This window comes from Numida meleagris, chromosome 8 (assembly GCF_002078875.1).
Source record: "Numida meleagris isolate 19003 breed g44 Domestic line chromosome 8, NumMel1.0, whole genome shotgun sequence".
NCBI classification, from domain to species: Eukaryota; Metazoa; Chordata; class Aves; order Galliformes; family Numididae; genus Numida; species Numida meleagris.
Window position 1 is genome coordinate 10649327 of NC_034416.1, and position 72089 is coordinate 10721415.

The 72089-nt window shown below is 42.4% G+C and overlaps 2 long non-coding RNA genes across 2 annotated transcripts in view; both read left to right on the forward strand.

Annotated features, from left to right (window-relative positions):
- LOC110403303 lies at positions 10596-23277 on the forward strand. The gene is made up of 3 exons (XR_002441610.1): positions 10596-10628; positions 20052-20174; positions 20306-23277. It is a non-coding gene; the product is annotated as an uncharacterized LOC110403303 (long non-coding RNA).
- LOC110403353 overlaps positions 70301-72089 on the forward strand; it is a 49357-nt gene continuing 47568 nt past the window's right edge. The window contains exon 1 of the long non-coding RNA XR_002441626.1: positions 70301-70480. This is a non-coding gene — a long non-coding RNA (uncharacterized LOC110403353). The remainder of the gene's footprint in view (positions 70481-72089) is intronic.

The following is a 72089-nucleotide window of genomic DNA, read 5'->3' on the forward strand; positions in this document are numbered from 1 at the left end:
GGAACTCAAACTCTTGCATTGTGCCAAACAAAAAGACAGCATGCTACCATGATATCTCAGGCTCCAAATAAATCCCTCAGAGATTATGATAATCTAATAAAAGTTGAAGTCACTATTTTGTGAGTTTTCTTTTTCCCTTCCAGATTCCTATTATTGTGGTATATACTTTGGTTTCTCAAATCAAGTAGGTTTATTTCTGTGTGGGACCACTGTGAAAGCGTGGAAGAAACTCAACGTGTGTCACTTCTTCCTGACACCTGTAAGTGCCTTTACATAAATGCACACTAATTCGTTATGTACCTGTCATGGTTTTGTGATTTTCGGTTATTGGTATTCCACATCATAACATCATGTAGTGGACATACCTAGTTCTCAGAAGAGAAGGACTACTACAGTCCCCACGGCACTTTGCTCCTCTGTTACCATTTTCCAGCCGGAGGGAAAAGATAAAAGCTCGCAGTATAAAAACTTGCAGATCACGAGACCTCGTCCCTTTTTCCGCCGTCTCTCGTCTTGGCAGCACCTCGCTCTCCAGCCGTCTTATCGTCGGTAGTAGAGTAAGGCCTACCTTGACTTTGGGACATTCTCTCTCTCTGTGTTGGATTTATCAGCTTAAATTGTAATTATATTGTATTATAGTGTGTTGTTTTGCATTCCGATATTTTATTTAGTAAATTAGTTTGTTTCTCCTCAGATTGTTGCCGCTGTTCTTTGCTCTCAGGGCCATCTCCCTACCCTTTTCCCCTTTCCCCTTTTCCCGGGACGTGGGCCCTTGGGTCCCCCGTCCCCTTTGTCACGGAATCGGGCCTAACGCCCGTAAACCGTTGACAGTACCTAAACTGAGTTCATTTCAGAACTGAGCTCATCGTGTTGGACTTTGAGATGTCCTTCACAGGAGTGCAGTAGTCATCATCATCATCATCTATTTTTGTGTGCAGTTGGTGCACGTGCTCTCACCACATAACTTGCCTCGCTTTGTTTTTTTTTTTATGCTGACTACTAGGGAGTCAAAATGCTGCTTCTCTTCTTTAACCACTGTTCTAATGATTTTCATGACCATCTTTTCCATATCTTCCTAGGTGAACAGTTGACCCCCTACCTTTTTTCACCCATCCTAAATTCAGCTAATCCCAAACGCCCACTGTTGTTTGGCATGCAGTGCCCTCCCAGTGCCACTCTGATGATTATCTTCCTCATTTATGTTCTGGTTTTCAACCTACCCAGCCTCAGACAACCTGGCTCTGTAGGAGTATACCTGTGTTTTAGAGAAGCCTACCCATGTAAGTCTATGGCTTTAATTAGAGTTATATGCGTGTCTCTGTAGGTCCAGCTGTGCAGGTACAAGTGCATGAAGATTCATAACTCGGATTCACCAGCAAAGCTGCTCACAAGAGCACTGCAAGGCTGGCTGTAGGCTAAGCAAAGCAAGCTCTGTTCAAGTTGTCACAGTGAACCTCCCTGGCTCCGACTGCAGCATCTCTGGAAGCAAATGTGTGCAGAGTGCTGCTGGGGCTGAGGGGACGATGACCTCTGGCAGATGGCATTGCAAAGATGCTCGGGGGCAGACTGATGAACATAACCTTTTTCCTTCAGTTGTTTGTAGAGTTTGCTTGTCTCATTTCACTAGCATAATTTCCTATGCGGGTGTGATTATACTACAATGACATTTTTTTTCTGTTTAGTGTATCACTGCTACATAAGTGTGACTGCACTCAATATATCAGTATTATGCAAATAGCAAAATTCTACATCTACAATTTCCTCTGTAAAGGAAGCCAGAGATGACTAGGATCCTGAGATGGAAGTTTTTCTACTCTGCATTCCAGCCAGATGATGGACCTTCTGGAGGAGACTACAGACATTGCTGTAAAAAAGAACAAAAATAATAACCTTGGCTAATGGACTCTTTGCCTATGCAGGATAAGACTATCTTCAAAGATAAATAGCCTTAAAAAAGAGCTTAAGAGAGAGGCTGTGTGCGTATGACAGAGGGGAAAGCTCTCATTTCTCTAATTAACGATGTTTTCAATAGTGTGAATTTTTTTTCCCCCAGAGGAAAATGAAAGGGAAATGATCAACATCTGTATTCTGAGGGTGAAGAAGAACTTTGGTGTGTATTGTTCACTTTTTAGATATGGCATACCCAAGGCTCTAGCATATGGTGTTTGGTAGAAATTTGCTCAGTAAAATACTTTATTCGTGTCTGTGGTTTCCAAAGCCCTCAGACTGCTGCCTGCCAATCCCAGTAACACCACCATTGCACCAGTGGGGAGTGTTTGGGGAGTATCGCATCCTTGGAGGCCTTTTTTCATTTCAAAATCACAAAATGGAGTATTTCCAAGCAGCGGAGTTGCTGCTCTTTCTCTTGACTGTGATTATACTCACAGAAAGGCAATGCTCTGAGGCAGTTTTGGACATATTTCTCTGCAGTAGTACTGGTCACCTGAAGTAGTTTCTAATCCCAGATTTGAAACGATCACAGATTGCTTTGTCACAGGCTGGGATCCCTAAGGTTTGACAGATTTGACAGCTCTTTGATTTGCTGTAGCCAAATCAGCTGTTTCGTGATATTAAAATAGTTCAGAGTTTTAGCAAGTCAGACTGCGCGTGCTGTGATTGGATCATCCTCTGTTTGTTAACACTGCTCCCCTTGAATAAAGAAAATATCCTAACAGTTTCCAGTGCTGAACGAACTGCTGATTAATGACTTTCAGTCTCTGGTTCCACTGGAGAGTGCTAGATTGGCTGATTTCACTCCCGCTTGCTTCTGCTTTGTGCATGTTCAACCCTTTAATGTATGTATGTTGGCTGTGTCACTTGTAATAAGCCAAACACAGAGCTGTGAGAACTAGAGCAGTGGCTCCCCAGCCAAACTACAGCTGAAGCGTGAGTCTGTCCTGCTGCCAGGGCGAAACGTTCCCCAGGATTGCCATTTCCCTTTTCTCAAACCCGAAGTGTCTTAAACGAAGAAGCAGAACGGACGTGTAATTGCCTGCCTGGTTGTACAAAGCGAGCTAATGAGTGCCTCCTGAGTCACTGAGAAGAAGACCTTCTGCTTTATTTTGGTTTGGTTTGGTTTTCAGGTCGGGTGCTACTGTGTTGCTCAAGCATCCAAACATAAATATCAAAGTGGGTTCAGGCTTAAAGACCTCTGCTGCAGGTTGTGCTGTTGACAGGTTGGAAAGAACATGTGAAACATTAAGAGTATAATTTCAAGTTAAAATGTTTTCCAGGCTATCGTGTTACACTCTGGTTTGTTTTCTTAAAGGAAACAAAACCAACCCCCCCCCCCCCCCCCCCCCCCCCCATGTTCATCTTTCGGTAGGTTCAGGCTGATGCGACACTTGCAATAGCGCTTGCTTGATGTTTGGGATTCCCTAATTTCCAAGGAAGAAAAGCTGATTATCCTCGGAGGCAGCCCTGCACAGAGCAGCAGACCCCCACAGCCTTCCGCTCCAGACTGGATCAATACAGAGAAGCGCTCTTTGATGGACTTTCAGGCCCTGTGATCTCCCAGCCCTGGGGGTTTAAAGGATGAGCATATCAATCCAGGACCACTGAACTGCATTTCCATTGCATGAAGGCTCCTCCTCCGGGCTTTGTCCGGACAAACTCGGCTCCTCCCACTTTTGTCACTGCTCTTTCATGCTTTGTTTAGCAAACACAAAAAAAGCTTTGTTTGTTGCTGGGTCTTTTTTAAGCTTTGCATAAAACAGTTTAAAGTGCCGTAATGCTGTGTACCTGTGATCACCTTCAGGGTCAAAATCAGTTTACAACAGATTAACCTATTTATCTTTTTTTTTTTTTTTTTCACTCCCCGATGTTATGGTTTGCTCAAGTACAGATTGTAGTTCTGGTGAGCACTGCCTTCCGACTTTATTCCGAGTTCGGACTTTGCAAGAATTCCTAACTCCGTGGTTTTCCCTGGGAACAATCTTGTAGAAGACGGCACATGTGTGCTGCCTTTCTTCACTGCTGTTGTCCCGCTGTGCTTCAGCATACTGAGCAAGAAGAAAACTGGCCACGTGTAATTTGTAGAAGTTTGGGTAGCACTGGTGCAATTATTTCGCTTTCCTAATAGGTGGCATTAAAAATGTGTGTGCTTAGACTTAGATTTTGATTTCAGCAGTACAGTGTATTGCACTTGAAGTGTTATAGACCCACTACTCATTTCTGCTCCAACAGACTCAAATAAAAACCTGGCACTGTGTGATATACCCCTTCTCCACACTGCTCTGGTGTAGATCACACCCAATCCTAAAGTGAGAAACAAATGATAGTTTTGCATCTTTAACAGTGCAGATCAATGCAATAACTCATCTAGTGTGTAACTGATCCTTCATTATTTGCATTCTTTCAAACTATCGCTCAGGCAAAAGATCTGAGTCTACAGGAGAGTAAATTCGTAGTTAGTTGTTTCAAACTGGAAATAGCAGTTCAGGCATTGTTGTACCTTCCCCTAAACCACTGTGTGCCCACACCTTAAAAATGCAGGTGTTGAATGGTTCCCCAGATTGCCAGAGAAGCAGAGGTCTAAAGGAAGAATATTGTCAGGTACTGTCCTGTCCTGCCATATCGCACTCAACCTCACCAGAGATGCTGGTGACTTCACATTAGATGAACTGTTGGAGTAATCCGTTACTTTAGGAGACTTTGCCATTGGTGTGAGCCCTCATATGCTGAATCAAGCCACTCGTTTTACATTTTCTAAGAAAACAAAGTTGCCCTTCCTACACCAGAATCCTCCCACCTTGCGCTCCCTTTACTGCAAAGGGCAGAGGAGCTACAGCTTTGTGCTGCGCTTTTCATACTCTTGGATTATGTTTTGCTGAGGGACTCTGACCCTAAAACACTGCAATATCCCAGTAGTAAGGACAGAAAACCAGTGCTTTGAAGAAACTTCTGCCAGGAGCCCTCCTTTCTGAGCACGCCAGTCAAGAGCTGGGATGGACACTACAGATCTGTCTCAGCCAAGCCTCAGGCTATGGCGAGGCATGGAAAGAGCTCTTGTAGTCCTGATGGATGGGCTGATCCTAATGGACTCACTGTAGCACTTGGCTATTATTGATCCCTGTGCATGTTCGTCTGTCCTATTTCCCAGATTTGTATGAGCGTGAAAGAAATGTTCTGAAATAGGTCAGTTCTTCTTTCTTAGACTTGATGAGTGAAGTTCCCCTGAGCTCAGACTGCTCTCTGGTGATCAGAGTTCCTGCCCCAGGCACTCTCAGAGGTCTCAGGTACACCCTCAGCCCTACTGCAAGGTCTGATCCTTATCCTCTTTTCCTGTACTCAGCTCTACAGCCCTGACATGTACTGACCCAGTGGGGGCTGAAAACTAATTTGCCAAAGGACAGTGAGCAGTTTTCTCTCTGTTTGCTGAACTGTCTTCTGAATATGAGGGTCATCACTAGAACAGGTGATGGGTAAGACTTCATGCTAGAGAGTAGAACCAGAGACACTGGGACTGCAGTATTGATAGGGCTGTAGGTAGGCTCAGCCAACTTCTGCGTCTCTTACACATAATTACAATTCTATGAAGTGTGAAGAAAGTAGGAGAATTGGTGAAACAAGACAATGCCAGCAAGTCACACACTAGATCAGTTTACTGCCTCCTCTATGTCACATATTCACAGCATGGTTTCTTGGCTGACCTTGTGTTAAATCTAATCTGGCAGGGCTGAGGCTGTATTAAGTCAGGAGATCCTTCTGCTGCATATTTTAAGGAGAGGTACGTGTTTAGAGGTTAAGGTGGGGAGGCGTGGGACTGGGATAGGGCTGTATGCAGCCTTGTGTTCCTTTTGAACTCCTTGCTGCTACAGATGCCTACAACCATGGCAGCAAATTTCCCCTTTCCATCTGCCATGAGAGGTGTCCCATTCAATTGGGCCTGGCTCTGACCACGATGACCTATGCATTCCTGACCTCCCGACCATTCAGTGAGGCCACACATCCCGAAAATTTCAGCACAAAAGACAGCTATCAGCTCCCTTTGCTTAGCAACAATCATTACCATGAGCACATCAGCCTGATGTTCTCCGCTGAGGGCTAACTCTAACGGAGAGTGCAGTTCAAGGTCTCTGCCTTAACACTCCTATGTCCTCTGCAATACTGGTTTGATCGTTCTCCCAGGATAGCTCTGCTGCAAAGATACAGTGGTGAAATGTGAGGCAATAAGAAAACCTCTGTGGGGATTTCAGGGCTATGGAAGCAAGACAGGTTGAGCTCCTAGTCAGATGGAAATGACACGGATTTTTCCCTGAGTTTTTCCTCTTGATATCTCTCTTTCTTTCTCATATACATGCAAAAAAACCCTTAGTCTGCCCCAGATATTCCTCCTGTGAAAGAAAAGAAGTTTAACCGATACAATTGTTTGAGTTAATAAGTGTTTCTAAAGCATTTGCATGCATCTGTGATGGGGCAATAAAAGTACCTAAAAAGATCTCAAGAGAACCCTCAGTTTAGTACTGAATTTGCTAGCCTGAGTCAATGAGTGATGCATCCATAAATCAAAACACTCAAACCAGCCCCTCTGGAAGGAAACCATCCTGTAAAGCAACATTCAAACCTGTAGACTGTGACAAAGAAATAATGAGCTAATGAGTGAGTCCCTAAGTCTTAAACGTAACCAGGTAAGAAAGCACTCTCGCTTTTAATGTGGTAGTAAACTGAGGCCTGAGAAAGCTTTCTGTGCTAGCTTAAGTAATGAAAACAACATTAGTTTTTTTGCTGTCTGGCCTCATTTTGATTGAAGTGGAACGCAAGCAGCTGGAAGAGGCAGTTCAGCTTGTGGCTTTCTGCACCACTGTCTTGAGCAGAATTCAGCCAATGTTGTCATGTAGAAAGCACAACTGCCCACAGCTGATCCTCTTTTCTGTCTGTCCACTTGTGTATATAAATGCTATTAGGGCTTCTCAGTTCTTCAAAGGATTTCTTGCTTAATCAACTAGTGGTGAGTTCTGACCTGCATCATCATTCATGGTGGATGATGGTATCATGTAATCACAGAATCATAGAATTATTATGGATGGAAAAGACCACTAAGATCATCTAGTCCAGCCATAATATTCATGCAGGATAAATATTTCTTCAGCAGTTATCTGCTAATTAAGGGCACATCATAAAACTCATACTACATTGATAATTGTGTTTGAAGAGCAGAACTTGTCTCTTGTAAATCAAAAGAACAACTCATCCTGTTTCTTCTCTTTCTAGTAAGTCTTCCACCTTCTAAAAATCCATTTGCACAAGTCCTGCAGGTGCCTCATCCCCAGGAGCCTGAGGAGTTGTTGTACAAACCAGCATCATGCGTTGGGATCGGGGTGCCAGGGGTGGTTTCACTGGTCTTAACCATGTCACCTCCAAATCTTTGTTATACCATAGCTGAAGCACAGCAGTGGAAATGTACTCTGCAGCATGCACTCCATCAGCGAGGGAAGAAGTTCTGCCAAGTGGTCAGTGGGAGCAGGTTATTGGAAAATGGGTTGCTGTGAATATTGTTCTGGAAAGGAGAGTCCTGCAAGCCAAATGAAAATAACCAGAATTCACAGAGAGTAGCACACTCAGAAATAGTCCCACTATCTCAAGTGCAAGCTTTAATGTATGCTTTTTATTAATTATATTAACTTAGTTGTATTTCTTTAACTTTGTTGGACATGAAGCTCCTGAAAATGAATACACCAGCAGTCCTTCTTTTGCTACCAAACCCCTGCATCTCTAGACAAGCGATCTTTCAAGATCAAAGTTGGACTCTCAACTGGTCTGAATCCATCATTTTAATTAGGAATTATTTCTCACTTCAAAAATTATAGTGATAGACTAATTCTATGGAATAAAAATGGTAAAACCAAAACACAGGAGGAAGTTCTTTTTACAGTAGGAAAAGCAACGTGACCACAGTACTGAGTTTAGCTGCTCGAGGTCACATTTTAAGAAAAAAAAAACATTATTTGTTTCAATGTAGTTGGCTGCAAGGGGAGAGGATATTTCCTAATGATCTAAAATTACTGAAGAATATCGGATAACCATTAAAGGTATTTAGAACTGCTAGTTTATGGCAATTAAGATCTCATCTTTCAATCACAGATGCTATGCTCGAAGTCTTTCAGTCTCATCCTGGTTGCAGTTGTTAGCTGGAGCCCCCCAGTTCAGTGGCTTTTTCCTCTTCAGTAAAGAAAAAGATGGGAACAATTCACTGTCTGTGATGAACTGTGAGAACACAATCAAATAATGATTTTTAATGATTGAAATCAAAGAAAAATGTCATAGATGGAATACCAGTATTCTGACTGATGGAATACAATGGCATACCTCTGCATCCTCAGGAGTCAATTTCTTTTTCATAATTTGAGAATACTGAGCAATAGATGGGCACTATCTTGTATGGAATAGCCAACAAATAGTGGGAGAATTCTGTGGCACTCATTCCTACTTTTCATTTCTTTCTGTTATAGCTTTAGTATTGTGTTTCAGCAGGGCCACATTTGTACAATGAAATCTAGAAATGAAACAGAAGTTTAAAAACATCATTAGAGTTGTTGCTAAAAATTAACACAGACATGGATCAAAGAACTGTGCTTTCTCCTTTGCAAAAATAGGTTAAAAATGATGTAATTGTGTTCCTGTGGTACTGTAACAATTTTGGCATCTGTGAAATGTCATTCTATACCGTTTGTGATAATTCATTTTTAATGAATATCTTCTTAAAACACCTGGCAATGGCGACTGTCAGAACTCCAGATGTCATGTACTTATTGTGAGATCAGAGCTGCAAGAGTAATATCCATACCTGGTATTTTGAGTAATTAAGGACATTTGCCTGAAGAGGAAAACCAAGTTTATTTTTTATTATAAATATAATTATTCTTGTCTTATATTTTAGGATGTAATACTGCTCTCAGGCTGTTCATTCTGATACCTGCAAATTCCTTTCTTCCTGGATGAGTGTACCTCATACCATGGATTGCTCTTGGTATTTTGTCTGCTTACTACTGGTTATTTTCCAACAGAACACTGGCAAAAGGCATATGGCACAGACTGAGGACTGCTTGTATGACTGAGACTGTGGATTAAGACCCACAATTAATTAATGTTATGTCCTACCCATTTTTCAGTGAGGTTATCCTGAAGAGCTGAACTGCAGCTTTGAGTCCCAGGACCTGCAAAGTATCACTCCTCTACCTCTGCCTTCATTTGTTAGCATTGTGATGGAAACCACCAGTAGGGTAAGCTCATTCAGCGTTGACTTCTTACTCTGTATACATTTAGAATGCATTTCAGCATACAGTTTTTACAACACCAGTAGGCTGACAATTTTTTTTATCATTTAGGTGGGGCTTTCTATACAGAAGGGGCATCTTGACGGACTGGTTGTCCGTCAAGATGAAGACTCTACCTTGTCAGAGCCAGGTACTGTGTCTGTAAAATCTATAGCGATGTTTACAGATTTGCTTTTGCACTCAAACAAGACGTGAAGATAGCTAAGTACTATCTTTTCTACTACATGCATGTGCTCCTTTCTGTGAGCTGTAATTCAGTCCCCAAAATCCAGCTTTCATTTCTGGTTATACTAGAGGTCTTAATGCATGGCTACTACAGCTTTGATAAATGAGTTTCCAAAATTCAACCTGGCTTACCAAAGGCTTCTCACCATCTCAGAAAAGCAGCTTGCAGTCAGTTATTGCAAATTGGCTTGGTGTTTTCTCATCCAGTACGCATGCAACCTGTGGCTGTTTTAGTCTGGTTATTAAAAAAAATCTCAGTTCTGGCAAAACATGTGCAGGGAATCCCTGCTTGCTTCAGTGTTCTAAGTGGATTCTTTTTCATTCACTTTGCCTTTCAGACTTTTTACAGGAGGTTATATCTGTTAAGATTATTTTCTCTTCTGAAGCTGTCATTGCTCTTTTCCTTCACAGGCTTATCTTGTGAAATACAAGTTTCCATGGAGATTTTATTTAAATAGCTCCCAGGTCCTATTTAATTCATAGATCAGAAACCTATAAACCACACCTCTCCCTTTTTTATAAGTGTACAAGGACATTTTTGAAAGAGAACATTATTCATTGGCTTGTCAGTCAAATGTATATTTGCAAACATGGGGTCTTAGGTCTGGCAGAGCAGAGCCTCCCATTTGGAATAGACTTAATTTGTTCATAAAACAGACAGAAGAGAGGGTGACTGACAAGACCATATTAGCCACAATACAGTTCATGCAATTTCAAAGCATTAAAAATGCTTTTTTTCCTCAAGATTTTTCCATAGTTAATTTGTGTGATATATCATGTCTCAAAAATAAAATCTTTAATTTTCATCTGAATTGATAGAATCCTAGAGCAAATGATTTAAACAAACATAAATATGCAAAAAAAAAATTCTGTATATTTTTAATGTTTCCAAGTGAGGATTTGTTTTCAAGAAGTGCAGTGGCAATGCTAAGTCATAGCCTGAACCAGTGATTGAGCACCTAGTGGGAAGGCAGGGCCAACCCGGGGGAGCTCAGGTGTGAGCAATGCACCTGAGTGACCAGAAGGGCTGGAGCCAGGATCCAACCCTTCCCAGACCTCATTTAAGGTTTGGCAGGGGAGGCAAAAGTATTTTGCTGGAGATTCCTGTGTACCTGAGGCATTTTGAAGGTAAGCAGCTTCTTTTCTTTGTTTCTGTGCCCAAGGCTGTTGTGTTTGAGCAAATTCTCACTTGCTGCCGCCTTGGACCTTGTTATTCTGCTGTCACTGCTGCGCTTTCTATCATGTTACAGCATTACAAGAGAAATAGTTTTTACTAATGCTGAGAATCAGTAAGGGAAAGGTATGCTAAATTAATGTATATATTAAACAGCTGCAATGGCAGAAGCCAATTTTATTAAATAATATTTGACAATTTTATAATATTTCTTTTACTTCTGTGGTTCAAAGGTCTATGCAATGGTGGGTAATTATGCCACCATTGGTGCAGAGGTGAAGCTGAAGCTTATAGCAGATGTAGCAATGTGGAATCCAGGTCCTTTTTTCCCTTGGATCACCCTTTGCTAGATGATACAATCAGAACACCATTAAAGTTGGAAAAGACCTCTAAGATCACCAAGTCCAGCTGTCAACCCATCCCCACCATGCCCTCTAACCATGTCCCTCTGCTTCACATCGCCACATTTCTTAACTGTCTCCAGGAAAGGTGACTCCCCCACCTCCCTGAATAGCCTGTGCCAGTGCTTCACCACTCTTTGTGAGAAGAAATTTTTTCTAACTCCTGACCTGAACATCCCTTGGTGCAACTTAAAGCCATTATGTTGTCACTGCTCTAAGCATGCATTAAGCTGCTGCCTGTGCCCTTTAGAGAGGGTGATGGTGATGTCAGTGAACGATTTCAGTGACGAAAGAAAATATTAGATGGAAAGTCTATGGGGCCCTGGGCAGCCTTACCTGGTTGGAGGCAGCCAGCTGACGGTGGAGACTGAGACTGGGTGGGCTTTAAGGTCCGTTCCAATCTCAGCCATTCTAAGATTCTATGATATTACAGTGAAATAAAGAAAGAGAAAGGAAGGAGAGTTGACAGGTAGTGCCTGTAACCACTGCAGTACCCTGACTCTGGTGTGGCGTTGTCAGGGAGCAAAGACTGTACACATGGATTGCTCTGACTGTCACAGAAAGTGTAGCCAGCTCTGGGGAAAACTGGGGAATGCCAGCTGATACTTGATACAGCCGGAAGACCAGTAGGTCTTTTTTGGCAGCTATTCAGGAAAACACTGAGAAATCCTCCTAACGGGTAAAACTATATTCTTGGGCAATATTGTGCCACTTGGAGAGAAACATCCTTTTCTGAGCATAGAGGGCATATCCTGAGCCGCAAACATCTCTTTGAGACCACCTTAATCCTAGTATTGTTCATCAGAGTGTACAATATCCTTCTTCAGTAAGATAAAAATAAACCTTTGTATTACAATTTTTCTTATTCTTCTGGGATTGGATGAGAGGAGAAATAAAACTGCATTTCAGTTGCACTGAGATATTATTCTAAACAATTGTGTGATGGGGAGATAGGAAATGCCAGCTCAGTGCAGTCATTTGCTCCATCAGTTGAACAGTGGTCCCAAATGATGGCTAATCAGAGATAAAGCAGGCACCAGCAGTGCAGTTTCAGTATTGCAGCTCCAGCAGATTTGCAAGGGAAATTCAAACCGACAGGTGGTCCTTACCTTTGGCAGAAGGTCAAAAGAACATCACAACTTTCTTGTCTCTCTGTTTTATCTTCCAGAGGTGGAGGGACTGGAGAAAATGTCTGAGTGCTTTTGTAGTGTTAACCCATTATACCCTTTATGACCTTATGATATTTACCAATGTTTAAGAAAAAAAATTAACTGTTTTTTCCACAGAACAGAGCTCCACTTTGGAGGCTTGTTCTTCCAAAGCTCCGTAACAAAGCTGAATATTTATTACTAAAATGTTATTATTGCGGTTTTTTGACATCTTCTTTTGTAGAAAAGAAGTGGGTTTTTGAACAGCAGCTTTTGTGGATTTTCATCATCTATATAGTTTTCCCTTTGCTCGAGTCTTACGAAAGTGCTTGTTGTACTAAGCTGTGCTGGTAGTTGGGGTGAAATGTTGGTCTGTCAGTACAACCCTCAATGTCAGGTTACCTGGCTGTGTTACCGGGTACGAAGGTTAGGATTTGGACCAGAATTTCTGATGTGCCTGCCAGGGAGGGCTGAGGCTTGGAGCATTGAAGCAGCCCATTAGCAAAATACTTGAATCGTATCACATTGATTAGAATTTTCCAGTTTAAATGAATTTTACCAAGCTATCTTTGTTGGTAATATCAAAATATAATTTGTTGGTGATCTGTGAGAGAGAAGGAGAAGTTTTGACACTGCAAAGTGGACACAATTGGTGTTGCAACAAGGCTTTCTGACATGAAGAATGTGTGAAATTATACTACTGGTGATAAAGTCATTGTGGGCGCTTCTTCCTAAGGGACAATCACATCTACTGTGGTGATTGGTGTTTTTCTGTGCTGGAGGTGGTCTCTGAAGCAGGTTGATGGTGCAGAAATCCCCAGCTGTTTGGTCTGCCACCTTCTGATAGGCAGCAGGAGATGCATGGTTGATAAAGTGATTGCAAGGACACTTAAAATAATTACTTAAAATGTAATTGAAAGGAAAATAATTGAATTATTCTCAGATGATGAGCTAGAACCCTTCTTTACAGAAAACAGTTTTCTGTGTTCAACAATGAGCCATATAATAGAATTAAATAAAGATGTAGAAAGTCCTCTTTTTTCTGCTGTGGTTCTGGCTCATAGGGCACTGCTGCACACTTGGACGAGGAGGATACAGAAAGCATTAATTAAAAGAAGAAGAAACAGAGGGTCAGGAGAGGCGTACTGATGTGAACGATAGGATGATTTGTCCTCTCAGATGTGTGTAATTGTTATAAATATTACAGTTAAATTTCATTTCTGAGAAATTAATGGCATGATTGTTTAGCAGACTGCACAGCTATCTGGGGCCCTGAGCTGAGTTCCAGCTGTAGCTGCTGGCTTGCTGCATAGGAAAACTTCCCCTGCAAATTGAAGTTTGGGCTCCTAGTGCTTTCCTTCTTGGTCAGAGGCCTCAGTTTAACTTATTCTGGAGCCTTTAATATTTGCAGTAAGATGTCAGAGCTTGAGAAAGTGAATAGGTCAGATAACAAATATTAAGGAAAGGCTTTGTCAGAAGACCTGCTTCTGACAGACCCTTTCTCCAGCAAGGAGTGTATATCAAATGTTTTGTCAGATGTTAGATTTCAGGCTAAGACATTTACCCATTCAAAATCTACTTTGCAGTGAAGATATGAAGTCATCGGGTGCAGAAATTCAGTGACATTCCTTCATCACCAAAAAATTAATGTTATTTGCATTTGGCTTTGGGAGAGATCTAGAAATGCCTCAGCATATGGGATGTCTGAAGAGCCATGTGTCATACTGAATGAGGTGACAGCAGGACAAATATGACTTTGCTGTAACGATGGTGATGTCAAGCTACCTGGGTCTGTGTTATTCAGTGTAGCTGTGCACTGCAAACTGAGATCTTGGGTGGATTTTTTTTTTTGAGGTGAGGGTTAAAACACAGCCAGCTCAAGGCTTTCCAGGGTTGTTTCATTCTTCCCCTTCTCCCTGTGAGCAGGGCTATCCCCAGCCCTGTGGGTAACAGAGGTAGGTGGCTAAAAAATGATATCCTCTGTAATGCTCTGCCTTGCAGCCAGGCCCTAGGGTTTGTGTGTTCTTGTTCTACTTGTGCAGCTGAAGAATGTTGGTGGCCTTTCTCACCTCCTGACTGAGTTCCCAAGGAAGAAGGTGACAGGCCAGGCACTTGGCAGAGCTGAGTGCTGAAGCAGTGACGTCCTCCCATCCCCCCCCTCCAATCTGTCTGTTTGGTGTTATGTCCCACGCAGTTTCCTTTTCTCCTTACAGCCTTAATCTTGAAAGTGTTTTCCAAACTGGATAGTTCTATGATTATGCTTAGGGAGTCAAGAGTGACTGTGCAGCTGTCATGGCACTGTGCAGCATGTCGTGAGTTGTGAGTCGTGTGGAACCTATGAGCCTGTTCTGACTCTGTTCCTATAACTTATTGTCACTGTCATGTCGTGATGGTATTAGCCATCAGGTAGACAGATCTTGGGGGTGATGACCAACCTCTTTGTTCTGGTTGTAGTGAAGATGGTCTTCAGAAGAATTGGTGAAATGTTTTCAGAGGAAGGCAAAGACTAGTGTTCGTTTTTTCTAAATGCTGAGCATCCTCTGCTTCCACAAATGTTAAAAGCCCCACAGCCTTTTTCTAAGCTGCTTCCTGCTGGTATGTGATTCAGTCTAATTCTAACTTTCTAGCCCAGATGATGTTATTTCCTTTGGGAAATTCTGAATAAATCCAGACACGTTTACAACCACTTTTATAGATAATTCTTCATTGAAGAAGAAAGTAACTCTGAAGCTGCTGTTTAAAAATAACCAGAAATTTTGTTGCAACGATTGATCCTTGGTGCGTTTTTCCTATCTGAAGTGAAACAACAATAATTTTGAGAAGATCTGTGTAGGATCTCTGAACAGGGAAGTTCAGCTTGAGCTCCAGTTTATCAGATTAGAGCATAGCATGTAAATCTTCGGTCTGCATCTCTTGGCTTTTTTTTTTTTGGAAACCTAATCAAGGTAATTGGCGTTTAACAATCAGTTTTTAGGATCTTGACAGTTCTGCAATGTGGCTTCTGTCTCTGCTCTGGGAAAGCAAGACTGAGGAGGAAATGGGAGCTATCATGTCCTGTGGATGAGTAACTGGCTGAGACAGAGCTTCCTTTGTATCAAGGCTTGAAGCCACACTGCTGTCTTATTACAGCCTGTGGCTATTGCAATAAAAAGCAGGTGCAGAAGAGAAATAGGGGAAATGGGGAATTTTTTTTTTTAAAAAGGTTGGTTTTGTATGTTAGCACTGAGGTATTTTTAAGCTGCCTATAGACTTGTGAATATATTCAAATTAAAATTTCTGTAACAAAATTGAGTGAATATATTTTGTGGTGTAATTTCTCTATCAGCAATCTCAGCATAAAACAGTTTTCAGCAGTCTCTGTTAGCTTCCTGTGTCACTATTGATTGCACATAGGTAAATATTTTTAGCTCTTAGGAAAATGGCTCACCTGTCTGACCTCCTTGTGGCTGTATGCATTCTTTCAACCAAACGAAAAATGTCCAATGCCCATTTTAAACACTTGCCATGTTTTAAAACATAGATTTTTTGAAGATGGGTGCAAATTAAGTTCAGAGTTCAACATATGTATGTCACTCCAAAAGTAACACTTCCTATTTATTTCCATGGAAAGTACAAGAGATACAAAGAGCACGTTATTTGATAGAGCAAATTCTCAGCTAAAAAACAGTTTTTCAACACATTTCACCACCATTACCTATGTATTTTTGCCAGTGATGAACAAGAGCCTGCATGCTGTGCTCATACAAATCTGCACTAGCGAAGGTGGCCCACTGTTTCACAGCTGCTGTGATGATGTGATTGCTAGGAAAATGTTGCCCAGATAGCCCATATTTCACTGGCCTGAACAGATGGAAGCCAGAAAGTGTCAAATCCAGACTATGTGGTGGGTGTGGTAAGACACTCTAGCCAAGACTGGCAACGTGGTCCATGGTCATCAAACTAGTATGGGGCCTGGTGTTGCTGTGTTGCGAGAGAGAGGTTCTCTCCTGCTCTGGCCTTACCCTGGTAGTATGAGCTTTCAGCTTAGCCAGCATCACGATGTAGTTCTCGAAGTTGATGATTTGTCTGGATTCCGGGAAATCCAGAAGTGTCACCCCTTTGCTATCCCAAAAGGCAGTGCACATCACTTTACCTGCTGAGGGCTGTGTCTTGAGCTTTTTCTTTGATGGGGAATTCACATATTGCCACTTAATGGACTGCCACTTTGACTCCATCTTGTGGTGGTGACACCATGTCTTGTCAGTGGTAGTGATGCAATCCAGAAAGCTGTCACCTTCAGCCTTGTGTTGGTTCAGAAAGTCCTGACAGACTTGCCTGCAGTGCTCTTTTTTTCCTGTGTGAGCATTGGTGGGTCCCACCTGGCACAACCTTTGTGGTGCTCCAACGTTGTTATTATTGTTTCCAACACATTGAAGCTGACACTGAGCTCTGTACAGAGTTCTCTGGTCATAATCTGCTGATTTGCACTGATGCGCTGATTGAGACACCCTTTATTTTGTGTTGTGACAGCTGTACATGGCCATCCGGAACATGACTTGTCTTTCATGCTGCTATTGCCATGGCTGAAACATACCACCCACTGCCTCTCTGCTACTTCCACTGTTTGATCTCCAGAAATGTTCAGAAAGCATTGATGAATGTCAGTGGGTGCTGTTTTTTCTGCATGGAGGAATTCAATTCCCCCCACTTTGCTTCGTGAATACTTCCATGTCAGATGCCATTCTGTCAGGCTATCTCTGCTGCCATCTGTCACATGGCAACAACATGTAGTGGGATATTGGTGGGTGGGTTCAATCTCTACTGCCATCCACCAACATTTGCCTCTGATGTTGTCGGGCAACATAATAAAATAGGAGGCACTACTTTCAGAGCAGCCTTCCGGTATCTGCCAATTCTCTTAACTAACTGTTTGACAAAAAATCTCTAGGTGAGTGATTTCTCATTCAATTCTTGTTTGCTGTTTCATTTAAGTTAATTTTCTGTCTTCGGTAGGAAGAACTTAGTATGATAACTCTGGGAAGCTATGGAAGTTCAGGACTGGTGCCCCAAAGAAGTTTTTTAAGCACCAGAGAAGGATGTACTGAATGTGTCCTGTGCTATTATGTTGGTGCATGGTATAGCACAGGATTTCCATTTTTCTCATAGTTGTGTAAGGTGCCATTCAGGGTCCATAATTGCGCACTGACTGATACTTCTTGACAAATGGGTTTAGGTGTAGGAGCCCACGGATCTTCAGCAAGGGACTTCCTAACTTCAGAATGTTGACTACATTCACATCACTTTGTTGTAGATATCTGTTTAAAATTAGAACCTGTTCATGTGCTGTAGGTAGCTGATCACCAGAATCATCTTCTCTATATTTCGTTAGTAACTGGATACAGCAGGAAATATACACCAGGGAGGTGGTAATAGTTTTGCTGTGTTGTCCTCTGATTAATCCTTTGTAGGACCAGTGATGAACTGGGTTTAACTGTCTTCATCTTCAAGTTCTTCAGTGCTGCCAATTTTGGAAGTTCATCTCATATAATGTGTGATAATTTTTGAAGGTGTAATAATCAGAATGTAGACACTTATTGAGAAGATATCACTGAATTACTGCAAACTGGGGAGAAATATCAGTGCATGTTCTGGCAAAGCTTCTGTTATATTTCTATCTCTGTATTTCCATTTGTAAAATGGGTAGGCAGTGTCATCCTCTGCAATGCTGAGGCATTGGTACTGTGCTTTGGAAACAGTTGACAGGTGCAGCGGCAAGTTTGTATCTTCTGAATGCTAGGATGTCGTGCCCTGGTATCTTATGGTGAGAGATCTGGTCAAAGAAATTAATGCATTTCTTAATTCTTTGCTTTTCTCTGACTATATATGAATAAGCTTAAAATTATTTAAAAAATTAAGGAAAAAATTGTCTATGACAGTAATCTGTCTCAGCTAAGGTTATGTGAAGTTGTCTCTGGTTCTAATACAGTAAAATGAAAAACCATGAGCCCTCCTGTCTTCCCCATGGAGTATTTAACAACGTCTCATTCCGAGTATTTAGGTAAGAAAGGCAGACAGCAGTGTATCTGAAATGGCTATACTCTCTGCAACGCTGCTCTGCTTCCTGCCCTTTTTAGACACTAAGATGGGCTTTATCTATAAAATGTGTTATATATGTGTATATAGATATATGTTATGGCAACTTTGGGAAATGAGTTGCAGAAAATTTGTTAGAGAAAACTTGTCAACTTTTTTGTCACTGTTTCGAAAAGCAATAATAACAAAACTTTATTGGCTGACCTGTTAGTAATATATAATTTCACATTGATCTACATGGAAATGCTTCATAGATTGTCCTCCCCTGGTACACAGCCCTCTTGGGTACCACATCTAATATTTGTTTTTCCACTGGATCAGTACCATTTTGTTTGCATGCCGTGCATTCTTGACATATCAGGAAGATGCCAGTGAAGAGAAACAAAACCAAAGCAAGACAAGTTTTCCTATCCTTACAACCTTGAAAGTTATTTTTATCTTAAGTGTGAAAATTAGAGGTAAGTTGCCAATAGGTTAAATTGTGGTATGTAGAGAAGAGCAGTGATTTTAACGCTAAAGTATTCCTCAGTTAGCTTGGGAATAACTGCTGTATATCAATTACATACTGAGTAGGAAGTTTGAAGACAACTGGTATTGCTAGAAATTCTGCCTGTCAAATTTGTCATAGTTTATTTAATTACAAGTATGAAGAAAAAACAACCTAGTAGCTTTTCACTCTCTCTCCCCCCTGGGGCAGATGGGTATTAAAGCCAATTCAGTCTGTTTCCTGATTGCTTCAGGCTACAGAAAATTGTTCCCCAGGGAAGAGAAGTAAATCAGTTATGATCTTTAGTCTCTCAGAGAGAGATTAGAGCCACCACACTGGTGGAACAGCAGTAGGCTTCCTCTGTGTAACTGATTTCACCTTTAATCCTACCATTGATTGAATATTGCTAAGAACACTGCCATGCATTTTAAGGTCAAATCGATGATGAACACCCCAGGCAAAGGAAGTTATTTACACAGAAAGGTAAAGACGAGCCTTTAGCTTTATTATTTCAAAAAAGCAGTAAAACACCTACTTTGGGGTGTGGGAGGAAAAAAAAAAGATTCCAATTTCAGCCATCAACCTTTCCCAAGTTTTGTAAGGCTGCTTATCGCAGTAGTATCTGAACACCCTCCAGATGATATGGAACACCAAAGTCTTTAGGGGCTTCACTGAATCTTTTGCTCTGCTCCAGGTTTTACCTGGAGTTTTCCTCTGCTTCCAGGTAAAAGTCTTGATGTGAGACTTTTTTCCGTATCTTCTGGTGTTAATTTCCATATAGTATTAAGTGGATATAGGGCAAAATGTACCATCAGAATTGCAAGAGTTATTTTATGGCAGGAAGTGTTTTTGTAGAAGATTAAAAAAAAAAAAAAGATTTTCTAAAGGAAAAAAAGAAAAAGATCATGCCAGGTACTGCTGATTTCTCTCTCTCTTTGCCTGCCATTTTATGTACATAACAGAAGTGGAATTTTTGTTATTGCAATCTATTTTTTAATTAGTAAAAGAAACGTCATCTGTCTCCACTGAGTTGAAAAGCCCCAAATTAGCCTGACAAGATAGACTTGTGCAGTTATATACAGAATCTGTGTATACTGAAGCTACTGAAAATGAGTTTGTGTAGCGCTGCAGAAGGCCATGAAAAAATAGAATTGACATAGCTACCAGTGAGGTCTGGTACAAAACTGTTCTTTCTTTTGTTTGCTTACTTTATAGTGCTGCTCCTAAAGGTTTTTGGTTGTTGAGAGCCTCATTTGTTTTCTAATGCAGAGTGCACCAACCCTTGGGTGGACAGCCAGGGTGAATCATCTGCGCTGTGTTCATATAAGGCATGTAGAGCCATTGGTTTGACGTCCTTCCTGCAGGGCACTTGATCAGGTCTGCTGAGAATCTGTAAGTCTAGCTGGCAAAGATACACTTCTTCTTTTTGTTACTCTTTTGGCATTCCAATATCCAGCTTTTTAGCATGGCTTATTTGCATGCCTTCATACTTGAAATGACCTCTCTAATCTTCCATCATGAAGATTTTCCTCTAGAATGAAGACCTGTATTTGGATCCTGTGATCGCTTACTTCTGTCTCTGGAACTCAGGAGAGATCTGATCCATTGGGTGATCATGGGCAAGCCGCAGGTCTTCTGTTTCTCTTCCCAGAAGACATATATGCTGCTTACTAATCCTGAAAGCTGTTGGGAGCAGAAATTTGGAGCCAGCTCCTAAAAGGACTGGGAAATATACTAACGAATATTAAAGATATGTAAAACGGACTGGGACCCAGATACACATGCAGAGTTACTTGCTGGATTGGTTAGGAAGAAATGACTAGTCTAGAAAAGTCCAAAAAACGCTGCTGATGAGTCAGTCTTTATTTAAACCAGCTTTGTATAGCTCACTGGTTGGGTCACCATCAGAGCTTGCTTCATGTGCTCACAGCATTTTTGGGATGTTCTCAGCTGACTTAGGTATCCCATCTGCCTATATCTTAGCACTCTGGTTTGCTGGTCTTTACTTAGGACATATCTCACATAATACTGCTTGATTCTAAGTACCCTTTTTCTATAGGGTATATCTATGTCCTTTGCTGTCCTTAATCCCTCTGTTGTTACTCTCTGTGTTGTGGGGATCCTGTCAGATGCTTCTGTGTGTGTGTGAACACAATTGCATTAACACTAACAGGTCCAGCACTAGTGTATGTTCAGTTTTGGTCATGCCTTGCTGATGGTTGTCTTGGTCAGGTCTTATCCTGACCAAATCAGCCAGGATCTGGTGACCTTACTGATGGCTCACACCATGCTGAGCCCTGGCTATGATGACCAACTAGCACTTGACTTGCAGATCTGGGCCCATTTAAGACCTGCTACCCACACTTGTGCTACCAGAGGAAGCTGGAGAGATGAGAACCAAATGCCTTGTTGCGTGCCTTCAGGAACACCAGTCAGCTGGTGTTCTGGGTCTCTCCAGCAAAATTCAGAGCATTTATTTCCATCCATGGCAGCAAGTACTGCAATGACTCCAAAAAGGGATATAGAAAGGGCTGCTGTGGAGGTCAATGGTTTCACTGACCAGTGCAGACCAGAAACAGATCCCTGGGCTGAGAGCAGACTTTCTCTTCTGCAGAGTCAAAAGGCACCCAACAAAGCTGGTGTTAAGACTGACAGAAGCTCTCAGTAGTAGGAAAAAGCCCGGCTCCTTCCTTCCTCCCCCTTGCACATTGGATTAGTTGGATTTGCCAGTTCACTTAGCCAAGTGAAAGCCTCAGTCCCTTCCCCCTTCTCCTGCCTCCTGCTGGGATGAGTGTTAAGGCAAAATCCCCTGCTTGCACCCCTGGCACCTCCTGCTCCAGCACTCTGTGAAGAGCAGCAGGCAGACAGGCTTGTGCAATGCCTTGCCAAGGAGGAATCTGCAAAACTTTTCAGAGCTGCCTCTTAATTTTCCAGCAGTCACTATGGGAAGGGATGTGCTCTCCAGTTTGTTTTGTTTTCTTGGTGTTTGCCTGACTTCCTCATGCTTATTCACGCTCCCAAGCATTTCTCTGGTTTAGCCACAAGGTGCCATCAGTAGACGCTTATACAACAGTTTTATGCCTGCTAGAAGTACAGAAAGGCAGCAAAATGTCCCTAATGTTGTATAAAGGGAAAGGCTATTAAATGTAAACTGCAAGCAGAAGGAGATCCAAATATAAAGCAAAACATGCGGGTGAAAGGTGACTTGAACAGTGTAGACCTTGTAGGTATAATGCTGTTGCACTGACAGCCTCCTCAGATCAGATTTATTTATGAATAAATGTAATACTCAGTGTTCCTAGTGACAAGTGCCCCTGATGCTGTATGTCCCATTGTGTTTGCGGCTATGAGAGGATAAATCAGAATGCATGGCCCCTGCCTCCGAGCCCTTCCAGGCAGATTGGAGGTAGAGAGTACATGAAGGGGAAATAATTAGGAAAAGGGGAGTAAGGATGAAAGTTATAAGGAGAGTAAATTGTCCTGGAGCATCTTCATGTTTCTGAAAGAGTATTTCCTGTTGACCTTTTGCCTTTTGTATCAGATGGCTGTTTCACATAGGCAGTTTTGGAGGGGAGATCTGACAAAGAAGGTAACAGTGACTTTACTGAGCAACCTTGGAAGGAGTCACGCTTGAGAAGTAGCAAGCAGGAGAGGAGACCCAGTACAAACCAGTAAGGCCAGCAGCAGACATCGCAGGGACAGGTGTTGTTTACAGAGTGCTGCGAGACCAAAGTATTTTCAAGTATGTGATGCAGCTGCAGGATGAGCAGGTCCTTTTTAACAGGCTAAACTTTGGAAACCAGGATTTAAATCTTGGAAAAGCAGTTCATACTCCCTGGGAAAGCAGGGCACTACAAAATGTTCTCAGCAAACACTATTATAATTTGCTGTTGTGTAGCAGCATGGGTGGAAGGGGCTGATTCCCACTACCTGGAAGGGAGTGGTCAGGATGCAGGTAGGTAGCAGTGCATATGGGAAAAGATAGGAGCATAGCAATCATTTTGGAGAAGCTTCAGTGCACAGAAGCAGAACCAGTGCTAGAGTAATGAAGTGAACAAGGGAGCCTGGGAGGTTATGGGGCTATGGCTGAGAGCGAGGCACCTCTGCCTTCTTGGGTTTGAGGCTTTGCTTCCTGATTGCATTTCTGACTGCCTCTGATGCAGCGTACTTTGTTTGCTGACTTTCTTTTTTGGTTCCCTACAAATTGACCCATTTGCTTTACTCTGTGTATTTTTAATTCTCTGTTGCAGAATATCTGCACTTTGGGCCCATTTGGTAAATTAACATCAGTGTTTCAATAAGACTGCTATCAGTCCTTATTTTGCATTAAGTCTTGCCTACAGGTTTTTTCTTTCTCCCTCCTCCTCTCTATGACTAATAGATATCATTTCAACAGTTTGACTAACTGCCGTGTTATAGAAAAGGCAGTAATTTATACTGATGTAATGGCTGTGATAAAAATCATTTGTGTGCTGATTTTATAAATTAGGTAGGAAATGTGAGTGCCTCTGAAAAATGAAGTGCTACCACATGAATTCCAGTGTTGTTAATGCTTCATACCTTTCTGCTTCATTAAACCAATTTCACGGGGAGATGAGTTAGAGGAGGAAGCTGTGCTGCTTAAGGGATGCAACAATGGTTTATTGAAAGAAATGGGGATAAGATTAAATTAAGTGCTACTTGAGAAATATGGAAATACAAAAATATTCAAGCTTATAGATGGCGAATTCAAAAATATGATAAGTTAGCTCTTTCATACCCAAAGAACTGTCTCATCATAATTACACAGGCTGAATTCACAGGCTACTAATTAATATTGAAGAGTTTCTCGAACCGCTCTTATAAATGAGTCAGAGTGCCCTAGAACTAATTTATAACTATTTCCTTTTGGAGACCAAGACAACTTAAAATGCTGCTTTCAGTGCATTCCTATCCTGGCTGCTAAATCCTCAGAAATGATTTCTGCCATATATTTTTAATTCATGTATTATTTCATGTATTTCATTTATTAGCAGAACTTAAAGTGGGGGGGGGGGGGGAACCTGTAAGATTAAGAAGCCTTCAGGTCTGGTAAGATGCTCCTAATTTAGGATAATGATCCAAAGCAGCCGAAAATAACTTTTTTTGTCCATGTGTGATCTGAATCCAGCTGCATTGAAACCAATAAGTTCTAGTTATGTTTGCGTCAGATTTTTTTCTCTGTCAGGAGCTGCGGAATGAATCAGGAATGTAACTTAAGAAAGAGCACATTTGTGACCACAGAATGCCTTGAAGATCAGGTAGGATCTAACACTGAGATGCTAACTGATTCTTTTACCACTTCCATAAACTAGCTGCAAGTACTTTTTTCCCTTTCCCTCTTCTTCCTCGAGGACTAGAAGTTTTCTTTCTCAAACGACTAAACCCTATTTGTTCTGTGGATGGTGGAACATGTAAATACAAAGGGAGTCATTCATTAAATAAGAGGCTTATGCATACACAAGTTTTAAAAAATGCATAGTTTCAAAGCACAACTGAGAGGCTGCTATTTTACCCCTGATTCACAATGAGAACTCTGTGTACAAGTGACCCAAGTACTGGGATTTGGTCCAGCTCTCAGATTAGCACAGAAAACACGTAGAGACACGGACATCCCCCATCCCCCTCCCACTGGAGATAATAGGAGCTCATAAATGTGCTCATCGGGAATGTGTGTGGGATCTTATTGACAGAAGCATATGCATCGCTACCTTCTGCTGGGAGAGACCACGTTTCTTCTCACGTTTGATGGGTGCATCACCTAACATTAGCACTATTGCACCATTGGCACTTGCTATCCATATGCTTTCACTTAAGATAAATCACTCTATGAAATAGGATAATGTGTCAGACAGCTTTAAGGCTGGATGTTGCCAAGTGCTCTCAATTCCCAATGAGAGGTAATCAGAGCTGAGGACACTTAGCCCTTCTCTGGATCTGTTCTAGCAGCAAGTATGTAATATTACAGTGCAGCTCATTTCAGCACTGGCAAGGATCTTCCCAACAAAGTGCTGGGCACTGTCCAACCCTAGCACTGCTGGATGACTTTAGCAGGATTTGGCACCTTCTGGGTTTGGGCTGTAAGATGTAATTAGTGATTCAACTCATCTCCAAGTGCAGTTCATACGATTTCCTTCTTCCTTTCTTAAAAAAAAATCTGTTTGGGAAGGAAGGAAGAAATACAATAGGAATGAAAGTGGAATTTCTTCCAGCGGAAGAATTCTGTGGACTTAAAACCTTTGTCACTACATATGACAGAAAGTCCCAAACCTGAAATTTGGAATTCAGTGACATCTGAAAAGATATTTGTTACTTTCAACTAATAGAATTGACTTGTTTCAATAACTTTCTCAAGGTGTGTGTGTGTGTGTGTGGGGGGGAACAACAAAAACAGAAAAGGAACCTGTATGTTCTCAGTAAGATTTTTATTATAGGTGTTCCAAGGAAAAATTGTACTTTGAACTAGCCCTACTTGCACAAGACCCACAAATTACCCATTCTGTGACGTTCTCCCTTCTAACCGTACCAGCATATTTTCCATTATACTGTAGAGATATACAGCCATTTTCTGTGCAATTTGGTGAATTTTCAGTGGCTCAAGAATCCAATTTCTTTCTCTGCATAAGTTTGTGTCGCTGCTATGCTCAGGCAGGAGCTGCGGGGTGGTGTGAGTTATGGCTGCAGTGTGCTGAGCCTGCTGGCTGCAGTCACCCAGGTTGGCAGTGCCCAGGCCTGCCTTCATGCACTGCTGGGCGCCCCTTGGTAGTGGTGGGGAGTGCTGCATCTTCCTGGGAGAACTCACAGTGTCTCAGTTCTGAGCTTATTTTTAAAATCTTGCTTTCTTTCTCTCTTTGACCATGTATCCTGTTTTCTCCTTCTTTCTCTTCTGTTTTTTTTTTTTTTGGGGGGGGGTGGCAGGGGATATTTTTCTGTTTCTTACTTTCATCCTTTTCCTAGTTGTTCATTTCCTGTTTACTTTCTCCTCTCTGCTACTCTCTCTTTTATTGTGCACTGTTGACAGCATTTCATCTTTGCACATCTTGCCTTACTGCAAGTGTTGAGTGCAGATTGCAAAATAAATTAACATGCTGGATACTAAAGACAAACTGCATCAAAGATTTAATAATGACTAAAGGAGGCTGCCCACAATTGCTGAAGTATTTAGTTTAGAGAGACACTTTAAAAACATAAAGATGTATATGAAAAATAGCTGTATGATGTGCCTGTAGGGAGTTTCAAGCTCCATTTTTTTAATATCAATATGTATTTTGAATCACTAAGGGATAAAGAGTGGAGCTGGGTTCACATTGGCTAGAAGATCTTGGCTCATGTTATAGAATACCTCACCAACTCAGAGTTAAGTGAGGGAACACAACCGTATTGTTTCTTACCAGTTTTCCTGCCCCCAGTTGCGTTGTATTAGCCTGATTGGTTTAATTTGGAGGCTTTATAGAGAGCAAATCCTTTATGGGGAAATTGCAAGGCAGCTGTTGTTAGAAGCTACTTACAAGTGGGTAGACAAACTTTGCTGTGGAAATGTAATTAGTTTAGGTTAGAAACATCTTGGGTTTATTTCTATGTTTTAGGCTGTCTGTATTTTCAGAGATTTAGTGCTGTTAGGTAACTTCGGAACTGCAGCTTTGTAAAGGATATGAGGCACTTTTAGAGTAAAAATGAGATATGTATTAATCTTAAAAGAGTACTGACAGAGGAAATGTGTGATAAAATTGAATTAGCCTTATTTTAAGGGCAGACTTTGAGAAATGAGGGTGATACAGCTATACCCATACTGTAAATTGTTCCAGACTATGTTTGCATTACTGGACCTAGTGGTGCAGTGGTCTCACTAGAGCACGCAGCAAGATGCACATGCAGACTCTCACCAAATAAAGGTGGGAAATAGGTGCATGCAGTCTCGCAAAAAGAGGCGAGTCAGAGTTTAAGAATCAGGGTGGGCAAGAGATCCTGACCCTTGACTATCCAGATTTGCTTGGTCTCCCACAAGCCATATGCTCATGCTCCCAAGTTTTGTTCCTGCTAAAGCCATGGCTCAGCATAGGAAGGGACTGGTGTGCCCTTATCTTGCTCTGGCTTGACCCTTCTCCCTTGTTTTGAGCTGCTCTCATCTCTGCTAAGTAAAGAGTTTGTGCAAAGATGCAAGTTCCAATATTCTGCTCTCTTGCTCACAACAGGCAGGTAGCAGCTGACCTCTGTCATATTAATGATTTCTTATCATCACAGCTACCCAGGGAGAGTTGGTTTCTTTTGCACATAGAAAATATGAAATTTTGGTGTATTCAGACCATGGGAAATCTGGACATAATGAGATGCTCCACTGCCCCATCTGTAGGTGAGCCTCGCTCCCATCTTTTGCAGAGTTCTGAAATGAAACTCACTGAAGCACAAAACAAAAGTTTGAATAATGATGTGACACTGCTCATCTGGTGGCAAAAAATTATCTGCTTATTGAGGCTGGATGGTTCATGCTGTACATGGCACTCTTTCTGGAATGTTTTATTCACTCACTGAGCATTTTGAGCTCTGGAAGTGACTCATGAGTACAAATCCCAGTACATTTAACCTTTTTGACTTTTGATGGTGGAAGCACACAATCTAATGTTTGTTGGAATTTCCTGTCAGAGCAGCAATCTCTAAATGTGTAGATCCAGTGCCAGCATCAGAACAGACTGGTAAAAATTCCTCTGACTGCTATCAGCATGGGGCAAATACCATTATTATGCTACCACCCCTTTGAGATATGAGTTTGGACTTCAGAAGGCAGCATCTAAAATTTTGTATGTACTGACACTTTGTTGGATTTCACCAAGATGTTGTGCAGAAACAATCAGGATGTTAGCATAGCCTTTCCCCCTTAGTCAACTTGACCAGAACTTGTCCTCAACCACCTTTTGTTGGTCTCTGCCTCCCACTGTGCTCACGAGGCTGCTGTTCATTCAGTAGGTGGAACATTTACCTCACTGAAGCGTTACCAGGTTGCAATAATTTTTAAACAGAATGCTTGTTTAGTAGAAAAACCAAATGGTGTATGGAACGTTCCTAGCAAGTAGCTATCATGGTACCTCAAGTGCATTAATACAGAAGGGGACAATGATCAACGCCATTTGAAAACAATAAGATGACCCTTATTAACTCCCACTGCCACTGGGCTGGGATTTTCATTCCTTCTTGATGGTGCCATCAATACCTCTTCTATATCGTTGTCCTACAAGATGTCGAGCACAGACAAACTCAAATGTTGCAGTCATAAACGTGTTTGTCTCCAGAAAAGTGAGTAAAAGTTGCACTGAAATCTCCAGAGGGCCATGAGGAAGTTTAACTGGGGAGTGGGCAGAAATGGCCCTGATAAATAAACCCAATTAATACTGTAAAATACCTCCATGTACTTATTTGTGTGTGTGTATGTGAGATTGCAGCTCTTTGACAGTAGAAGTGACACTTTTTTTTTTTAAAGATGGTGGTCTTATATTCACTAAATATGGCATAGGAAAAAAAAAACGTGATGTGCAACAGTAATGGCCTGTCCTGCCTTCATTCCTGTGTTCTTTTCTGTCAGGGATGTAAGGAGGAATGCTGCACTCAAATGTCATGCAGTTTATGACTTAACAGTGTTGGGCATCCTTTTGGCATGACCTGTTGTAATGCCTGGAAATCTTTTGCATAGAATAATGGATTTGGATTTTTAATCCTTTATGGAAACATTCACGGAAAGTGTTTTAAGTTATTTGTAATATCCATCTTGCCTTTCTGTGACACTGTACATCTTCCTTCCCTAAGACTTTCTAAATCAGACTGTAGCCTAGGTAACCTATTACATAGACCCTCGCAAATGAGGTGCTTATGTTGGAAATAGTGCCAAAATATAACGTCAGGAAGGTGTTGCTGTAATTAGTGTTTGTGCTGAAAAGGATAGAAAGGCATTCTTAGGTTTCTTTTTTTATGGATAGGAAATATAACAATATATTATCTCATGATAACATGATTCCAATGCAAATGGCAGAGACTGGTGGCTTATTAATAGGCCTCGTCTGTAGCAAGCCTCCTTTCCCCGCTTCAGTTTGAAATTGATTATTTTAATACAGAATTCCTGAATGAAAGAGGTTCTTGGCCTTTTCCTGGGCTGTTGAATAATGTATGTGGGAGAAAGCAAATAGAAGCAGAGGGTCTCAGCTGCCGGAACAATGGGCCGCGCACAGAGCTGAGGGGGCACATTAGTTTATCATTGCCTTGTCAATCCTCATAGGCTGGGAATCGTGGGATAGCCTGGAAAGAAGCAGCTGCTGAACGTGTGGTAAACTGACCGGGGCACTTTAGAGAGACGACTACATTTACACATCTGAAAACAAGATATTGATTTTTCTCTACAAAGCTGGAGAGAAATAGTCATCCTTAAGATGTATCTGGACCACGGCTTATTTGCCAAACCGCAACACTTCGTGGCTGTTCTGAGAGCCAGGAGAGCCCTCGTGACAGGGCTTGGCGTATCTAAACCCAGTCTGTACCAACCCTGCTCTGATCGGCCATCTTCCTAATCCTTTTGGTGATTCATTGCACGTAAAATGCAAATGCAAGAGGACTGGATTTGTAGACATTAATAAAAATATTATCCCTACATTAGCAGATGTTTTTAAGGCAAATACATTTCTAAAGTTGCATATTCACTCTCTGTGGACCAAACTGATCTTGAAGATACACATGTGGGATAGCCATGGTATCACCAGCTCTGTTCTTTCTAGCAGAGGTGGAATTCACTTCTGAATACCACTTAGGGTTTGTTTTACCTCCTCAGGAAGGAGGATTCTTTCATAGCTTTCAGAAGGGATGAAAATAAGAAAGTGAAATGATAGTCAGCATGAACAAAGCCAGGTGATTAATTGAAGTACAATTATTTTAATAATAGATTTAAAGCAGAAGTGAGCACACGTGACCAGGTATGGCTGGACTGCTTCAGGGAGATGCTGATGTCTTGTTAGATTATTTGGATCCTGTTATGTGACCGTGGTCAGAATTGCTGACTGCTGTTTTAGCTCTCAGGAATCCCATTTGTGGCTCCGGATCTTCTACAGTAGGTCAGCACAAGGCCATATTCACAATGCAAATCACAGTGTGTTGAGAAGTTCCAACTGAAATGACATGCATTGTCAGAAAGAAAAGATTTTTCATCTACGAAAGTCTAATTACAGATCCAGCTTCCCCATAGGTACAATGTGTCTGTTTGCTGTCCTCATCTGTACAGCTTGGGTGACAGTTACAAGTAAGATGACACTTGGCTCCATGAGCTGCTTTCTTGGTTTTGTCAATCAAAAACTGGGTCCCTCAGCTCTGACCAGCAGGTGTAGTCAATGCGCTTTAGGATACAATATAATGGCCTTACACATGCAAGTTGTGAAAGGAATGACTTTGTATTTTGATACTGAGTATAATCAACAGAGGCCAAACACACCTCCATAAATAGGGCCAAGTGAAGACATCTACTTGCCCAGGGCATTTTGAGACCCAACAGTGTTTTGCATCTTGATAGATGTAGGAAATGAAGCTTCTCTTTGCTTTCCAAACTCATACTGTGATGAGAGGAGTAGAGCTGGAATAGAACAAAATGATTTTGCTGTATGTTTTTAAAGTCAGGGTAACTATAAGAACCTAAGTTTGAATTGATTCCCAAATCTGTAAGCTCTATTGCAGGGTATTACAAAACAATCACTTAAAAATTTTAAGTCTAGATCTGAGAAGATGAATAAATGGTGAATATTTTCTAATATTCAGTGAATCCTATTAATCATAATAAAAATTCAACGCTTTTGAAAGCAGTTTCACTTATTTATATTTGGACATGAAGGTTATAGGCTTAGACAACTATTGCCTTAATTATTTCTGAATAAATAGGGCAGATTTTGCTTTCAAAGATAGAAGTTAACCTTACCCAGTAAATGCCCCTTCAGAATTTTCAGGTTTCCCGTAGTAAATTAGAAGCTTCTCAAGACACAGTAATTATGTTCCTGTCTTTTCCTGACATCTCCGTACTCTGGTTTAAATTGATCATTATGAATAGTGTTTCACTATGAATGGTGTCCTTATGAGTAACCACATCTGTAAAAATGTTAGGTGAAAAACTTAGTCTGCGGTTAGAGAATCCTGACTAAGCAACAAGAAGAAAAAAGCTGAATGCCATCACCCATAGAGGAAGTTCATCACTTACTGGAACTCCACATTGTGTTTGCTTCAGAGATTTTTGAACAAAAAAAAGCTCTAAGTGCCTGTTCTTACATTCCTTTCCCAGTGATTTCAGTGTGAGTTGTGTCCAGAGTGAGTCAGAAAAGTTCCTCCTGAACTATGTCATGATGTACAGAAAAGGTGTTAATGCATATTAATGATTGGGCTGTCTTTGATCAGCCCAGTTGTTAGAGTCCTGAGAAACTGGAATATTGAGGGAGCCTGGTGCTGCTTGAGGATGTGTGTGACTTGCAGTTGAGGAAAGATTGTTTCTGTGTAAGAAATGCCGAAATAAGTAGTTGCATTGCAAATCAAGTACTGATTACAAGGAAATGATTTCTGCATGATCAAGTAAATACCACATCTCTATTCAGTATGTTTTGGATATGCTTTAGATGTTTAAAATGTGTGTAGTTACAGAGCTATGAGGATAAAATAGGGTTCACCAAGAGACATCCAAACACTACTTTAAAAGATGTCATCAAATATTTCTGAAATCTTTACAGACACAAAGGCAACAATAATCTCTCTTAAACCTAGTTCTATAAGTATGGCAGTATGAAAACCCAAAACTAATGGATTTCGATATAAATTGATATTTTTTTCTATATTTGTTTCATAATTGCAATTAAAGTCCTTTAAATAACTTCCTGCTTGGCAGATTGGCTTCTACCTCCTTTACATGGCCTGTCATCAAATAGTGAGAGCTAGAAGCATACGTTAGCCATTGCCAGGAATAAGTACTTCAGTGTATGCAATGTTGAAAGTCCAACAGAGTGCATGACAAATACCATGGTTCAGAAGCAGAGGAGTATAAATGGGGAAGCAGAGAACATTGAAGGGTGTAGTTTGAAACTATCTCTTGGTTAGGATACTCTTTTTGTATAATTCTATGGGAACGGGATTCAACCAGCAATGTTACCTTAAGAAAAACACAGGAATATGATGCCTATTTCTTGAGAATAAATACGGTTTTGACACTAAGAGACAAATTATTGTTCTTTAATATGTCTGGGCACTGTGATATGATGAGACATCACTGAACAGACTGAAGTAAAGCCTATCTGAGCTGTGGAACTTCACTTCTCTTGTCATCTCTGGTGCTTCACGTCCTCAGGGGAAGCTGTCATGTCTTGATACCTTCTAGGGCACTAGAGGCATTTTAGGACAGCAGAATGCCAACGGGAATTCACAATGTAAAGCTCTGATCCTCACAGTTTTTTTTTCTCTTTACCTCTGCAAAAGTTTGTAGGAGTCAGAGCTGCAGTTAATAAGGAGAATGGGGACTTAATTGCAAACGATGCAATGAGGGAGAGGAACTTAATGAAGGCTGTTCTGCCAGGAGCATTAAGCCATTACTCCATATAATGACATGCACTGTAAGTAGAGTCCTGAAGTTTATCGTATCGTGTGGCTAAGCAGTCATGATGCTCTCCTGAGCTCTTTCTCATGGTTCTTGTAGAAGGACCTGTCTTTTCCTTTCAGTCTAGTTCCAGTCCTGCTCAGCAATGAAGACACCCTCAAGCTGTGCAGCTGAAGATGCTGTGTGTGTAGAACACAAGCATTAAACACATTGTGTTAATTAGTGATGACAGCAATGCATTTGGAGGAATCACTCAGGATAAGAGTGTTGTTCCTACCCACTGGCACTATTCAGAATGAGACTCTTCCTCCATAGGAGGTTTGTTTTGAGCTCGTCTCTTGGTGTACAACCTCAGGCAAACTGCTGGAACTCCTCCTGTTACTCTGCTGAGCACAAAGCACAGAGGTGTGCTAGAAACCAGGTGTGATGTCTCCACAAAGATGTCTTCAAGATTTTGCTCGTAGCAGAAGGGAAGAGGCCATAAGAAGGATGCATGGGCAGGGCACAGCTCAGAATTCAATCTCTGGTCCCATTACAGCTTCTGCAGCACTGGCAGGGAAGGACTGCCCTACAGGTTCGCTTTGGTTAGGCAAGGCATCATCAGATTTATGCCATCGGTTCCTCTGGCTGTAATTTAATGCTCTTTGCCCAAATTAGCAGAATCCCTAATGTATCCGGATAAAAATCTCGGAGATGAGTTACAACACCCTCAAATGATAATTGCAGGCTTGTAACTGCATCCTTAGTCTCCCCCTGGCCAGGAAAACCCTTCACCTCTCTCTTTTCTTACTGATAAATGCAAGCAGCCTGCTGCTAGGGGTGTCTCGCTTCACCACGGAGCAGTACCACAGCCCTCTCCTTTCCCCGCTGCTCTCAGGGCTGCACTTCTCATGCTCCCCCTGGGGCTGGCTCTGCAGCGCTGCAGCTCCCGCAGCACTGCTTGCTCAGGACTGTTCCCACGCAGCTTCAACACGCAGCACCCTTCTTTGTAACCTGTAATAGCGCGTCCCGATTTTGGTTCGCATTTCCATTCGCCAAGTTTACAAAGCATAATGCAAAGTTAAACATCAATTTGCCTTCACCTCCCAGCCCCTGTAATGTGCTGCTGTGCTCTGAGTCCTGCCTCGGTAACAAGGACTCTATTACAAGAAGAATATCAATATTAAAGTAATTTTCTCAACACATTTCCTTTTGTGCGTGTGTGGTGTGAGGGAGAAGCAGGAAGTAATACCTGCATTTTCATTCAGAGTAAATGTTGTTTAAATTACTCATTCTGTGGAGCAGCTAAATGCATTCCATGTTCCCCTCAAATTTCCTATTAAAATATACGCTGGTTCCTATTCTCCCATTTCAAAATATTTTTGGAATATATGAACCGCTGTGGCATAGAACAGCCCCAGCCTGGCTTTGTTTCCACAGGTTTTGTAGAAACATTTTGGTATTTTCCATGCAGCATTATGAAAGGCAATCTATCTGTTTTTTGTTTTAGTGGACAGAAATAGTGATAACTCAGAGCTATCTCTGTAGTAGGAAAAAATAATTTCATTTTAACTTCTAACAATGAAATAATACAAAAAGTCATATAAAGCTAAGCACTCACTGTTGCCCATAGTATTTTTCTCACTGGCTGTATTCTTTGTCATTTTTTGTCCATCTCTAACTGGATGCTCTTCGAAAGCACTGGTGAAAATGTAACTTCTTATTTTAGTGAAACATTTATATCAAATTCATTGCTTCTGTGTCTTTGTTGCTATTTTAATCCAAAGAAGCAGAAAATGTGAGATCATTTTTGCTCTTCCTGCCTATCATACTTGTCTCTAATACAATTATCTCCTTAATCCGGTCCCTGCTTATCTGCTAACCGATAAGACTCAATGGTTTAGTTAGTTAAACACTTCACTTCCGACAAGCTTATTGTGATTTATGGACTGATTATTGTTCAGCAAAAACATCCAAGTTAGGTGCAAATGCCAGAAAGCCATCATTTGCTACTAGAGATTTTGTTGCTATTTGTATGCTGTATTTTCTTACTATTTCACTTCTTTTCACGTTCATCCTTGTCGAACCTGAAGGGCTGACGAGAGCAATACACAGCAGCTGAGCACAAGGCCGTGTATGTCTGATAACATTCATAGCAAGACTGTGTGTGAATAACATTAGGGCTGAGATGCAAACCAGGAGTGCAAAGGGGTAACTCCTGCTAACACCCACGATGGAGCTAAGCTGTGGTGGTAGGTGCTTTATGGAGGATGCTGTGGAAGCTTTACAGATGCTGACAGGGAAGCATGGTGCAGATAGCTGCTTGTGTGTCAGACTCGGCCTCTCTCACTTTAATGTGGCATCGCTTGGAGGTGATGTCCTGGACCAACAGCAATGATCACAGCCTGTGCCTTATGTACCACATTGATGTGAGCTCATTCACAAGCAGTTGAGCTCCACCACAAACATATTTGTTGGACAAGGCACTTATTTCCCTTACTACCAATTACAGCCCACTGGCTGTAGGAACAGAGCAATCTTCTACTCTCTTATGAGTAATTATGGAGCACAGACAGGATGAAGAGGGGAGTTTGCTTATGCTGTCCCTTTGGTTTTAGGCTAGTAAATGTTTCACTTTTCCCTTTGACTGACAGTGAAGTTGATGAAATGTAATTATATCTAAATGTCATCTAATGGAGCACTATCTGTATTTCTGTGGGATATCTGCAGAAGCATCTTGTTGTCACACTTCTGGATGGGTCTTCAGACTTCATCTCAGCAAAGCATTTATCAAAAGTTCACCAGTTCTTTCCTTTTGAGATCAGGTATCTCCAGATGCAGCTGAAAAGTGGCTGCAGATTCTCTCTGCAGTCAGACAGGCCCACAGGGAAGCAGCTTCTTGACCTTACCAGTGGTGTGGAAAAGGAAAGGAAAAGGAAAAGGAGCATTCTAAGGCAAACTGCAAATAAAATATAAAATACTTCTGTTATATTATCATTGCATTATACATTTTAGGCTTTGCTAAGTTTGTCAATCTGTTAACGATTTTCCTGTATGAGACAGGCTGAAATCAAAGGATGCTTAAGTTGAAGATAATCAAAGGTAACATCCTGTAAATTCTTCCTGTGACACTGTGGCACTGCCTTCACCCAGAAATTATGCTGCTTTCCTAAAGCCCAGTATTGCTACGCTGACATATTTAAATCCAAATATGTCTCAGTAGGCATTCCTTACACCTGTTCCTCTATGGGAAGAACAATAAAGTGGTCTTTATGTTGGCGCTCTACTAAAGAACATACCGGTTTAGCTATTTCCACAGATGACATTCCCAACCAGAATTGTGTATACTGTTGCAATGGCTGTGAATGAAAAAGGCCTCTGTGTTCATTTGTCTAATTAAATAATATTCATGTCATTGGCATATATCTGTTATTATCTGTCTTAAGATGAAGAAGAACCACCCAGTCTGGAAGTCAGCAGGGCAAGATTTGTCCAGGCTTCCTCTATTCTCCAAAGATTTTAAGAAGTTTTAAGGTCTGTTTGACTTTGCCTGATTTTATGTTATACTGAAATGTGTCTTTTTTGTCTCCACAATCTTAGGAAACGTGGATTCTTCTTGGCAAATATGGATCTAGATTAGTCATGCCAATCTCCGCAGACTTCATCTGGATGCTTAGTGCTCCTGAAACTTGGCCATCTCTGCCTTCAGGCAGTGTTACTCTGGTGCTGATTCCACTTCACGGGTAAGTACGAACAGTGGAAAAGCAGAACATAAAAGATTGCATTATTATTTATTATTATTATTATCATCATCATCATTTTTGGTACAGTCCAGGGGCTGTACAAACATTTCAGATGTATATCCAGCCAGCATTCTGCCTTTGCTCCTCCACTTCGAATCTTCTCTGCTGTACACCGAAGTATGAGCAATGTGGCATGACCTGTCCTTAATCAAACTTCTGTGATCTGCTCTGACCTAGAAGAGTATTTAATGTACCCCAACAGTCTCTGGTCAAAAAGTGTAGTAATGTGGAAATAGAATGGAAAAGCTAACATCAAAACTCAGTTCTCAGCCTTCCCTGAGGCAAGGAATTTGTACATTGATAAGACAATCCTATAAATGCAAGTGTTTCATCTTGCTTATTCTTTCGTCATTTCCTAAACTAAGGGAAGAAAATTTCTGACTGTTTTGTTAGAAATTACCTCCTGTTTCCTCACTTAACTGCCATCTTGCCTAAAATGCTAACGTTTGCATCTTAATGCACAAAATTTAAACAAGATATAAATATTCAATAAATGAAAAAAGAAAGTGTAAAGCTAATTTTTAGAATACTCCTACCTAAGCTCATTTTATGAATGATCTCTGAGTAGAGGAGCAGGTTTTTATCTCTGGTTTCTTCACATTTTTTTTAACTCACAGCCTAAAGCCTATTTTCTTTTCCCAACACTGCTAGAATTCAAGATGCATCTTTAATTGGTTTAATGGAGCCACAAGGCATTACATTAGACAGCTTTTTCCTAGTTCACAGAGGTCATATTGACATGTACCTCGTGGTATTTCCTTGTTTTCAAGATAAGATAAAACAAAGGGGAAGTGTTCAGTTCCAGGTGAGTGGGAGAGGGCACAAGAAAATGAGAAGGAGATAAGAGTGTTTGATGCAGGTGGGAATTTATCATGCAGTGTCTTTTTACACTCAGAGTGCAATTGCATACGAGTCTATCTGCTTATAGAATCCCAGTCTTCCTATTTAAGAATGCAAGCAAATAAGAGGCTGATATGATGGAGCAATGAGCAGTTGAATCAGTCGGCATCTCCTGTCAAATATCCTAAGGCTACAGTAGGTTTTATATAGGCTTTCTTGATGGAGATGATATGATGTTGGGCTAACTCCCAGTCACCTCTCATATTAGAATAGCAGAATAAATGCAAGACAAAGCTACTAGTGGTTGGTTTTCAATCTTGTCCTCCTTGCAGAGCCAAATATATTCTGCAGTTGTAAAAATTTGGACTGAATTTTAATAACTGAACGCAACTCATTTTCAGGAAATATCTTACCTTATCAATCTTTTATTCTATCCAGTGAAGTGTCATATGCTTCTGGACCTTCTATACCAGTGCACACGGAAATCCTGACTAGCAGTATTGGTCAATGGTTTATCAGTATTTACTACTGTCCTGCAACTAATTGCTAGTGCAAGCTACATAATATTCTCATGTTCCAATTCTCCCCTTCCAACTGGGAAGAATTTTGTGCAGCTTGTTTAGGGGTGAAAATGTTCTGCCAGTCTTTGTCTTAGGATTTTTTGTTAACTCACAGCTTTGAGGGACAAACAAGTTCATGGTCAATAGTCTGCATGCTATGGATGGTCCTTAGAGTGGTTCCTAGATATCTTCAGCATTATTTTTTTTCCAAATATAGGGTCTAATCTTCAGCTAGTGTTGTAGATTTAAAGGTCAAAAGGGATGAACGTAATCATCTAACTTAACTTCCTGAGTAACCTAAGTGATGGGACTCCCTTCAAGAACTGTTGCTGGAAGGACAGTATTTGTGCTTCAACTAGAATATGGTCCTTACAGAGCCATCCATGCACTGGAAAGAAAAAATTCTCTACATTTGCTCTGTTCTTCTACCAACTCAACTATGGAGTGAATCTGAACTTTGTGGTTAATGTAAATTTATCAAATTTCAAAATCCAGCTACTGCATCTTTTCTCTTAAACACAGCAGCAGCAGCTGTCAAATTTCTCTTCCTTTCATGTTGTGATCAAGTCAGATGATCTTTTTTGAAAGGAGCTAAATAGATGGAGCTCCTGGAGCCTTTCACCACAAAGCATGTTTCTGTGCACTGTGCTCACTCATACGTCTCTTTTCTGGACTCTTGGATTCTCCAGTATTGAATGGTAAATGCCAGAACGGTGGACAGATTTCAGGAACAGTAGTACCAATACCAAGTAAAAAGGCAATAGAGTCTGATGCTCTTTGAGATTCTGCTGCTTGTATCTGCCAAGATTAGATTTTTACCTTTTATCCTACTGAGTAGGAAACTAATTTTCATCTACAAACCCATAGATATTTCTCAAAGTGAGTGCTTTCAAGGTGCTTTCACATTACTGTGGCCTGCATACTTCATTTTCAGGCTTGTGATTTTATATTTGGCACTACTGAAACATGTATTTGCTCTTTGTGTGTAATTTAGGGAAGCATCCAGCTCATTTGGCATTATTGGTCTACTCTTTTTATTATTGATCATTCCCCCAGTCTGCATTCTTTCTCAGTAACGTTTTTATATTATACCCAAATCACTAATAGAAAAATTAAGTAGCGCAGAACAGACCCTTAGGGACTGCACTTGAAACAGCTGTTAGACAACACTGCTATTTATACTTACATTTGGAATCCTACTATTTAACCAGATTTTAATCCACTTTATGTATGTCATTTTAGGTGTTTCTTGGTCAGATTTATTAACTAAGATGTCAAACGTAAGCCATCACAGACATGCAAACACTTTGCATCGGCTGCTGGCACATAAATTTTGCATTTTGAATCAATCTGACAGCATAATTTGTAGATAATCCAACATTGATTAGCTTTGGGGCGATGCCTTCCTTGTTACTACTCCCTGTTTTTAGTACCAGTGTTTGACTTTCTGGTAGAGAAGGCTCTTAGCAAGTCATGTTCAGCCTCCCGGAGTTCATGGAAAGGTCTCAAGCAGGAGATGGGTGCTGTCCATGAGCTGTAAGGCAAAGCACAGGTCCTTTGTTGCTGCTGCCGTATTTCCTGCTTATTTGGTTCACTGTTCCCATCCACAGCTAATGAAATTCTCAAAAGAATATCATTACAACCTGATCCATTTTCTTTCCTGGTAGATTATTTTTAAATAGGTAAAAGAGCTAAAATGAGGATTGCACAGACAAACAGTGATTTTTTTTTTTTTTTTTTGAGGTCTAATCATCATGTACTGCCAGAAAATAATATTACTTTATGATGGTATGGTAATAGCTAATGCTGAAATGTGTTACTCTCTACAGGTAAAACATCTGTATTATCTTGATGCAGCACAACTATTTCCATGTTGTTAGATTATATCTGAGTAGATACCTGGACTAGCTTTTGTTAAAGAAAGCACGAATCTGTGATGAATAATACCATGTGTATTACTTTGTGTGTCTCTTTTCCTGCTTAAAATAAATAGTAAATTACTTTCAAAATGTCACAAATAATGTCGCCCCTCAAGAAATATATCCCAGAACATCTCTGTCTCGTCTTTGGGTTTAAATAAAAGGGAGAAACAACCACAGGTGGCACTTAATGTTGTATACCCCCAGATTTTTCATCAACCAGTCAACATTTTATGAAAACTTCTCATATTTAAGCACACAACTGAAAGGCTGGATAACCAAACCAAAGAAATTCTCTCTTGTTTATTCCATGTGAGTCTCGAGCAAAATATTCTGGATTTATTATAAATTTAATATTTTACTGAAAAAAAAATTGTCATAAAGGATATAAATCCACTGTGTGGTATGGTAATGCCAACTCAAAAGCTCACTAGCTTACTCTTCAGGCATTTTACTAAATCATCCCACTTTCTGAATAGCCACGCTTCTTCCTTACACCTCCAAGTCAACGGTCACCCTCTATCATAACCCTGTAATGGAAGCATGCTAGTGGAATTTGACTCTGAGCATTAAGGGTTAAGCTTTCTGAAAAGTGCATTGTTTTAAGCTTCCCAGAGGGTGAGTCATCTCGCAGCGCATTGGATCGAGGTGCATCAGTCATCTAGCTTTATGTCTCCCAGTCATAAAGTCACCTAATCAGATGTGACTGACACTATTTGACATGACAACTCACCCAGGAAAGTGCAAGAAAACAAAAAACATGTTTTTCTGAAAAGTCTGGTTAAAGCTGCTATCTTTTCCATTGCTTTGTTTTACACTGCACTGAGGAACATATGTTTTATAATGGGTAGGGAGAGTGAAGGATACATGAAAAGATTTTCTGATGTAGAAAAAATACAAGCTATTGTCATCTTGGCAGAGTAAAACTTATACGAGAATGTTCTTGCAGTCTTTTCATAGCGGAAGCCTTTGGGAACATTATTTCTCTTTGGATATGAGATGAAGAGGCACAGAGCTCCCCGTGCTTTTGCTATGTTGGGAGAAACACACGTGCATATATGCACAAAGGTTTTTGACAAGATCCACAAAAGGAATTAGGCACTTAGGTGACAGTGTGGCAGCACATCACATATGCAGAAGATTTCTTTTACTTTTAAGTGTCCACACAAGACAGTTCTAGCAGAAGAATGCTGAAAAATATAAAGCCAGGAGTTTCATAGAAGGAAAAAGGCTGCTCTTTAGTTCTGTCTCAGTACCGTGCTCAGGATATGATAAACAACATTTTCAAAAAGCTCCTAAAATTGCTCTTAGGATGAAGTGCAACCTTCTCCAACTCTTTCTTTGCATGAGCACCTCTGCACACCGACTGCTGCCTGAAAATATTCTAAATGCTGTTACACATGCTTATAGTAAGTGGGCTCTTCAGCTCTCCTGAAGTGCTACATAATTGGAAACAGCTCACAAGTTTGTGCCAAGAAGGGTTCTCTGCTACTTGGCTTTGTGAAGCTGTTCTCTCTCGCTCTCATTTTTTTTTAAATGATAACTTCTTTTAAAAATGGTTTTGTAAGAGTTAACCTAATTTTGACATTGTGAGAGTCCTGTAAGATAAATGCTCACAAGGGGTCCGTAAGAATTCAAACACCGAAAGATATAAGAATAAAAATTACCTGAAAAGTTTAGGCAGCTTGGCTCCTGACTATTTGAATTCTTGCGGTAGGCAATAACAAAAGAAATTGGAGTGTCTTGCACTAAAAATGTTCAGGTCCTAAGAAAATTATACCATAATTAAGTGATCAGGTCTGTATTTCTACTTATCCATCTTGTTCCATGTAGCTCTATTCCAGCAACTCATCGGCTCTCAATGGAGTGAAGCAGAAATCAGTTTATAGATGTGAAAATATAAAGGTATAATGCATAGCATGCAAAAGTTTCTGTAGCCAGGCAGTGGAAAGTCAGCATTGGAAAAATCAATTTATCTGTTTTACTGTCATTGTTGCATAAATGTGGATTCAGGGGCTTAACTGTAAGCCATTGGGCTGACAGTTTGTGTCGTGCAACATAAGATTCATGCTGTGATAAAGCGGCTCTGCAAGGAGCAAGAAACTGAGCCCAGGTGAGGTATCAGCTTTCAAGAAGCTGGTTTTATTACGCTTCTGCAGTATTTATCTACTGAGCCTGCTGTCAAGCATAGGAAGAGAGACAGCTGTTTAAAATTAGAACGGTACACGTGTTAACAAGTAACTGTACATCCACGAGCAAGAGCATGGGAATGTGCTGGAGAATAACTGACTGCTTTAAGACTGCTTTAATAACACTGGAAGTTGCTGATGTCTGAGAATTTGAGGTTTCTGGAGGTTGTGTATTTACCAGGCAAGGCTTTTTGGCTGCTGGCATGTAGGTAGGCTCACGGACAGGCACATTTCCCAGCTATGAACACAGCATGGAAGTAGCCTGCTGGGCAGCTGGGAGAATGGGGAGCAGGCAGGGCTGGCAGCTGCCTGGTTTGCCAGTGCATTGGCTCTGCGCATCCTCACTTCCCAGACAGGCACTGCTGCAGAGCCTTCTGGTGTAGGAGTTTCTGTGGTGTGGGCTTTGTTCCCATTCATAATGAAGCGCTGAAAACATCCACTTCCCGCAAGTTGCCGTTTCTGCTTTCAGCCAAGGATCACTGAGAGTTTTGAATCTGTGACGTGCCCCACCTGTGAGCGGGGGGACAGCTGCATCCAGCAGGGCACCCGGTGCTCCTCAGGGTCACGGTGTTCGTGCCGTCACCGTGAGAGGGACAAGCATCACCAACTCCTCTTTGCACCACTATGGCTGTACTCGGCCACCTGCTGCACGGGGACCTCACAGCCCACGGGGTGCCTTGGCCTAGGAAAGACCCTCAGCAGATTCATCTTCCCCCAGGGACTGGAAACCCGAGCTGTGAGCCTGCAGCTCCCACCGGGAAGCGTATCGCATTTAGCCTGGGATGATCACCTGGCAGCCGCGTTTCCCTTGGGGTCCCTTACAAGATACCATTTCAAACCTGTGATCACCTTCTCAGAGCCTCAGTATTGAGTGTCAGCAACATCCTTTCTGCCTCTCTGTGTTCCCATATACCCCCCCAAGAACGTCAGTCTCCGCTCTGATCCTTCTCTTCTCCTCTTCCCTTACCCCCTCCCAGCAGCCCTGTGTCCAGATGAAGCTGTGTATTCTGGGGCTGAGTTTGGTATTGTTTGTGTTCTATAAATCCCGCTTCTCCAAAACTGTGGATTATGGAAGGCTGTTAAATATAAATGCATTACAGCTCCATGTTGTTTGTTTAAAGCTGGTTTTGGGGGTTTCAAAGTATTTAAATAGAAAACATACAAATAAAGCACTGTCAGGTGGAAATAAAAGAGATTTTGAAGAGGACAGTTGAAGCCCATTAGTAAGAATGAATCTCTTTTGCTTTTGTTTGAATCACATGGAGATTAAGACTTTATTTTAGACAAGTCCTTGACTACTCCTGAGAAGCAGTGCAGTATCTAAAGGAGTCCTTCCCAAGTGCTGTGGTTACACTGCCTGTTACACTGACAAGAGGTTGCAGAAAATAATAAGGCAAGGCTTTATGTTGATTCTTTCAATTTCCTTAAAATTCTGTCTGTCGTGTGCTATTTGTTGTTACAGTCAGGATGAATGTGGCTATCTTGCAGAAGCACTTCTGAGGAGTTGAGTCCCAGCTTAACAGATTGAAACAGTGACCTTAATTATTCTGAAAAGTATGCAAATTGAATTATTTTTATTCTCCAAAAATAATAGACCTTTCTGAATTCATTTGTGTGTGTCTCTGTTTTCAGGGTGGATTGTTTAATTCCTGTTTACAAGTGTTTGGCTTTTGTTCCCGTGCTTTGCTGTAAAGTTCCACCCCCCCTCCGCACACACACACACACTTTTTTTTTCCTCCTTTCTCCCATCAGAAAGCATTGCTGCAACCTATTTGTTTGAACAATGGTGTTTTCCCTCAATAAATAATCAGATGAGCTATTGGCTTCATAATCTTTACTTAAAAACAAAACTATCCACATGGGTGCACAGCATTTGGCTAATTAATTTCTGATAATTTGCAATGTTAACAGCCAGCTGCCAGGGGCTGGCGTGACTGTTAATCTGTGGAAGAAGCCATGGTGAAATGATTGGAGATCTGCTCCTGCTGGTTGCCAGATAAATTCCTCTTATGACAATGTCACTAGGTTAATTAATTCAATTAATGACTCCCAGTGCAATGTTTCTCTTTGTCTTTTTCATTTGCCACAGGCTGCTGAACAGGTACTTGTATGGATGCATTCTGAAGTTATGTCACAGATAAGGAATAATTTACCATTTTCATTCCCATTTCTGAAGTGTCTCAATTTTTAATGAAGTTTGGTAGCTGCTAATTCCACTAGAAATTAGTTTCCTTTCTGTTTTTTTTTTTACTTAAATGTGAGCAATGAAATTTCCATGGCTTTATTACACTCAGAAGACATGTTTAGTAAACTTCCATGTCAGACTTTTTGAAAATTCCCTTCTTGTAAGAAACTCAGAATTAGTGTGGAACCTCACTCTTTTGATGCCATGGACAAAACGTTTGCTTTCATCCTCGAAAAAAGGAGATGCCAAAGCAGATCAGACCTCAGATGTATCTGGCTTATCATCTTAGCTCCACTAACAGCAAGCATGATGTGCTTCAAAGTTTAAGAAGCAGAAAAATGCATCTTAAATCTAGCTGAATTTTTTGATTAAGGAAGAAGCTAAAGAATAATGCTCCCAAAAGGGACACACAAAGAGTCACAGAGTGAGCCACAGAGCCTGCTGTCATGAGTATCATCTCATTTTTCTGAGCAGAACTCTGAGAATTTGGAGATGGTGCTTTGAAAGCAAAGCCATCACCTTTTTAGAGTAACTTATATAAAAATTTGAATACTACACAGAGCAAATAATGAAGTGCGAATGAAAGTCATTTTCTCTTCTTGACCATTAACTAAGGAGAAATTTAGTGGTAGAGCTTCATGGCACTCACTCACATTTGTTCTCTTGGACTGCTTTTGCATCACTATATAGTAGAGTTCTGGCAAATCACTTTGCAATGGTGCTGTACTTTGAGGTCATTCTATGGCCCTCTGTCTCTAGCAACAAAGACTACAAGTTGATAGCTGAAAGTTTATATCCTTTGCATATAGACTGTCCTTTTTAAAAAAAAATAAAAATCAATATAGTGAATTTCCCAAGGAGTTGGTACTGGAATTGAAAAGCCATCAGCCACGGTCCTACCTGTGTGAGACAAAAATCCCCTGGTATCTGTCCCTGTCTAAGGTTTGTCTCTGCTCCTCTCTATTAACTCTACTATATTTCCCATTCATAGTTTTAATTTGAACTTCCTCTCTTGAATATGAGTTGAAAACATGCTTGAATGTGAATTTGAGATTTGAAGAGTAATGGAAGCAAGTTGTAAATGCAGTTCCACTGACGATCAGGTTCTGTCCTCGTAGCATTTCTGAGTTAGAACCGAGGTATGTAACATTAATTATGGCATATGAAAAAATCAAATTTGGAATTATTTTAATTATCTGGATGACTGATTCAAACCCAGTGAAGTCTTTAAAAGGCTCCACATGAAACCTGAATTTTGCCCAGGGGCATAGCAGCAAATGAAAATACCTGGAGAAAAGATGTAGTAAGGCACAATCTGAGCCATTGCCAGGAGCAGCCTGATGGAGCTGTACGTGTCCCGGTTCATTGCAGCGGAGTTGAACTAGGTGACTTTTAAGGGTCCCTTCCAACTCAAACAGTTCTATGATTCCATGAGCTCCATTCCTGCTATTTGCATTGCCCATCACCTGAGTGCTGAGTTGCGGACGCAAGGCGCAGCCCCTCTCAACAGGTGAGCAGTGAGAGCTTGGCTGCGTGGTGTGTGCAGTGCCTGCTCTTCCCAACCCAAATGCACGTGTGTGAGCAGCGGCTCAGGGACAGCAGGGGCAGTGTGCAAGTTCACTGCTGTGCTCCGCACAGTGCTGCACGGCAACAAAGCCTGCGGTTAAGTTTATGGCATCTTTTGACACTTGTTATCTAATGAAAAGGCTATTATCCCCCTAAGGGGGAAATCACCATGTGCTTTTCTTTAAATTCAATCCAAACATATACTTTTTAAATAGAAACACTCTGGTGTTTCATGTCGGGGCCCTCCAGCACAAGCAGCTGCCCAGGCAAACTATACACAAGAAGCTTAATTTGAGCTGTCATTTCCCTGCAGTAAATGCTTTCCTTTGTCTCTAGGAGTGGAGTGATACAAATCAGGATATGTAAATTTGGGCAATGGATCTTAATTATGAGCAGCAGGTGTCTGTGCAAGAGTGCTCAGGTGAGGGGGAGTGCAGCTACTGGGACTTGCTTGTTGTCGGTGTACAAAGGGAAGGCTACAAAGCTCCAATTAATTATCCACACTAATGAGCTCAGCGACCCAAGTGAAAGGAGAGTGCCTTGTCTGCTGCTCCAGTTTAGTCTTCTCAGCAGACAGTGGTTTAAAAACCAGTTATGCAGCTCAGCCTCCAAAGTGCCCCGACAGTCAGCAGCGAGGATTAAATTACCATAATAAGCCCTGAGAAATCAATTTGTGGGAGTATAGGCTATGATGAATAAGACTGCTGGAGAAATGAATTGTCCGAGAAACGTTTCCCTAAGACAACTTGACCAGAGGAGCATCTTCCCAGCGTGTTTGTAAATGTACCTGCCTTTGAGGAGACAACACTTTACTTTCTGCTGATTTAAAAATTGGCAATTATTATGTTTTTTGTCAACACATCACTCATGGTTCTCTCACTGAAAGAATTAAGGTCAGCTAAGCTGGAGGAAGTAATTCATGCCTGATGTAGCAGATTGCTGTTGGACTCAAGTGTCTCTGTTGTGAGCCTGGACAGGCTTGGGTAAGGGCAGATAGGGCTGGTATCTGCTGGTGCAGTCCACACTTTTTATTCAGTGTTACTCCTAATCTGAGAGGATAACTTAGCTTCTATGACCATTCAACAAGGGCTTTTCTACCCAGGTACTAACAGTGTGACATTTAGTGAAAAAAAAAATGAAGTATTACTGATCTTTTTTTTTGTTGATGTTACTTCTCTGCTTCCTAAGCAAATATATAAAGGTGAACCACCCTTATAGAATGATAACATCATTGAGGTTGGAAAAACCACTAAGATATCTAGTCAAACCGTCAACCCATGCCTGTGACTGCCCTAGACCATGTCACGCAGTGCCACATCAACCCTTTGCTTGAGCACCTTCAGGTATGGTGACTCCACCACCTCCCTAGGCAGCCTGTGCCAATGCATCACCACTCTTCCTGAGCAGAAATTTTTCCCTGCATCCAACCCGAACCTCCCCTGGTGCAAGGTGAGACCATCACCTCTTGTCCTAATGTGTCCACCTTGTGGTGGCTCTGACAAAGGAGGCTCTGCACTGAGACAGCTCAGCTTGCTGATCAACAGAAAGCTAAGCTAGAAAAAATAGCAGATGACTGAGATCTTCCTTCTTCATCCTCTGGTGATGGACCATTCCTTCTCCAGCCAGCAGAGATCTCATACTTCTCTAGGGCTATTACAGTAGTAATAGGCAGGACCCACCAGTATGGATTGGTCTGTCACTGGCCAGTGCACTGTGATCACGTGTGTTCTCCTTGCACCCTGCTTCATTCAGGGAGGTGGTGGAGTCACTGATCCTGGAGGTGCTCAAGAACTGTGGAGATGTGGCTCTGAGGAACGTGGGTTAGTGGGCATGTAGGGATGGGGTGATTGTTGGACTGGATGATCCTAGTGGTCTTTTCTGACTGTAGCGATTCTATGACTCTCCTGCTCTGCATTGCTGGGCTCAGACTGTGGGCCATTCTGAGGATAAACCATTTTTTGTGCCACTCCTGGCTTGCAGCAGTTCTTCCCAACAGGTTTTTTTAATTGGCATTTTTGTTTCGTTTTGTTTTTGTTTTTCCCCTCTAACTGTGACAATATCTGCGCAGACATATGGGGCCTCATTACGCATTGTCCTACACCTTGTGAGGCCCCTGAGGCTGGTGCAAAGTGGGTGTTAAACATCATTCTTATGTGGCAGCGTTTTACACCTCCTTGGTAAATGATTACTTGAGGTCCAGAGAAGTAAAGTGTCAGTTTTTCTACAAGTTAGGGGCACTCTGGTTAGTAGAAACCAAGGCCTTTCCTCCTTTGGAATATAAAATAAAATAGTAATGCTACTGTTAATAAAAACACAGCACAAAATTTGTAACAACTGAAATAATGTGAAGGAAGGGAATTTGCTCAGGTTATAGCAGAATAATGGAATGGGTGACCTCACGTGTCAAGCAGCATATATAGACAAACAATTGTGATACAAAACTGCTTTGCTTCTCCAGCTCTCCTACTTAGTGCAAAGCAATAATCACCTTTTTGTTTTTCAGTAGAAATCTTGGAGATGTGTCTGCAAGTTTACAATTTGAACCTCCTATCCATCTGCAAATCTTTCAAACCCAGGAACATTTCTGAATGAGGACTGAAGCACCTCCAGTTGTTCAGAGGAAATGTTATCACACATCGGTGGACAAAACAGGCAAGCCACTTTACAACAGGATGAATGAAGGAAGGCTCCAAGGTAGGAAGGATCAGCTGTTTATTTACATCTCTTGTTTCCTTGTTTCCCACACAAATATATTCTGTGTTTAAAATGGATAAAGCTGGGAAAGCCCTTCTCACGCTGTTCTCCGTAAAATATTGCTCGCCGCATCTCTCCGAGGGGCTGCTGACAAATAGGCTCTTGTTGTCTAACTTTCTCTCTGCCGAGGTTAATGATTAAGTGGTTCAGAAGGTTAATTCCTGGAGATAGTGTTGTCTTTGGCTTGAACAGATGTTGGTAGTGCTTTAATGTGGTTATCAAACTCCGCTGCCCTTCATTCTTTGCTCTGCCCGGTCCTGGGCATTGTTCGCCATTGCATTCCAGGCCCCCTCTATGGAGATCCAGCAGAGCTGAACGTACCATCGCGCTGCTGCCGCAGAGCATCGCCTCTCCTGGGGTCACGCGGGATAATGCCGATATGTAGCACATAAACTGATAACGATGGGCTTGATCTTTAAAAAGATCTGTAAATATTTGCGTACGCATAAAGATACAGAACGCCTTTTGAGGCGCTCATTGAACGATCCACAAAGCTACTCGCCGTCTTTCTATGGGCAGACCTCTCAATAGCCCCTATGGAGCGGTGCACTGGGTGTAATCCCTGCCACTCCCCTCAGCGCCTCATGGTGATACGAACCTCAAGGGTGTCCGCAGTAATCTCTTGTGTAATCTGTGCCTCTCACTGCCTGCTAAGAGACCGGGGGGTGGGACTGATAGGCAGTATTCACAGTGCTTGAAGCTGCGCCATTCTGGCAGTTGCTGGATGTGTGTAGATGTCCTTCATTCCCACATCCACTGCGTCATAGAATCATAGAATCAAAGAATTGCTCAGGTTGGAAAAAACTTTAGAGATCATCGAGTCCAACCGCAACCTAACCATACTACTCTAACAACCCACCACTAATTCATGTCCCTGAGCACCACATCCATAGTCATTGGTGGAAGAGAGGTGTCAGGAATGTGCTACCAGGCAGCCCGGCACACACCTCCTGCTCAAGTTAAAAGCATGTTACTCTGCCTGGATGTCAGAATGTCATCACTTTAATTATTTCATTGATTTTCTTTAAAAAAGAAAAAAAAAAATGAGTCAACATTTTGGGACTTTACCTGTTCATTACTGCTTGTGAAACTATAAACAGAGACGAATTGTGGATTTTTGCTTTTCTTTCACTGTGAGTGGAGATTAAACTAAAATTGCTGGTACCCATGTCCCTGCCCAGCCATGTTGTGTGAGGAGCTCTGCTGTCGGGATACTGTGTGCTCCCAGCTTCCCACTGCTCACCAGTACTGAGCAGCACCGCGTTCTGTATTTACGTTTCTGGGTACAGTCTGTAGTTTTAAAACTGCTGGAAGAGATGGGTGACATCGCACATAATCTCGGGCAACGCCTTATGGCCAGAGCCTTTACAAGAAATACAGCACCTACTTTTTGCTGTTTTTTTATCCTGAAAGATTCAAACACGATGTGCTCAGAGGCTGCTGTGGGTAAGGCTTTTCTTCAGTGCTTAACTGTGGGATAGAAAAGAGCGACAACTGCCAGGGCCAGAAAAAGAGAAAGCAAGAGTGCTTGCAGAGTGCTTCTCTGGGGAAGGAGCGCTGAGTGCCCAGGTCCAGTCACTCTTCATGAGAAGTGAGCTTAATTTTTGTGTCAGATGGTCTTTCAGCAGGAATAGCCCTTGCTCTCCCTGCTTCTTCAAAGAGCAATTCTGACCCCAATTTAGTTGCACTTAGCAGGAAGATCTGCTCACGTACAAGTTACTTTTCATTTCTTTGCACTGGCTTGAGGTTGGATCCCACTTTTTTAAACAGAACCATGCATGAATTTATCTGCTGGGGTTACAGTGGTGCCCCGTGCAGCAGAATTGGTCCCTCCCCACAGCACACGACCCCACCAGCTGGGCCTTGGGATCACCTCTGCCTTCTTCTGCAGCTGCATCACTTCAGCCCACCTTTGTTGTCTTGTGATTGATTAGAAGCTCCCTCCCGCCCCAGCTTGCCTTTTCTCTGTTGCTTACAAGAGATGAACTTGCCATCGCCGCTTCTGCTCCTTACTTAAGGTTCATTACATTTGCTATTGGTGCTATGGAAGGCATAGCTCAGGCTGCAGCACGCTGTGCCTCGGCCTGGAGGACATTTGCAGCTCTGAGGAGTCTCCAGACTCAGGAGCCAGCTGAAGTGGGCACAAAGCCACACGTAAGGGTGGCTGAGTCTGGTGGGCAGTCAGGTTTCCTAGAGCAAACCCTTTCCAAATGCTCCTCCTTGCTCGGACTCTTTGCCCTGCCCTATACACAGTTTCGAGAGAGTTTATCAAAACCTGGCTGCATATCGGCAAGCTGTTTCTGTGCAGAGCCATCCCTGGCACTGGGGTGTCCCGCAGCATGAAGGGCAGCAGGGCCAGCAGCATGGACACGGCCAGAGCCGGGCTCAGTGCTGCGCACCCGCGGGTGCATGGCAGAGGGAGCAGCGGGGGGTGCTCCTGCCCTGGGGCCTGGTTTCTCCTGGTGAGCTGCTGAGCCCCTACATGGGTGCGTTTCCCCCTCCAGGAGTGACTGCTTGGCAGAGATTCATCAGTGACTCTCGCAGAAGAGTAACCCCGTGTCCCCACTGCCTGCCTCCTGCTCTTCTATGGCTGCGGTGGCCCAGCAGGAGTAATCAAAATGGATCCTGTTTCAGCTGCACGAGGTTCACAGCTTGGTGGCACAGATGGGTGAATGGGGAATGAAAACCTCAGGGTGAAGAGGGGGATGTGGCTGTCAGCGCTGGATCTGATAACAGAAAACTCTGGGCTGGGTTCCTTTAGTCAAGTCACTGCTGATTGGAATTTATGTTTAAATAATGTTATTATCCCTGCAAATATAAAGTCCATGATCAGTGGTTTCCCACAGTCAGGGGGAAATATTGTTTAGAAATAAATACTTCGGTTGAGAATTCTTCTAAAGGGAACTGAGCTCAGACCTCCACCTCTCCATGACAGCTTAGCTGCAGGAGCTGAGCCAGACTTCTCACCCTGTGGGAGCCTGGAAAACCTGGGAGGGAAGTTAATTAAGCATCTAGCACGGGGGAGTGATCTCAGTACTGAAAAAAAAAAAAAAAAGAATCTATGAAATAAAGGGATCTGATCCAGAGGAATTAAGCTTGTCAGTGAAGTGGAGCAGAGCAAAAAAGTATCGTGGTCTGAAAGAGTCACAAGGAGGAGGTGCTTTCGCAAAGTTCTTATTAAGAGGTGATGGAGTTTGGTGAAGGTAGAACACGTTGCTGGTGTTCTGCTGGGTGCCAGGGCTGATGGCAAGCAGCTACGTTGAGTTAGAGCTTGCCATAAATGAGGGAAAATGTTCGTCATGTCCTTAATGAGTTGTATAAAATTTAGTCAAAAGGAGAAAGGCGTAGTGTAATAATGCAATTTGGTGAAGTTGCTGAGCAGAGAAAAACAGTTTATCTGAAGTGCTATAATGAAACACTGAAATTTTGCACAGCTTTAAAGGAGGGAGAAAAAGCCAAGATTCCTTTGTTGCTTCTTCAGTTGCGTGGGTGCATTTTAAAAGGTTGAAGAGTGAGTTGTGCAAGTCATGTTAAAATCAAAAGCCAAGTAAAAACCTGTCATCAGGTCCCTTTGGGATACCCCACTACGGCTTCAGATTGTGTGTGCTGTATCTGTACGTGCCTGTCCCGAGCCATTTACTGACACGAGAAATAAGCCCCACTGCATGGTCATCCAGGCAGCCCTGGAGCTGAGACTGCTGCTATGAACACTCATGGCTGTGGGTGGCAGTGAGATGGCTGAGCTATGGTTTCAGGGAGGGCATGGAACTGTGAAATGTAGGGTTATTTCCTACTACAGGACACGAGGTCCCTTGGGACCTTGGAAGTCCTTTACAGACCACCTGTCCTCACGATATCCAAGAGAAGGGAGTGCTGCCCCATTATTTAAATGCCTGCTGCTCCCTAGAGGATGAAACTATTTGTGGTGTGAGAGCATGCCACAGAGCTTCTTTTCTTTGCCCGTGTTCCTGGGTGCTGTGTTTTTGCACTTTGAAACAATGAAAGTTCACAACAGAAATGTTCAATTAACTGTTAAATGCTCTCATCAATTCAGGGATCATTTCCAAATCTGATGGATGAGTTCAAAATATTCAATTCATTCTAACCATCAGGCGGAAAAACAGTCGAACTCCTGAGGAAAAAAGAGCAGATAAATGCTGAAATGAACTTGCATATCTTTAAGAGGTACAGTGCATCAGAGACATTGAGTTATGAACATGAAAACTTCCCAAGTGTGTGCTGTAAGTGGAATAATAATGGGCAATGTCTCAAACTCAGCATTTTCTCCTCTAACTTTGTTTCGATCCAAATTTAAAAGGCATGGCATTTGTGCACACATAGTGTCATACCATGTACAATGCCATTATTGGCCATGACAAATAAATGATAAATTCAAAATAATAATTAGGATAGTTTTTGGATTTTTATTTGGTTCTGTTTCTCGCAGACACAACCAATCGATTCATACTGCAGAAACTTCTGGGAAAGCTTTGAACCGTTACAAGTGAAAAGAGTGGTGAGGAACTGGCACAGGCTGCCCAGGGAGGTGGTGGAGTCAAGAATGTTCAAGAAACATGTAGATGTTGTACTAAGGGACGTGGTTTAGTGGGGAAATATTGATGGGAGGTGGACGGTTGGACTGGGTGATCTTGGAGGTCTTTTCCAACCTTGGTGATTCTATGATTCTAAGTGGTAAGCCACTGAAAAGTCAGGAAAAAAAAAGCACTTTCCTGTTTTAAAACAGTATGATTCTGTTTCCTGTAATTCTGCATTATGTATAAATTAATAAGTCCAAATTTATTTCCACTGTACTATGGTTCCATTGTTTCCATTCAAAACTGCAGTTTGAATATGATGAGCAAAGAATTATTTCAAAAACAAACAAAAAACCCCACAAAGCCAATTTCCAGTGCACTGAGCAATGGAACAGTCTTACTGCCTGATAATATCTTTACTTTTACTTTTTCAGAATGTCCAAAGTTTCCATAGCTGAACTATTTCCTTAACGTGGAATGCTGCGATGCCTGATATAAGTGGTCTACTTGAGGCAGAGTAGATGCCATTATGTTTGCTTAAATTATCATTTTAATAATAGTAATTTTAATTAAAATGATGTATCACAAGTGTTGAACAAATTCCCATGAAGACAGTGTCCATAGTTTGCTTAGGATCATACACAAAAGCTCAGGAATTTGGAAGGAGAAGTTATTCTTCCAATTTTGTGGGTGGAGAAGCCTATAATTAAGTGACCAAATGACATATTCAGGTTTACTTGGGAAGTGGGAAAGGAGTTATGAATGGAGCCCAAGTTTAGTAAGTCTCAGGGTGAGGTTTTGTGGTGCAATTCCCACAGAAAAGGGGAGATCTTATTTCCTCCTGTCTGTCAGTACTGGTCCCTGTCGGACCATCTATGGAGCCATCTCAAGGGATACAAGCAGCAATCCCACCTCACCACTGCAGTGAAATATGGATTGGGTTCCTCCTTACCAGCAAGGCAGTGTAAAATACAGAAGTTGTAGGTACTTGGAAATGACATAAATTGGCAGCAAATGTCATTTGTGTCGTATGTATTTATCACTTCCCATCACTGTCAGTCAGTAAAAGAACTAACTTCATTTGCTGATCCAAATATAAGTACTAAAAATAAACAAATTAGTTGCCCTTTGCTTGGTCTTCACAGAATAAAAGTCTTCTGCTATTTACAGAGCCTGACGTTCCTGTTTCCCTCGAAGCGCTCAGCTCTCTTTACTGGCCCGCTTATTAGTAACACTTACTGTTGGGAGATTGTAATGTTGCTGAAAGCACACAAAATACAATTCCTCCAGCCATTAATCCTTGTCTTGATGCTGCTTCCCCAGCACAATGCCTCTCTCTTTTACCCCTGGCTTTTTTCTTTCTCTTGTTTCTTTTTCTATCCCCTCTATTTACCCCAGTGCAGCCACTCCACGAGGTAATTCCTTTTGAGGCAAGATTGCCGCAACCCAGCTCCTATTTACACTGGCTGCAATTTTCAATTAAACACAAGAACTTAACTTTAGCGGAGGGCCCTATATAAGCCGCAGGGTCCAGCTTTTGGGACTCACATTTGCTTTCCCAGCTTGAGACTTTGAAGTTGGGAATCATGAGAGAGCGCTCGGATGAGGTGGTAAAGTGTCTTTCAAGTAAAAGCTTAAAGCAGAAAACATGTTAACCTAAGGGCTCCGGGGTTAGGGAAAAACAAAAGGTAGGAAAACAAATCTCCGAAAGAAATGATGTGTAGGTCTGGTATCCAGAAACATGATTTAAGACAAACAACTTGCTGAATTACCCTTTGTACAGTGTAATACCGTGAGACATAAAAACTGGACTTCTTTTAAAGAATATCTCTGAGGTGTCCAGTCTAAACCAATTAGGCTTTGAGCAGGGGACTGTGAAATGCCGCTTAACGTGCTGCTTTTAAGGCTGAAAAAACAGCTGTAGTGAGAAGAGCTGTACGCTTTTCCTTTTGTTAAATGAACAAGCGACACGAGAAATTGTAAGCAGACGACGAGGAGAATTTCAGCGTGTAAACCAATTCTCATTGCAGTTTCTCATTTAACTTCCTCTCTGTTGGAATAGTTTAGTAGGCTGCAGATTATTATTCTTTTTTTGATGTTAAAAAATGTCGTGTATGTATGCGTGTGCAGTTTATTTTCTTTGTACATACCATGCTGTGTCATGAAAAATTCAGCCAAGATTTTCTGGCTACACGAAGTCCTATGCGTCCTACAGTGGCAAGAAATGTTTTTGGTCATGTCAGTTCCGCTCTGCTGCAGCTGCACGCAGCCGTAGAACACCCCTATAGAAACACAGAATGGTTAAGATCGGCAAACACCACTAAGATCATCTAGTCCAACCATACTGAAAGCAAATCAGACTTAAAAAAAAGCCCCTACACGCTGTCTGCTAATGAGGATTAAATCACATCGTAACCAGTGGATAAAAATATGAGCAGCACACAGACGCGATGCACTAGCTGTTCAATAATTTTACTGCTATTTTGAGGCATCCAAGAAAAATGGGTCTGAAAAGCCTTAAATCTGAATTAGCTTAACTGCTTTTGACAAGTTTACACATGAGGGGCATCGAGACCGTGCGTACTACTTGCTGCTCGCAGTTTCCTCCTGGTTTCTATTGGCGAGATCCTGGCCGAAGTTAAATCAATCCACCCTTTGCTGATTTCCAACATTAGACATGTCCCCAACTTTTTTTTTTTAACCTTGCTTTCAGACTGACTTTCTCCCAATTGAAATTCAGTCCCTCAATGGTTGTTTTTTTTTTTTTTTTTCCCCTTCCTTCTTAACGTTGATAAAAAAGGGTTTTCTTCACTCCCTCAATTTGATGTGACAGGGCCCTGACATGAATAATGGACGTGTTTCTTTCACAGGCAAATCAACTTAATTTAGCATGCCTTTATACTTTCAATAGCAAAGCCACAAGCCTGTAAATTCCACGAGATCCTTTAGGTTTGCAGAAATCTTTAGAATTAGCAGAAAATGTATAAAGTAAACAGCACTTATTTTGTCAAAATACTTGAATAACTTTTATGCAGGAGTTAGAGATGAATATATCACTTCCTAATCAGATTGTGATTTACATGCAGTTGAGGATAGGCTGTCTGGGCTCAGCCTGCTCTCTTGCTAAAGGAGAAGTATGCGTAGGGGGAAGAAATCGTCACAAATCTTAAACAGAAGTAAAATCCCAAACTTTCTTCCAAAGCTGAAGGAGAGAAATGGAATTAGGATATGAGGTTTGCACAATAGGGACAATGTTAGGAGAACCCCCTCCTGTCCCCATGTCCCTGAACAATCAGTCTTGGAGGAATTGCTGTCCAAATAGGAAGCAGTGAGGAGAGTTATTATTTATGAAAAATAATTAGTTATGAAAAATCCTGTGAGGGTGGGAGCTCAAAACAATCCATCAGCATTAGAAAATGACCTGTGTATGTGCAGCCGTGGGCAGTGATTGGCATCACTTTAGAGAGGTGAAACATAGTGACCTGCCTGGCTGCGATGTCATTGCTTCAAGCAGCTGTCCCCATCTCCACCATGCTGGAACCGATGCATTAATGAGATGCTGCAAGATTCACCTTATGTTGAACAATCAACAAAACTCTTTCAAGCATCAGAGAGCAACTTTGAATTTCTGCTTGGTTGTGTGGTTGAAGGATGTACCAGGCTATCCTGGTACCTCCCTTACATAGTGACATAGCATCAGTCCAACACAACGCCAGCAACTGCAGGGGTGAGCTCTGCTCATTTCCTCACATGATTCCAAAGAGAAGAAATGTTGCTAACTTTCTCAGCTATCCCTTTTCCCCACTGGGACTCATTTCCCAGGTTAGCTGCTGGTAAAAAGCAGTCTGATGAGGGTATTGAAGGTAAGTAGAGATGGCAAGTAATGCTGGCATTACTTGTTATAACATCAAGCAGCTGTAACAGCTCAAAATACCTTGATGCTGGTGATATCAGTGAATAGTAACTAGGTTAGTTTGAGGGGTACGAACTCCATTGCTAGAAATCATTCCGTTTGCATAACAACCTGTTGAACAACTCTTCCCTTTCCTGGTGGTTGTTTATTAAATAAGTAAAATAGAAGGTGGTTTAAAAAAGAATCTTCTCAAAAGAAGTTCAGCTTAAGTCTAAGCAATCAGAGTGGCTAGGAGAAAAAGCCCTTGCAGCTGCCCTGCTGCATTCAGCACTGCTTCACTAGACGAAATCAAGTTCTGTAGCTAACGGGATCCCGCATACCTCCAGGTCTGCCCGTAATAAGTAGTTAATCAGCCAATTAGGGGAACCAACAATTACAAATTGGGAAGAAGAGAGAGGAAAGAAGAAGGGGGGGGGGGGGGGGGGGAAGAAGAAATGAGTATGAGTCAAGGTAGGCTGTAATCCCTTTGAAAAGGTTTCTAACATTAACTCCTAAAGAATTATGTTCTACCATACCTTGACTGATTTGTTTTCCCCCTTACTCCCCCTTCCCCTTTTCCTACTCGTTGGGTCAGTTAATTGGCTGATTAACTAGCAATTACCTCTGGGACCAGTTCTATATAGGGTCTCTTTTAATCTAGAATTTTATTGACAAAGGCACCAGAGCAAATTCATCTCTGCCATAAGCTTGCTGAAGTGAATGGGCTGACACCCAGGACAAAGTTGAGCCATTGTATTGTGGGCACTGTGTTTTTAAAGCATTTGATTAACTTGGGACTTTTAAAATTACATTCCCTTTCTGCAAAATCTGTTCATTTTGGTTGGAACTGGGAACAAGAGCTTGCAAGCGAAGTCTGTCAGGGGGCTGATAACTGTCTGCAGTGGCAATGCTTTCAGCCCCCGCGTGTGTGTGCAGTGCTGGGACAGCTGAACGGGGTGACACCTCCCTCCTCTCTGCAGCTGCACTATTGCAGCCTCACTGACACAGATTAAATGGGACTCTGCGGTAGAAATCCTTCGTTCTTGCAAACGCCTGTGTTGTCTGTGGCTGAGGATCTGACCGCTCCCTCGGGCTGCCCCGCTGGGGAAGGCAGCGCTGAAGGGGATGGATGGACCTGACACGCTGTTACCAGGCAGTGGGGAAAGCACGACGCCGGAGGGGACAGAGAGCTGTTTTGGGAAAACTCGCAGCAAAGAGCCCGCTCTGAACGCTGGAGCCAAAAGCCAGGGATCAGCATGCTGAGGGAGCTGGCACCTTCCCTAGAACACTGGGAGCTGGCGGGAACACATCCCTCCCTGCATGAAAGGGGCTCTGTGTTTTACGGTTTCAAACAGTGCACAGGTTAAAAATAGGCTAGCCTGGGAATAGAGCAACGTAAAGACATTTATATGGTTTAGGGAGCAGAGAGACAATTCTTTTCTGCATGGTAAGTCAGGACAGAAAGCACTGCTGCTATTTTCTGGGCAAGCAGAGGAGCAGCTTTAGCAACAGCTCCGCAGCCGTTGTCCTGTTTGTGGTGCTGCAAAAGCTGCAAGGAGTGTGAGTGGGGCGCAGTCATTTTGCACACAGGGAGGCAAAAAGCAGAGGCGCCAGCCATAAAAATGACACCATCTATTTTATAGAGGTGGAGGGCAGAGGTGGGAGATGTGGCTGCATCCTGCTGCTCTGCAGTTGTGCCAGGATCAGTGTATATCTCCTATAGCCAGCTGGAAACATCGCCACTTCTACCTGGAGGTCACCTCTGCGTGGGAGTTAGCTCTCAGCTCCCAAGCAATCCTGTTATAACCTAAATCATTTGTGCCTGGAACAGTTTGAGGGAGCTCGGAGAAACCATCCCACAAATCAAGCAAATGGGGCTGGAAACCTCCAGCAGAGGGTGGTAGCAAGCAGCTGGGCAGTGGTGGCTTGTGGATGGGGTAAAAGCTGCTTGCAGAGCAAACACCTACTGCTGTCTGCTGGGGCTGCAGAAGGGATGTGGGGTGGTAGCTTCAGTGCAACATAATTATTGCCATATTGCCACGATTGGTCTCCTTGCAAAAGAGACTTGCCTTGCTGAAAAACTCCGTTGTGTTAATGGTGATAAGAAACTTGTAATGCAATTACCAGGGATGGGGATATCAGAGGGAGATTCCCTCTTCTGGTGTCATTGAAAGAAGTTCAATCTCACAAGGTATTTTTGAGCCTGAGGAAACATCTAATACCCAGTTTACCTTTTTATTAGCGGACTAATAAATTTCAGTATCAACAAAGTGATAAACTGTGTTCCTCAGATCTGGATGGTACCAGAACAGACTTGTTACTTCGGATGTCCTAATTCTGGGTTCCCTGTGACACAGCTCACCCAAAACAAACCTATGAAGGGTGTTTGTGGGGAACTTACCCATGACCCATATGGATTATTAAAAATAGTCCTGTTTTTGCAGCTCTGAAAACTCCTTAATGTGAAGGGTTTGGAGGCCTCAGAGTAAGAGTAGATATGCCTTAGATGCCAAGATGCACTAAGTACAGCGTACAGGCAACATTGAGGCCAGGCATCATTTTGAAGTGATGCATATTGGCCTTATAAATTAAGATTACAGTTTGCAGACAAAAACAGTAATACTGTTACTGAGCATGAATGGAGGAAAGAAGTGTATGCAGGAAGAGTCAGGTTTGATGTAGTGGCTCTCATCCATTTATGTTTAGTTAAAGCGTTGAGAGACATAGTTTAGTGGGGTTATTGGTGGTAGGTGGATGGTTGGACTAGGTGATCTTGTAGGTCTTTTCCAACCTAGCTAATTCTATGATTCTATAATTCTATGATTTGTCAGGGAGTGTATTCCCAGGACCAAGTTTTCCTGTAGATCAGAAAGTGCTTTTTCATCCTGAGCTTATTGAGGCAGGTCTAGGATGTGGATGCTGTGCTTGGCTCTGCTCTTAAACTGTTTAAAAGTTTTTGTCCTGGTAAAAGGAAGGAAGGAAACAGGGTTTTTTTGTGTGTGTATGTAAATGGAATGGTAGAAATCAACATGAAAAAGAGACAGTAAGGAAGGACATCAGTTAGAAACATTCAGTAGCTAGGAAAATGCACAGTGTGCTAGAAGCGATACATAAGTTATTTATTATAGCTTTTGGAATTATTCTTGTTGACTTGACAACTATCATCATCATCATAGTAGAAAGGGGTGGCTGGTGTTCCTGAGGTTTGTTTTAGAAATAAGGTTGTAGTTGCAGATTGTGGAACTGAGGTTTTGTTCATCGTGTTCTAGTTTCCTACTCATGTGATATCTGAATCTTGTACTGCAGTCAGTGTTCTCCTGCATGATGGGGGAGAGGGAGAGAAGCATTTACCTGGTGCTGGGCTCCTGTACCTGCATGGGATCAGCAGCAGCAAGGTGCTTGGTATGTGGTGTGGGATGGCTGGTTCCCTGCAGTGCTCACCTGGGACTCAGACAGCTTTTGTTCACTGCTAAACATGGATTAGAATGTAGAGAGAATCAGCTTGCAGTGTCAGACCTTCATAACAGAAGTAAAAACCTTACAAACCATGACAGTAGAAAAGAGCTGATTGCTTTTTAGTGTATCAGTCAGCTCGCCCTCTGGGCTGTGCCTCTGCCCCACGCCCCTTCTCCCAGGATGCTTTCCCTTCCCACCAATACCGAAGGTGACCACGGTAATGTGAACGTGAGCAGAGCAACAATAACCTGTCACATTTAAAATATATATATATTAAAATTACAAAAATCCCGTTCTCCTGTTTTCTGTCTCATGCCCCCATGTATCATTGTATGGGCCCTGAGCAGACAAGCCCACTATTACCACGTTGTCAGGGCCCTGCTAGTTTTCTAGTTCAAATCCTTGTTCATGCTGTTTGCTAAGTACTTGTTCACTGTGACAGCTTTCAGCCAAACAGAACACACTGAATGCTTCTTTCCAAACAGCTCTGTCCTGCTGGGCTTCAAGTGAAACAAGCCCTTCAGACTCCATCATGTGAACTTTTCATAAGGAACAATCTCCTTTAGACAATTCCTTTCAGAGATACTATCCGTGAAACTGGGACTTTGGGATGAGGTGACATCACAGCCTTCTTCCTCTGGCCAGGGTCATGGCCACCAAAGTTGTATTTGTCAGGAGGCCTCCACATGGCATGGTGCATGATTTCCTTAATTACCTCATGTTTCCCTTTAAAAAAAAAAAAAATCTACAACAACTTTAAAGTGGGTTTTAATATGTTTTCCATTGAAAGAAAAGCACATGCTTTCATGCAGATAGTCAAAGCCTGGGTTGTAAAATCAGCACTGATTAGTGAAAATGTAACTCACGTGGAGTTAAATCGCGCAGGCAGATGTGCCAAAGCTGGTGGACCAAAGCAGAGAGATCTCTGCTCTTTCTGCTGGTGCACGTACATTGTGCCATTCCCCTCTATCTTGCTGTCAGTGCTCCTCTTGGTAAGAGTCATTCACAAAATCAACAGGTTTGGTGGTCCAGGCAAGGTGTGTATGTTCTCACCATCAAGTTAGCAATTAATGGGGGCAAAATGGGCTGTGTTAGAGAGCCTGGGAATGTGCAATAGCTTGTGTGCACTTCAGTGGCAAGGACTTAGCCCCTTGGGTCCTCTCCCACCCCATTGCTGAGAGGCCTTAGGAAGGTCCCACCACCTGTCCAGGAGGTGGAGGTTTAATCCAACTGACCATGACCCCAAGCATCTGCTGCGCGTGACCAGGGGAGGAACAGTAATATGGCAAAAGCACAAGATACAGTTATATGGAGAAGGAAGTTTGCAGGAGTATAGTTTGATGCAGAAAATCATACTTTCAGTGTGCTTGTGGCCCAGTGATCAGTGATGAATGAAGCATTTATGTGGATTTATGCTTTTTCCTCTCCTTGGTTTGGTAAGTTAAGATACAAAAAACCCCTCATGACTGACTTGATGTCTTGTACTGCTATTTCTTTTTTATTAGTATGTTATTAAAGAACTGTCCTTCTGCACTGCTATATTAAAAAAATAAAGATACCCTCAAAATGCATTAAGAAGGCATTGGCCTGAAATATCTTAAATTCCTATTGGAAAATGAATGCAAAGAAATGTCTTTCAGTCCCAAGTGATGTCTGGTTCTTCATGAAAACCAGTTTAGCTCCCCATTGTTGAAATTGGTAATGGAAAATACTGCTATTCCCACCTTCCATAATGAAACATATCACAGTTGTAAGCTCCAGAGAGCCTCCTTTTCGTATCACTGTTGTATATGATGTTGTTTTCTAATAACGGATATAAATGCTATGAGTTCAAAGAGAAAGGAGACTGATGTGCATGTGAGAATTGTTCATTAGAAGGGGTTCTGAAATCTCAACCCTAACGTGGTGTGTTGGAGCACGATGTTTATGACACTTAGCTCACAGCTCAGGCCTGTGGAGGATGTGCGCAGGCCCTCAGGTGTCTGAAAGCTGTGCCTTAAATGAAGTGTCTTCCCCCGGCGCTTCCATAAATGCTAGTTTGTGAGCAAGGCTTTATTTATCCAGCTGACAGAGGCTTTCTGTGGGTCAGACGAAGTCAAAGGAAAAGTGGTTTAGATTAAAATTTGGTCTTCAATGCATGTTCTTTAGGATATTTTTTGTACTTTTTTTTTTTCGTAAGTTCACTGAGAAGTGCTGCTTTCTTAAGCTCGGAAGTAGCAGTTTGGTTATTCTGACTTGTAAGTTATCACCTGTTTTCAGTCAGGCCATGGAACAGCACCTGTTGGTATGAATCTGGCCAATAATTCAGCACTTTGCGACACCTGGTGTGAAGAGGACAGAGACAGCTGTCGGGAGATGGGTCTTACATGGTTCAGCAATGACATCTCTGTAGGAAAGCCCAGGGAGTAAGTTCGCAGATGTTGTGGGTATGGGGACAGGCAAACCCTCACTATCCTATAGCACGTCCATGCTGTTCCTGTTATGCCTTTCCCTAAGGGAGCTGAGCTGCCCCAGCTTCACTCTGTTCTAGGTCAAATTAGTAAAAGGTTGGAGCATGCTTGGAGTAACTTCACACACCTGTGTAAATGAGTGCACACGAGGGGTTTTCCCATTGCTGTTCCCTGTTGTGGAAGCTGTTCTTTATGGTGGTGTGCTACCTCAATGAGAGATCACTGCCACCTGCAACTTCGTGGCTATTCTGATACCCAAATAATGAAGGAAACTTTAAGGCCAATTTTTAAAGACACTGAACAGACAATTACTGTTACATTTTGTGAATTCCTCACTGATAGAAGACTGAGATCATCTTCATGTTCAATTGTTTATTTCTGTTTTTTTCCACAACTTTGGACCTTGATGCTGTGCAAGTGCCATTGAGGCTACTGGGAGCTTTCCATATGCTGTAATTTTGTAGGACCTCATTAATAACAACCACCTTCTGCATGTTCTTTGCCTTTTAAATTCATGTAAGTCCTTGAGTATACACAGAGGAAAGGAGAATAAGAGAGATGAACTCCAGATAGAAGGACTTGAATGCAGAGAGGATTGACTACAATCCCATATTGTATTTGTTTATGCTGCTTAGAGGAGCATAACTTCTGTGCTTAACTATTTTCCTTCAGAAGTACATATCACAGATTTCAAGTGCAGGCTGTGATAAATGCCAACAAATGCTGTATTCATTCTGCTGTGGTTCTCTCCCGTCCGCTCCTCTGCATTCTCTCCTCACTCTCATCAATGAGAAATGCACGTTTCCAAGTGGAGGGGGAGTGAGGGGGCACGGGATTGAGCTTTTTCTATGCAACCCTTGCTTTTTCACGATTCATTAAACCTTTTCTCCCTCGCGTGTAATTGGACCCCTCTCATTTACATGCATGAGGGATGCATAATTCTGAAGGTGCTGTGGTCCAAAGAGGGAGGAACAGGAGATGGGGAGACGGCCCCTGGACTGGGATGCAAGAGACAAACTGGGCTTGAGTGAGCTGTGTAGCAGTGCTGCATGTCTGGAGTGGGCGAGCTGGGCAAGGTGTGCAGCCTGCAAGGCAGGTTCTGCTCTCACCTCGGCTCCAGGATTTGAATCCTGGCCTTTGGAGCTGAGATCCTCCTCTTTCTTTCCCTGCGCTGTGGAAAATAGCTCAATATTACTGTTATTATTGTTATTTTTTTCCTCGCAATGTTGTCAGATTTAATGGCACAGTCCCTATTTGTGGTGGGGGAAAGCATCCTCCCAGAAGGTGAAATATTGGAGTTGACTTTGTGCTGAGTTAAATTTATTGAGCTTAAAAAGCTGCATCCCATCATGGCAGAACTGCTCCTCACTGCCTTTATACGGGCGCTGTTTTGCTCATCCCTTCACAGCTCTACAGTTGTTGGGCCTTTGCTGGGCTCTGTGAAATACCGCCCTACTTTGGGTCTCCAACCAGTGATGGACATGGATGAGGACATACGTATGTCCGTGGTGAGCTAAGTACTCAATAACAAAGCTTATTTTTAAACTCTGGTTTTGAATACCAGCAGCGTTTGCTGACTGATGCTATGGATAAAGTATTTCATGTTTTGGGTGCACGTGTTGCAGGAGGATCTGCTTGGAGCCTTAGGGATTCATTTCCAGAGAGAGCAGTTCCCTTTACGTGTGTGTCGAGATGGAGCTTTGTAGTGGACACAGTTTGGCTATATTCAAATCCTTTTAAAAAAAAAGGAAAGAAAGAAAGAAAAAAGAAAGGAAAAAAAGGAATGGAATATTACCCTGCGGTGTAGGGTATGGGCTTGTGCCTGTTGTTACGTGTTGAAACTCACTTGAGATTTTTTTAAAATATATTTTTTTCTAAGTACTCTTTATAAACTGCGCACATCTGATGGGAGAAAATACTTCAGAACTCTCAGGGATAATGTTGATGGGAAAAGTTTTAAAGGAACGAAATTAAAAAAAAAAAGCGCACATAAATATATTAATGAGTGTTTCTGCTAAGCTCTCACTTGATATGCTCGAGCCCATCTTTTAGCTTAACTTCTTTTTAGAAGGTTGAAAGAAGCTCGGAAATCCCCACAGAGAGCGGCCAGCCACACTTCTGCATCTCAATGCGTCCTTCTGCAGGAGCGCCTTTGATTTTAAATGGAAACGTTGTTGCTTTAATCGGGAGACAATCCTATATATGAGTTGTACTTGCCTATAATTGTAGGAGCTAAATGATACACAGAACTGGATACACATCTTTGCAGGGCGATTAATGGGGAGGAATGAAAGCAAAAGTAAACACAAACCTTGCAAAATAAAAGAAGTTAAAAGATAAGTGTTAAGGACCTTTTTCCTTTTTCCTTTTTTTTTTTTTTTTTTGGAGAATAAAACAAGATTTAGTAGCTTTCCACTTAATTTAAATGAAAAGAATCGCTACCTTACATATTGCACTGATAATGCGGGGGAGAGCGAAAACAAAACCCTCTTTGTGGCACTGACACCTCCTATAGTTGTTGTGAAGAAACTTTTCCCCTCAGTATCTGCTCACCAATTCTAATTAATGCTGCACATTCCTCCACTGAAATCATTTAATGCATAACAAGGGGGGGAAGGAAAAAAAGGGAGAGAGAAGGGAGGGGGGGAGAGAGAGAGAGAGAGAGAGAGGAGAAATTCTCAATGCTCACGATTGCCCTGTTCGAATTATGGGAGTGAAAGCCCGGGCCCCCTAACCTACTGTCTATAAAGCAAGCTTTGAAAGAGAGCTGCAACCTACAAAAGCTGTCAATCTTCCTTGCCCCGAAAGCCTGGGTTCACATGGCTTCAAGTGACAGCCCTCCTCCCCCGCGCACAAAGCATCAATCTGGCTCTCCCCCGAGCACCCACAGCCCATTGTGCGGCCGCAGGTGCCTCACACAGCACCCACAGCCCCCAGCGCCGGCCCGGCACAAAGGCAGAGGCAGCCAGGGTGCCAGCCCGCTCGCTGCACGGATTCTTGTGGTTTTCAGCCTGGTTTTTTGTGGGGTGGTTCTGCTTCAGAGCCCCCTTGGTGGTTAGGGCTGGCTGGGGGGGTTGGCACTGAGTTCCTGGTGGATTGAAGCATCCCAGGTTCTCTGCGGAGCTTGGGTAATCTGCCCTGTCACTTGGTGCCTCGGTTGCCTCTGTGTAAAACGGAGTGATGGTTTCTCTCCTCTATCCACGCCTCTCCTTTTTCATAGAATCTGCACATCTGAGGACATGGGGATGTGTTTGTGTGACACCCCATGCCCAGCACAGGGTGACACGTCTGTCGTCAAACAAATTAGTGGTAATGGTAGTGAAGAGGGGAGATACAGATTAGATATTAGATATTAGGAGGAAATTCTTTACTCAGAGGGCAGTGAGGCCCTGGCACTGCTGCCCAGAGAGCTGTGGGTGCCCCATCCCTGGAGGTGCCCAAGGCCAGCTGGGATGGGGCCCTGGGCAGCTGAGCTGGCGGGTTGCAGCCAGCCCATGGCAGAGGGGTGAAAGCAGATGGATGTTGAGGTCCCTTGCAACCCAACCACTCAGTGATTCTGTGATTCTGTGCTGTGTCATGTCCTGCAGCTCTAAAAGTTCTATAAGGGCGAACCAAGAATCCTTGCGTGCTCACAAGACGCTCAGTACCCTTGTTTTTACTGAGCTAAGATTTCATGAAATGAAATCTTTCAACTTCCCTTTATGCATCATATCAGAAACAAGCAAACAAGCTCCTTCACCGATCATTTTTGTTCTTAAAGGTCTCAGCAAGTCTCCCTTTGTCACTGCAGTGACACAGCCATGTCACTTTAGAGCTGCACCCCAACCTGCAGGTTCTGCTGGGCTCCGTGGCCGGGATGCTGCAGCAGTGTCACTCCTGCAGCACGGAGCTGAGCACAGGCTGATTGCGGGAGGATTCCCTTTGCTTTTGGGAAGGTTTTGCTTCGCTGCCTGCAAATTAAAGTGACACTGCAATTGAAGTCAGCGCAATGAAGTGATGCACTTGGTGCTTTGATCTTGGTCCTAAGATAGATCGCTCCTTAAAAATAATAATAATTAAAAAAGAAACTGCTGACTAATTTGGTACTAAGCATCAGTGGGAGATAGAAAATGTCAAAGCGCAGAGCATGCTTGTAGATGTGCTGATAACACCTGTAGGAGAAAACAAATAGAAATTGCATATTCCACTTTTCTGTGTGAAAGCGTCAGCCAGAGCCGGGGCTGAGAGCATAGAATCATTAAGGTTGGAAAAGGCCCCTTAGATCACCCAGTTAAAAAACAAAAAACAAAAAAACAACAACCTTTTATTTTGAGCTCCTTTAAGGAGAAATCACAGCTGCAAAATGCCAGCTCTGCGGCAGTGTAGCACAAAGCTGAGTGTATGAAAGGAAGCAGTTTCATTGCTGTTGGCTTTCTCCCTGTTCAAGTGACGGAGCACCTTCAGGTAGAGTTTGAGCCTCCTCCCAAAATATATGAGAAAATCAAATTCAAACTGGCGTTGACTTCTCACAGCAGTGTCTCATAGTACGTGATCAAATGATTTTGTCTTATGTTACATGTGGTTTTCTTCAGTCACCTTCAAGACGAGACAGAATGAGTGGGTTATCCAGTGCATCAGCACATAGGAGGGCTCAGCTGTTTCAAGCCTGGCTTCCTCTACTACTGATTCTTGCAGTTGTCAGTAACAAAATTTGTCCAATTTCTGGTGTAGGATCAAGTCATTAAATTAGAGGCTTACAGCAATTCACATCTTCTTTTTGGGAGTGTTGCTCTCAAGTAGCAGCTTTTGCTTCCTTCTCAGGGCTGAGTCAGTTCCAAAGGACTGTACATTTATGCCATGCACAGGAAATGGGAGTCTAAATAAGGCACCTCTTACTGCAGGTAGCTGTCGTCACTGAACAATAAATAGAGATCTAGGGCAGCATGTAGGGTAGCTCTGTATGCTTCTTGTGTGAGCAACTTTCCAAACGCACATAAGTGATTTAATAGAAACACTTGCATTTAAAAATAAAGCCACCAGCCTGGGAGCTAAGATGAGTTTAACTCATGTGAGGTACAATTTGCAGTAAGGAAACTGGATCTGAGCTATGGAAGTGATTCATTAGCGGTATATTCAGCTCCACCACGGTGTTGCAGACAGTTATGCTGGGCCTTAATTGCTTCTGTTAACATCATATTCTAGAGCTCATTAGTGATAAACAGTGTGTATTAATATCATTCAGACAAGAACTAACGATTAAGGTGGAAATCCATTTGCTTTGACGGCCATTAGTCAGTGCAGAGCTGCTGAACGGTGCTTGAGAATCTGAGTTGAGAGAGTGGATATTTCATCAGGCAGACTCCCTCACATTCCTTGAGAAGTTCTTTGTCTTAAAAAGTTACTTTGTGAAAAATGTGTCCTTTTGGTCTACTAAACAAAGTCAATTATGAAGAGTGGACGGAGCCAGTGTGGGGACTGATGGAAGTACGTCCACCTCAGGAGAGCTGTGCTGCTTGTCACAGTGGTACATTTGGCCCAGTCTTGCCAACTTCAGTGTTACACAACGTAGAAACCTCTTGGCTTCAGTTTTGTTTGCTGGCTCTGGGCAGGTTGCTAGCTTTTAAGTAAGCAAGTACACGTTGGGAGCTCTCCAGGTGTCTCTGAATAACAGCACAATTTGTCCCTTCTTGTTCTTAACTCATAGTAGTGATATCACACAAATGGCCCAGTTGCAGGTGCAGGAACATGAGAAGTGCCAGTAGCACAAACAGTCTCATTCACACTGCTGTGAAGTTCACCTTCTCCCTCCCCACGACATTTCTTCTCCTGTGTTCCCGAGTGCCAAAAAATGTCCATTTCTCTTTATAACATTGCTTTGAATGTATTTTTCTTTAGGATGCAGAAGCTATATGTCACATTCTCCCTACTAAAAAATCTTTCTTCTAAATTTTTAGAGCAGAAATGGTCTCCATCTCCATGAGTACCCAAGGAGGTCACGGGAGTTGGCAGAGGCATCTGTGCAGTGCCCAGAGAGCAGCCCCACTGAGGAGGGAGGAACTTGGTTTGGGCAGGGAGGAACTCAAAGCAGTGGAACTCTCCAGATGGCTGTACCTGCCTGCTTGGCATGTGGACTTCAGCAAATCCTAATAGCTACCAACACCAAAGGGGAGTTTTGTTTTCCAAAATGCCAGTTCCAAGGAAAGAAAGTAAGTAAATAGTACTGAATAGATGTGGTAGTTTCTCCAAATATGTAACTGCTTCAAGTCTGACAGTCATTTCCCTACAGTAAATGAGGGCATATGAATTGGAACCTGGTTTGGCTTTGCCTTCCATCTTAACTATGTTGTCCTACGAATGTTAGCTACTCACTGCAGATAGTAGCCAAATAATGTGCAAAAAAAAAAAAAAAAAAAAAAAAAAGAGCTGCCAAGTGCAGTTATTTGTTTGGCTGATTTAAGTTTGTATCAGTGAAACACTGCCAGTTAATGATGCCCCTTAGGTAATATGCAGGGTCTGCACTGACACTCACAGAAGCCCCTTGGGAGTCCAGAAGATCCCAAACTAGCTGTTTGAACAGAGGAGATGCACCTGAAGATGTTTCCACTTTTTGGTTTGATTTTGCTCTCCATCTGCTCTTTTCCTGCTGTGCAGAGGTGTGCTCAGGGATTATCGATGCTTTCTGCTATGTACCGCTGCATGTGGCAGCCCTGCAGCAGCGTGGAGGCTGCGTGTGGACTCCAGTGCATGGCTTTGCCATGAGCACATGCCCACACGTGATTTGTCAGTGGAATGCTAAGGCAAAGCTGCACTGTTTTAGTTAAAAAATATAAAATAAAAATCAAATAAAGAGTGTGGTGCCTTGGATATTTCAACTGGAGCCCAGTTGTAAGTATTTATAGGAGGATCTGGAGCACCCAGAGTGCCCAGTACAGTTTAACAGCTGGAAGCAGAAACTGGCTGCTTTCAGTGAAGGTGCCATTTCTTGCCCATAAGGTGATTGTACATTGGAATATCTTGCTTGGATGAGCTCATAGACCATCACTGGAATGCATCTCCAAGATAGATTTAATTTCCGGGAAAAAAAAAAAATGTAATCAGTCTTTGCAGGAGGTTTGAACAGATCGACCTAATGCTATCCCTCAGAGCTAAACTTCTATGAAAGGAGGACAAATACAAGGAAATCAGCTGGATATATCTGTACAAAACTGCATATGATTTTTCTTGATGAGTTTCAAATATGTAGTCCATGTCTGTCACCAAGTTAACTCCAACTTCTACTAATTTTTTTTTGTTGTTGTTCACCTGAAAAAATGACTCCAGCCCACACCTAAGGAGTCACATAAAGGTTTCAGTTATCACAGGTCACCGATTCGCCATGCTGGATGCCTGCAGGGATGCTTAAGGTGATAATTGCTAATGACAACACAATGACCCCACGTTCAGCTGCATTTCGTATTTGTCCTCTGGTGCATTCATTTCTTTCTCTTTTCAAAGGAATGAAGAGAGCATTTCAGTTTACAGCAGGCAGCACAGCCAATCTGCTGGCTGTAGTTGCCAAGCCCCAGACTTTTCAGGACACAAAACGCCTGAAGTTTACCCTTCTCATATCGCTGTCCAAAAGGCTCTGGGTGTCCAATACCCACCGCTAATCCCGCTTTTATTTCTCTCAGCTGAGACTTGGATCCAGTCTGTGGCTTCCGTAGGAATAACAGAACAGCGAGGGGCTCCTCACTGCAGCTGGGAAGGAAGGGAAACAGCTTTGCCCAGTTTCTGGTCTTTAGCATGCACCCAGGGACCGCCTCTGTTGTATTGGCATGGGGTGGTGGTTGGACTAGATGATCTTATTGGTCTTTCTTTCCAGTCCTAGTAAGTCTTTCATTCTGTGATTTGTAGATGTGGAGCGCCATCTGCTGCGGGCAATGCACCGAGCGACCCTTCAACATCTGTTACATCGTCATCATAACTGCACTGACGGAAAACAGGTACCAAAGTTGTGGTATTTTGGTGTTTTGTACCCCAAGCCTTCGGGCAGTCATTCCAGCAGGCAGAGAGCAGCTGATCGCCACTGTCAATCAGAAGAAAATCTTAAATGACCCCACTTGAAGATATTAATTTTCTGTTTAAAAAGATGAATGGCAAAAACTGATCCGTTAAAAATGATTTGTCTGGGAGTTGGGAACCCCTCACCAGTGTGTGGCCTTGCAGACCAATTAGACCAATGACTGTTAGAGCCCTGGGGGCACTAACGGCCTTAAGCAGCCCCACCTGTAACCATCAGCTGGTCCATCTTAGCTCTGGAGACACTTGCTGCTGCTTGTAGCTGGTGTAAGGCTGACCAAGGTACATCTTGTCTTTGGAATAGCATTGATTGAACTGGCACAAGGTAAGGCACTGTTCTGTGCATTTTGTATTTGTTTCTACCCCTTTGGATTTCTTTTATCTGATGCTGGGCAGTATAGATATGTTTTTCATGTTGTGATTGCTTGAAGTAGGGCTTGTCACTCGGTGCTTAGGGTTCTGATGTGGATTGGATCTCTTTTCTTTTAAAAAGATGTTGCTCGAAGCTGGTTTGGTGCTTTTTTTTCTTACCTATGACGTAAGAAAATTTACGTAGGCTGTAAGCTGGCTGAGGAAAAGCATTGTTGTTCCATGCTGTAGCGTAGCTCCTGGGCTTTTAAACCAATTGTTTTTTAGGGAGAAAACATCTACTTCCCCTCCTGTTCAAACCAAGCCTGTCCAACACCTCTCTGCTGACAGGAAGGGTGTGCAGAGATTCTGGAGCAGAACTGTCTGCAGAGGCTAACTTGAAACAGATTTGTCCGTGGTGTAATTCATGTTGGAAGGGACCTCTGGAGGTCACCTCTCCCACTGCACACACAGCAGGTTTAGCTCTGTCAGGTGCCTCAGGGCCTCCTGCCGCTGAGCTTCCAGCTGTCTCATGCTATGAAATATTGGAGTCCTTTCTTTATGCTGTTATGGCCACTGGGCTGTGTGGAGGTTAATGGGTTCTGTGTGACGCATGGGCTATGTGGTGCTGTGAGGTGAGTCCTTCTGCATGAAGAAATAAAGCCATGTCCCTGTGCAGATGCTACAGAGGTGCTGCCATGTAGCATCTCACCCTTCTCTTTACTGTTCTGATTTTCTGATGGAGTCTAGGATTGTATGGGGTGAGAGCATTTTAACCTGCAGATCTTGAGCCAAGTGCCTTCCCTGTCTGCAGCAGATATTTTAAAAGCAGGTCCTTGATTCTTCTGCCATCGTGTGGCTGACAGAAGGCTGCAGGGCTGGTTATGCTGTGTGGTAAGGGCTTGATTCCCTTATTAGTAACAGCTGAATGAATAAAAGATCTTTTCATAAGGGCTGGTTATGAACATTCTTCCTTTCCTCAATCCTTTAGCAGGGAAAAGGGGATTTTCAGCACTTGAGAAGCTCTCCAATCCCTGCTAGAGCAGAGGAGCAGTGGGAAGGGCTGTTCATCCTGGGGAGAAGGATGCTGGGGCCCTGTCCCAACAGAGTCTGGGGTGCAGGGCGCACGTTGGCTCACAGAGTTCTGGGTGTGTAAGTAAGTGACTTGTGAGGCATATGTGCCAG